The sequence below is a fragment of the Miniopterus natalensis genome, chromosome X (assembly GCF_054644295.1).
Source record: "Miniopterus natalensis isolate mMinNat1 chromosome X, mMinNat1.hap1, whole genome shotgun sequence".
Classification (NCBI taxonomy): Eukaryota; Metazoa; Chordata; class Mammalia; order Chiroptera; family Miniopteridae; genus Miniopterus; species Miniopterus natalensis.
The window spans coordinates 105750486-105822574 of record NC_142103.1 but is presented as its reverse complement, the minus strand read 5'-3'; the positions used below and the strand labels follow the sequence as shown (position 1 = coordinate 105822574).

The following is a 72089-nucleotide window of genomic DNA, read 5'->3' as shown; positions in this document are numbered from 1 at the left end:
AATAAAAAGTAAACATACAAGTGGAGCCCTGGTTGGTGGGCTCAGTGGTTAGAGCATCAGCCCATATACCAAAGTGTTAAGGGTTCAATTCCAATAAAGGGCATGTGCTTGGGTTGCAGGCTCGATCCCTGGCCTGGGTTGGGACGTGTGCAGGAGGCAACCAATCAATGTATCTCTCACATCATTGTTTGTCTCTCTCTCCCTCTCTCCCTCCCTCTGTCCCTTCTACTCTCTAAAAGTCAATGGAAAAAATATTCTCCGGTGAGGCTTAATAACAACGACAAAATCCATGAGGAAATTCCACTCCCCGCGATAAAAATTCTTCCACTTCAAATACTATAAGCTTTGGAAGCGGTGCGAAGGACCCAGACTCTAAACTCTTGACTGTCATCATCTGTGGTGGAGTTAGAATATTCACAGAAGTCATTAAAATGCTGGCAAAAAAACCTGAACAGATGGATGTTCCATCGTCCACGGGGTGTCAATGACCTTTACTGAAAGAATTCGAAAGTCATTTTAAAAATTGATGATGAAACTATTTGGATCACACACACACACACACACACAAAGAAAGAAAAACCTATGGCAAGTTTTATTCAGGCCAAACACATGTTAAGTTAATCATGGCCTCTGGTTAATGCGTATCCCAGCTCTGGTGACACTGTGGAGGAAATCAAGACTCACTTGTTATTTTTGTGGAGTTATGTGGAAATGTTTTTGTGTGTTTTTTTTTTTGTTTTGTTTTGTTTTAAGTCCAGATGGAACCAGAGCCCAGCTGGCTTTGGTGCCGAAGGGCTCGGATCGCTTCCTGAAATGAGGGGAATGTCAACTCTTTGCAAAGGCACATTCTGTTGGAAATGCAGCAGCTACTGGGTTTCACATCAGTGTGTCCAAGCAGTAGGTAGGGAAAGTGATGAAACCTTACAGGTGATAGATGATAGATGATAGATAGATAGATAGATAGATAGATAGATAGATAGATAGATAGATAGATATAGATAGATAGATAGATGATAGATAGATGATAGATATAGATAGATGATAGATAGATGATAGATGATACATAGATAGATAGAGAGATAGATAGAGATAGATAGATGATAGATAGATAAATGATAGATATATACATACATACATACATACATACATAGATGGGTAGGTAGACAGATACATACATGCATAGATACATAGATGATAGATGATAGATGATGATAGATGATAGATGATAGATAGATGATGGATAGATAGATACATACATACAAACATAGATGGGTAGGTAGACAGATACATACATACATAGATACACAGATGATAGATGATGATAGATAGATGATAGATGACAGATAGATAGATGACAGATAGATAGATGATAGATAGATAGATGATAGATAGATAAACAGTTGATAGATATACAAAGACAGATACAGTGGATAGATGGATAAATAAATGGATGAACGGATGGATGGGTGATAGAAAAGTAGGTAGATACAAAGATACATTCATAGACTAGATACTTGGACACATAGATAGATAACTGGTGACCGATAATTGATAACAGACGATCGATGAATGATGACTAGATGATGATGACAGATCATAGAGAGATGATGATGATAGATAGACCCGTAAGTGTCCATGGCCAGGCGCAGCAGGGAAGGTCTTCACTCTTCTATTGTTTGTCGAATCACATTTCCTTCCAAATCCGTTCCATTTCCCGGGATGGGGGAGCCCCGCTGGGTCCAGGCAGCGGCCTCATGGTCAAGTTCTCCATCAGGCAGCTTCCGGGGCTGTTGTCAGAATCTGCGTGGAGGTTGAGAGCTGCCTGTGGGGGACGTTCTGACACGTGGTCGCCCAACACAGTGCAGAGGAGAAAGGGATCGCTGGCCGCCTTACTGTGCGGAGTTGTCACCTCCACACCCACCGAGATGGGAGAGGAGGCGTCTAATGAAACTGCATTTTGAGGAATCTCCGCAAAGACTGGAATTCCCTTCGTAAGTATCTTTTTCAATGCGAACCATCTGCTTGAATAGAAAATAGAGAGGGGAGGGGGGCCGGAAAAAAAGACAACGATGACCTCAGTTTGCTGCAAAACAGACGCTTCTTTGGTTTCTCACCAAGAGGCGGAACCCTCATTAATTTTTAAAATGCTGACCTCCTTTGAATTAGCTCTGTCCTGTAGATAGAAACCATGTGTCAGGCCCCTATGTATGTGTGTGTGTGTGTTTAAGCGTTTACAGGGTATTTTGGAGGCTTTCTGTGCGTCTCCGAGGCCTTAATACCTCTTTGTGTGGTCGAGTTTCAGGTTACATTCCTCGGGACTCACAGGACAAAGGCCTGCCTTGTGAGCCCTGGAGGGGCCCCGGGCGAGTCTGTCGGGATAAAAGTGCAGAAATACAAGTAGCGGAGGTGAGAGACGAGAGGAGAAGTGTATACCCGGATTATAAATTCATCTAGAGGGTGGGCAAGAGGCTCTGGTGGCCGGAGATCAGACCCAGAAAATGTGGGGGTGGGGGGTGGGGAGGGAAGGAAATAGAAATGAGCACATGTGAGACTATAATGGAAACATTGACAATGATGGTGTCAGGGCTGCAGCTGAATTTAAGTGTGAAATCTGTAATCAAGAATGTACTGGTCCCCCCGGGAAAAAAATATATATTGGTTCAAAATATAATTAGGTTTGAAGAGTGTGAGCTGTTTTCAAGAGAATTTGTACGCTATTGATTCATCACATGCTTTTCTGAGACTAAAAAAAATAGTAATAATAAAAATAGAGATTTCAGAGTAGAGCATTGAAACAAACAAACAAAAAAAATATATATATATAGATTTCAGAATAGAGTAGGGATAGAGCCCTAGGAGCAGATCCATTTCCTCGCTGGCCGGGGTCCTTGGCGTCCATCCTGCTTCCATAGGAGCAAACCTTCCTAAGGAATTGGGGGGCCAGAAAAAGGCCTGGATGGCTGTGTGCGTATCCATTAGGGATCCGTCTTCTTTCTGGACCTTTCGTGGATTTTTGGGGGGAAAACAGCGTTTATAGGATCTGCGAGCAAGAAACACGAAATAGGGCCCTCACGCAGAAAATTGCCTCGGGAGCCACAGACGTGTTCTTGTGCCAGGAGCGGAGACGGCGTCTTCACTGGCAGTTTCACGTCCCTCGGTGTCTCGTGCAGAGCCTTTGACTCGGAGGGAATGGACCATAAATGCTCGTTAAATGACAAAAATGAGCCAGTGTGGCCACCCCGGTGCATGCCCTTGACCAGGAATTGGACCGACGACCCTTCGGTGACCAGGCCAAGGCTCTAACGACTGAGCCACACCAGCCAGGGTGAAAATTCAACTACTTCTTCTCAGCTCCAGGTAAACCCCCAACACAGGGAAGAGCCCCGGCAAACTGCGACCATCCAACATTTTTTTCAGGATGACACACTCCAGCGCAGAATGAGGTAATGCTTGGATTTCCCAGAATTGTTTTACTTCAATCACAGGGGCGAATTCTCCGACGAAGAGATTGATTAACCCTTTGCGGTCGTATTAAATTCGGACATGGGTGTCGTACTGGTCAGAATGAATTTCCATTGAAAGGGCGGTGATACATCACATGCAAGATTAGGAAGGATAAACAAGATTTATGAACGGATACATGAATGGAGTTAAGATCCGTACGGTTCCTGGCTGTGGTGGCTGAGAGCAGACATACGACCAGAATGGTAAAAAAGCTTTGGTGGCTGAGAGTAGACACACGACCGCAAAAGGTTAAAGGTGCTCCAGGGTCCAAACCCAAGCCCCAAACCCTCGGCGCTATAAACATTCACTGATTATTAACCCCGGGGGCGAACGTCGGGCCTGGGGAGTGAATGAGGGAGGTGAGGGACTTCACAGAAAATGTAACGGGGATTCGGGGAAAGCGCCATGTTCCAGAAAAGGTTGTGAAATCTTCTCCTCGTGTGGCGGAGAAATGCTGTCGTCATTTAACTGTTTAAAATTCTCAAGGGTAATACCTTCAGAGAGATCGGAAAGGATGCTGTGAGAGCTGGACGATCCCTTTGGCAGCGGTGACCGATCGACGTAACTAGGTAATGACCAAACGCCATCTCCTTTGACACGTTCATCTCAGCGTCTCTGTACCAGGTGGGGCAAAAATAGGTTCACAGTTGTTCATATGGAACATAATGTAGTAATTAATAAATAATACAAGAATAAACTGTGCACATACAAGCGGAAACCAACTTTTGCCTCACCCTGTGTATCTGTGTTTATCAATCAATCATCTGTCTATCTATCTATCATCTATCTATCTATCTATCTATCTATCTATCTATCTATCTATCTATCATCTATCTATATCTATCTATATCTATCTATCTATCATCTATCTATCTATATCTATCTATCTATCTATCTATATCTATCTATCATCTATCTATCTATATCTATCTATCATCTATCTATATCTATCTATCTATCATCTATCTATATCTATCTATCTATCATCTATCTATCTATCTATCTATCTATCTATCTATCATCTATCTATCTATATCTATCTATATCTATCTATCTATCATCTATCTATCTATCTATCTATCTATCTATCTATCTATCATCTATCTATCTATATCTATCTATATCTATCTATCTATCATCTATCTATCTATCTATCTATCTATCTATCTATCTATCTATCTAATCTATCTATCATCTATCTATCTATCTATATCTATCTATCTATCATCTATCTATATCTATCTATCTATCATCTATCTATCTATATCTATCTATCTATCATCTATCTATCTATCTATCTATCTATCTATCTATCTATCTATCTATCATCTATCTATCATCTATCTATCTATCTATCATCTATCTATCTATCTATCATCTATCATCTATCTATCAGCTTTCATCTATCTATCTATCATCTATCTATCATCTATCTATCATCTATCTATCTATCTATCTATCTATCATCTATCTATCTATCCATCATCTATCATCTATCTATCATCTATCTATCATCTATCTATCTATCATCTATCTATCTATCTATCTATCTATCTATCTATCTATCTATCTATCTATCTATCATCATCTATCTATCATCTATCATCTATCTATCTATCTATCTATCTATCATCTATCTATCTATCTATCATCTACCATCTATCTATCAGCTTTCATCTATCTATCTATCATCTATCTATCATCTATCTATCATCTATCTATCTATCTATCTATCTATCTATCATCTATCTATCTATCTATCATCTATCATCTATCAGCTTTCATCTATCTATCTATCATCTATCTATCATCTATCTATCTATCATCTATCTATCTATCTATCATCATCTATCTATCTATCTATCTATCTATCTATCTATCTATCTATCTATCTATCTATCTATCTATCTATCTATCATCTATCTCTATCTATCTATCTATCTATCTATCATCTATCTATCTATCTATCTATCTATCTATCTATCTATCTATCTATCATCTATCTATCTATCTATCTATCTATCTATCTATCTATCTATCTATCTATCTATCTATTATCTATCTATCTATCATCATCTATCATCTATCTATCTATCTATCTATCTATCTATCTATCTATCTATCTATCTATCTATCTATCTATCATCTATCTATCTATCTATCTATCTATCATCTATCATCATCTATCTATCTATCATCTATCTATCATCTATATCTATTTAATCTATCATCTATCTATCATCATCACCTACCTTTCTCTGTATCTCTCTGTGTATCTAAACCCAGCTAACACAGGAACGCTGAGCCTGAGCATGTTACTCTGTGGACACCTTACCCCTCCAGGAAGAGTGACCGTGGGGAAGACGCACAGGCCTGGGGTGCCCTTGGATGCAATGTAAACTTTGAGGGGCCCCAGGAAGGCTTGTCGGCTCTCTACCTTTTGACAAAACAATGCGTTATGACTATAACAAAAGATGACCCCACGTTAATCAACGTACTGACCGCTTTCCAAAGACTCTTCCCCTTAACGTTAGGCAGCCTGGCCAGCCGGAGTGGCTCAGTGGTTGAGCATCGGCCTAGAAACCAGGAAGTCAAGGGTTCGATTCCTGGTCAGGGCACATGACCCCCAGTGGGGGGCGTGCAGGAGGCAGCCGATCCATGACTCTTATCATTGATGTTTCTCTCTCTCCCTCTCCCTTCCTCTCCATGAAATCAATAAAAAAAAAATCTGACAGAAAGTAGCCAGAGGGAAAGGGGGTGCTAAGGTTACATGAAAAAAGGGGCCAAGGGAGAAAACTGAGGACCGAAAGGGAGTTTTCTTGGGGCGACGGGCACACGATGCAGTGTGCAGATGGTGTTTTGTTGACTTGTACACGTGAAACCTGCATGGTTTGGGGAACCGATGCCACCCCAATAAATTAAAAAAAAAAAGTCTTCATTCCCGAGCATTTCTCAGGAAGACTCCAGGCCCGTTTACCTCGACGTCTCCTGCATCCCATAGTTTCTGAGTCACCTGGCAAAGAATTTCCCTGACGTGTGTGTGTTTCTCTCTCCCTCAACCGCCTGCCAATCGCCCGTTCTCACCTCCGAAATCTAACGCCCTTTTCTTGTTTGTCCAAAAGTGCCTGATAGCCCCGTGTTGCCTGACCGTCTCGGGCCTTTTCGTGCTTATGTGAATTCCCCGGGCCCGTGGATTAAAAGCTTTCCATTTCCACCGTTCATCTGTTTCTGTTTATTTGATGATAGGCCTGACCAGGAGAACTCCGAGGCTGGGAAGGAATGTATTCATTTTTTTTTTTTTTTAGCCCGAACTCTACAACCCCCGGAGGCCTGAGTCATGATTATTCATCTGGTTTTGCAAATGAAAAGACCGAGACTTAGAACAGAGGGCGAAGGGCTGCAGCCAGACTAACGGATTTTCTCTGTGACCCTAAGAAACGTTCAAACCTATAGAGAGTTTTTGTGGGTGTATTTGAGCCAAACTGTGGACATTGCCGGAAGCAGGCTCTCAACGGACTGAGATGATGCTCCCGAGATGGGCAGTTTTGCCCCTTGTTTTATGCAAAGAGGAGACGTCAGGGGGTCCCCTGAAATCCACGGGGGACAGATGAGGGAGGCCGGAGGAAGCAAAGCGGGGAAACCTCCGGGGTTGGGTAGAAAATAAAATGATAGACACACGTCTTTTACTCAGGTGGGTGCAGGACGGTTAACAGCCAACAATTAACTCAATGACTATGAGGGGACCTGTGGTCTCTGCAGAGCTGAGCCTGTGCCCTGAGGGGTCCGGGAAAAGGGAAATTACTCTGACATCCCAACCACATGTGATCATAGATGCAAAAAGACCACAGACAGGCTCAGTTCTAGTAAAGATGGACCTTTGTCAGAGGACATACCAGCCTAGGACCTGACGACCCTCCATAAACTGCTTTTTAGTTGGAAAGTTTTCATTTCAGACCATCCCGGGGGGCTCCTTTAGGCCTCTGAGTTTGCAGGGCCTCCTGCAGGCCTCCCCGGGGCCCGTCAGGTGAGCCTGGGGCCCCTTTTGCGTCCACAGTCCCCACACTGTGCATCAGTCCCCGGCCCGGTTTGCTGCTCCTTTCGTCACAATCCCGGTTTATATTTTGCATCTCTCTCTCTTTTTTTTTTTCCTTCAAAGACTAGTTTCCTTTTTTGTTGTGCAAACAAAGCATGCAAAAAATATATATATTTCCGTTGCTTTGCTTTGATGACTTGGACGTAAGATGCAAAAGCGAGGGCGGCCTTTCGTCGCCGGGAGAAAGCTCGTTGGGGAGGATTTGTGTGTCAAGACCATTGAATCCAGTTGCCCAAAAGCAATGTTCCTAATTCACGCAGATGAGCAGCTAAGGATTCTGTGGATGGACCATGAAAGGGTTAAGTCCTGGGGCAGGATTCCTTCGGTGGCTGCCCTTGGTTCTGCTTGCTGACCTCCTGGGGACATCACAGGCCTTCCCGGTGGGGAGCTGGGTCCGAGACATATAGACTCGACCACCCAGGAACCCCGACCGCCTGCAGGGAAAGGGGAAGGACGGCTGCTGTGTACACAGGAGGGCAAACGAGACGTAAAAACCCGTTTCTGGGCAGAGAATCTATACTCACTGGAGGCCCGGAATGAAAGAAACTCGGCATCTTCACGTCCGAGGTCAGCTAAGTGTTCTAGGAAAAATACAACTCTGCACGTCGGCGGCAATCCTTCTATTATTATTATTATTATTATTTACTTTTTTGAAATTTTAAGAATAGGCTTCATTTATGTTTGTGAAATTTCACCCAAGAATATTTTTTCTATTGGCTTTTGAAGAGAGAGTGGAAAGGAGGGAGGGAGAGAGAGAGAAACATCGATGTGAGAGAGACACAGCTATTGCCTCCCACAGGCTCTCGTACCAGGGCCCGGAGACCGGGAATCGAACCCGAGACCCTTCAATGCTCTGGCCGATGCTCTAACCACTGAGCCACACTGGACTGGACTTTAATGTGGAGCAGAAACTACAGGCAGTGGCTGGATCCCCAGTCGGGGTCCTGCAGGAGGCAGCCGATCCAGGACTCTCATCATTGATATTTCTCTCTCCCTTCCTCTCTCCGAAACCACTAAAAATATATTTTAAATAAAACCCACAGATGTGTACACACCTGGACAGCTGGTAGCTCAATGGATGTTTCTTTCTTTTCAGCCAGACTAAGATTTGAACAAGGGACATTCGTCCTAAAATGCTACTGGAACTTTGAAAACGCAGCTGAAGTACAAACATAGCCTTATAGTTATTCAAAGTGTGTATATATATATATATATATATATATATATATATATGCACACATATATATTTATATTTATATAATATATAATATAATTATATATTTCTATATAAATATATATTTTTATATAAATATATATTATTTTATATAAATATATATTATTTTTATATAAATATATATTATTTTATATAAATATATATTATTTTTATATAAATACATAAATATATATTATTTTATATAAATATATAAATATATTTTATATAAATATATATTTTACATAATATATTTTTATATAAATATATAAATATATTATTTTATATAAATATATAAATTTAATATTATATGTATAGAAAAATATATATTTCTATATAAATATACATAAATATAATATAATATTATATAATATTATATTAATATAAATATATTTCTATATAAATATATAAATATTATATTTATAAATATACATATTTATATATAAATATAAATAAATATAATATTATATTTATATATCAATATATATATACTTCTGGACAATCTATGTCTCCCCCCAAAAATGTATACACACTTTAACAGCTGATGACTCACTTAATTTTGGCCCCTGTTCAGATTTATCTGATTGGAAGTAATAGGTGGAGCCAGATTAAGCTTTGAACCAAGAAAATTTACCCACTAGACTTCAAGGAGACACATAAAAGATAAAGTTTATGGTAAAAAACCGGCAACCGCTGACGCATCGAGGGCGCCCACATGTCCAACGAAATGATCCTGGATGTTGGCGATTCCGTTGCTTCGTGGTATCAGCAGGGCCTGGACCAGAACGGTCGTCTGTTTGAAAACAGGCCTTGAGCCCCCAAAATGATTCATTTCTGTAGATTCTTTTAAATTTTGAGAATGAACCGTGTGTTTCTAAAGACGGACGTTATCATCATTGAAAGTGTGCGCACACATTTTTGGGGGAACACCCTAGAGTTTGTGTGTTTGGAGTTGCTGGGCCCTATGGGATGCATAATTCAGGAAAAAAAACACCCATAAACCTGTATTTTTTTTTCTGATGCTGTTTTAACTGATTACACTGCAGAGCTAACAATAACCCTTCTCCTAAAATTATTGACGTGCGGGTTACTCACGCCAGAGCCTGAGGTTTTCCATGGTCCTTTGCCCAGCTATTTATTTTACGATGTTTGGAAGTCCCGCCACGGCTACCCAGACCCTGCAGAAATGAACGGCTGTGTTCCAATAAAACTTTATAGACACTGAAATTTGAGTTTCATACCCTTTTTCACACATCACAAAATAGCTTTTGCTTTTATCCCACCCACCCACCCCCCTGCCCTCCAACCCCTTACACATAGGAGGCTATGGAAAGCCAGGAGGCAGAGGGAGCTTGTGTGGGTGCAGCTCAGGGATTTCTGATGGATGGAGCGTTGAATTTGTGAATTTAAGGGGAGTTTCCAAAGCAGGCATACGTAACACCAGCATCTTTAATTTTTTAATTTTATTTATTTTATTTTTGGTAAGACGGATATGTTTCTGGAGCTGTCTCCCCTACATCGTCGCCGCGGTTGGAATTTATGTTACGATATTAAGTTTCTTCTCCATTATGTGCTGACGTCACCCCGCGGAACCATTTCAAAGGGATTTCTTGGGACGGGCTTCTCTCTCTGGTCTCATTTTTTTAACTCCGTGGGCAGCGTCTCAAAGCTGAGACACCGCACGTCTGCTCTGAGCCAACCTTGGCTTCTAAGGCCTGTTCCATTCCCCAGGCACCAAGCACCAGCTCTCTCATTAAAACAAAAGGCACCGATTATTTTATGATAACAATCGTCCCCCTTTTCAAGGCCAAGGACTGTGAAAGTTGACAAAATAGAAAGCAAATGCCCGGCTGGGGTGGCTCAGGGGTGGAACGCTGACCTATTAACCAGGAGGGCAGGATTCGATTCCAGGTCAGGGCACATGCCTGGGTTGTGGGCTCGATCCCCAGTAGGGGCCATGCAGGAGGCAGCCGATCAATGACTCTCATCATTGATGTTTCTCTCTCTCTCTCTAAATAGTTTAAGGAAAATCTGTAGAAGTTTGGGAATCGTGATGCTCTTTCTCAGAAACTAATGCGGCCTCTAATGCATGACCATCTATCACATGGGGGTAGAGCTTTAATATAAAGTGGGCATGATAGGAATGGAGATGGTTGACCCCGAAAGACTCTTGATGGGATAATATTTTTCTACATTTTACGATACAAGGAAAGGTCAAACGGGATATCCTCAAAGAATTGGAGGCAGGAAACAATTTTTGGGAGCTTCTATCCAACCATTACCTTTCAGCGAGCACCTTCCTTCATTCGAACCGTGGAAGCCGTTGGCTAGAGGTTTCTTTTCCGTTTACATACCCAGGGGGAAAAAAAAAAAAGACAGCATATATCTTGTCTTATCACTGCAAGCTCCTCTGACTGTTCTTGCTTTTTGTTTGAATGTTCTTTGTGCTGTCTAATCCCCACCGAAGGATACATTGATTGATTTTTAGGGAGAGAGAGAGAAAAGATCGATTGGCTTCTCCAATATGCACCCCAACCGAGGATCAAACCTGCAACCTACGTGTGGGCCCTGGGCAGGAATTGAACCCACAACCTTGGGGTATCGGGATGATGCTCCGACCAATCTATCGACCCAGACAGGGCAGGTTGTTTTTCATGTTTCTCCTGAAGGTGCTTATTTTGACAGCATCAAGCATTAAAAAATAAAATAAAATAATAAAATAAAATAATAATAAAATAAATAAAATAAAATAAAATAATAAAAAATAAAATAAAATAAAAAATAATAAATAAAATAAAATAAAATAAATAAAATAAAATGATGGCCCATTTGGTTGTGAAACAGATGCCTGAGGACTCTCCCTGTGGCCACCCCTGCTCACCTGGGCACCCTCTTGTCCACCTGGGAGGCTGACCGGTGCGTCTTCCCAATAAGCAGCTTTCCCTGGACTCTGCCGTCGTTGCCCAGTCGAGTCTCTGCCTTGCAATCGTGAGTTGAGTATAAACTGTGTTTTCCGTGTTCACTCGGGGTCTCAACCTTCCCAGCAAAACAGCCTCAGAACCAAAGACGAACCATTAGACGTTTGTAAAAAATTCCCTGAGAATCACTCCTGGGTGTCATTAGGCACGAAAACTACGGAAGGAGCTCAGGGGGAGGTATTGCATTTCGGTAAATATGGGCTTTTAGTTGATTTGAACACAGCCCGTGGGAGGGGTTTAACGTGTGGGATGCTTTAGAAAACCTGGTGCGTGTAATTCAACAGGATTGTTTAGAAGGTATCAGATGGAGCTTGGGGAGAAAGGATTGGTTTTCCCTGTAGTTTATTAAATAGCAAAACCAATCTATTAAATAGCAAAACAAATCTCTAAATATATGTTCTCAGAGAGAGTTCTGTTTGGCAGAGAGATTTCCGTGGCAGTTGCTACTTTTCAACCAATAAGTCTGGTGGGCCGAAAAAATTGTCCGTCAAGTGAATTCACAGAGGAGAAATCTGTTTTTTTAAAAAAAATTGTCTTTATTGACATCAGAGAGATGAAGGAAGAGGGAGAGAGAAAAACATCAATGAGGAGAGTCATCGATCGGCTATCTCCTGCTCGCCCCCTACTGGGGATTGAGGGCAGGTGCCCTGACCGGGAATCGAACCGGCGACCTCCTGGTTCACGGGCTGACGCTCCACTGCTGAGCCACGCCAGCCGGGTGCTGTGTTGTCTTTAAGATTCTTTTGGGGGGGAATTCATTTTTCAAATTCAGGGTTATTTTTGGCAGGTCTTTACAGTAACCAAGAAATTGTCAGTTCTATAAAGAAAGTAGAACTTGCTTTTTTTATTGGTTGATTTTTAGAGAGACAAGAAGGGAGAGAGGGAGAGTGAGATTAACCAAGAGAGAGGCCATCTCGTTTCTGTGTGGTTGGAGCTACAGAGTGAGATTCTCTTAATAATTTTTTAGGACTCGTGGAATTTAAAACTTCTGCCAGAAACCTTGAGGTGGGCGTGTGTGTACAACTCGAGTTTGGTTTCCGTATCTTCCTGGCAACTTGTCTTCTCTGCTGACTCCCATGCACACATCTGTTTGTATTTACATCCGGGTGAAGAAACATTGGGAGGCTCCGATTTATCTTTTGTGGAGGGATTGTGTCCGGCCCCAACACCCCACAAGCTGTTGTTGATCAAATTTACTTCCACATAAGCTTGAATTCCAAGCTGGCCCTGACTTTCGAGACAAGTCATAAAATGCTACAACCCTTTCCCAAGATTTGATACGAGTTGTTTTCAACAGCTGGGACATTTAAGAACCAATAGCTTTTGACCCAGGGATATATCCTGAGAAATCTGAAATACCAGCCAGAGAGAATATATGCACCCCAGGGTGATTTGCAGTAGCTAAGATCTGGAAACAGCCCAAGTGCCCATCAGTAGGCGAGTGGATAAAAAAGCTGTGGTACATCTACACTGTGGAATACTATGCAGCTGTGAAAAATCAGGGTCTGTTACACTTTGGGACAGCAGGGAGTGACCTGGAGAGTATTGTGCTGACTGAAATAAGCTCATCAGAGAAAGAGAAGTGTCCCATGGTCTCACTCATATGTGGAATCTAAAGAACAAAATAAACTGATGAACAAAATAGATCCAGAGACCTGGAAGCATGGAACAGACTGACAGATCTCAGAGGGAAGGTGGGGAAGAAGGGGTGGGGAGAGATTAACCAAAGAACTTAAATGCATCTCTGCATAACCCTTGGACACAGACAATAGTGTGGGGAAGGCCTGGGGGAAGCAAGTGTGGGGCGGGAGAGTCAATGGGGGAAAAAAGGGACATCTGTAATACTTTCTACAATTAAGATAAATTTTAAAAAAGACACTTAATTTTATTTATTTTATTATTTTATTTAATTTTTATTTATTTTATATTTATATTTTATTTTATTTTATTTTTTAATTTTAATTTTAAATTATTTATTTTATTTTATTATTTATTTTATTTTATATTTTCTTTTTATTATTTTATTTTTATATTTTATATTTTTTATTTTATTTTAATTATTTTATCTTATATTTTATTATTTTATTTTTGAATTTAATTTAATTTTATATTTAATTTTAATATTAATTTAATTTTATTATTTTTTTATATTTTATTTTATTGAAAGCACAGCCTTTGGAAGCTTCCGGGTTTCGCCCTGTCTTCTCCGTCTTGCTTGGTGACATTGGATATGGTTACAAGGTATGGCTGAGGCTCCCGCTGTCCAAGAAAAACAACACGTGGAAATCTGGAAAGAGTTTGCAGATGCAGGATCTGGGCGGGTGAGCTTGTGGGCAGAGCATCGAGGCCTGGTGACTGCCACCCTCGGGCGAGTCACGGGCATTGAAACCGCAGTCTCAGGTTTCTAGGAATAGATTCCTTTCAGGAATACCTGTGCCCACACTTGCGGGGACTGAAGGAATGACAGGTTGGCAAAACATACCATTCTCCAGCGCGCCAGGCTGAGCAATGTGCCCACATCAATTTCCATACCTTCCTTTTCATGCACCTAAGGCAAATATTTTTTTCTGAAGTGAGTGGTGACTGACAAGCTGTGTTATGAACGAATTAAAATATTTCGAGAGAGCCAGCGTGGACTTGGCGTGATTTCTATGCTCTGCAAACACAGTTTGTTTTATCTGAGACACGGAGCCCATGAGGCTGGAGCAAATCTCCCCCTGGAGAAACCAGCTGGGTGAAGCCATTCAGATGAGCCCCAGCTCCTGAATCAAAATGATCTTGGAAGTTTGGAACTGGTCAGGATTCAACCACGTCCATTAATTCAAAAATATTTTTACAGCATTAAAAATAAGGGTCTGTCCTGTACTGGTGTGGCTCAGTGGTTGAGCGTCAACCCATGAACCAGGAGGTCGCTGGTTCGATTCCAGGTCAGGACAGGAGATCCCCAGTAGGGGGCGAGCAGGAGGCAATGGATCAACGGCTCCCTTTCATCATTATTGTTTCTGTTTCTCTCTAAAAATCAATAAAACACAGACATTTCCAACTGAGCGTGTGTCTCTTCTGCTTTTACTGGCTGCTGACTTTTCTGGGCAACAAAGGCCTCTTGTGAGATTCTGGAGCTGTAACAGGACATGATGTGTGAAAAGGTGCCCTTGGGGGCGTTCATAAATGATGAATTTATTACCATTCTGTAATCCTTGCAATATCGAATACAGCAATCAAGCACCCTGGCTGCTCAAGAATAGATTTGTGAGGTTTTTTTGTTGTTCTTGTTTTTTTCTTAATTCCTTCACCTCTTGACTTGGGGTGGTGAACACACAATAGCATTGCAGCCCTGAAATCTGTATAATTTTATTAACCGACATCACTGCCATTAATTCAATAAAATTTAAAAAATAATAATAAATGTTTAAAAAATAATAATTAAAAAAATAAAATAAAATAATAAATGTTTAAAAGTCCCCCCCCAAAAAACAACCCAAAACAAACAAACGAACAAAAACAATAAATTTGTGCACCGACGTTGACTTAGCCCTTTGATAACATTATTAATTTCAGAGAAAGCGAGGGAGAGGGAGAGAGAGGGAAACATCAATGATGAGAGTCATTGATCGGCTGCCTCCTCATCGCCCCCTACTGGGGATCTTGTGTCCTGACTGGGAATCAAATCAGCAACCTCCCGATTCACAGGCCGACGCTCAACCCCTGAGCCACACCGGCCAGGCTAGAATCTTACTTTTAAAAAAATTTTTAAAAATATATCTTTATTGATTTCAGAGAGAGGAAAGGAGAGGGAGAGAGAGAGAGAAACATCAATGGTGAGAGAGTCATTGATCGAGCCCACAACCCGGGCCTGTGCCCTGACCGGGAATCGAACCCCGATCGCCTGGATCCTAGGTTGACGGTCAACCCCTGAGCCACACCGGCCAGGCTAGAATCTTACTTTTTAAAGCAGTCACTTTGCAAGGCGTGTGACTGTCGAATCACTACGTTGGACCCTCGAAGCGAATCTAATATTGTGCGTCTATTACAGGCAAAAATAAATGTAAAACATGCCTGGAAAGCGAACTTTGGTTGGGAATGGATTTTGTCAGCCACAAGTACAATGGCCCTTTATTAACATTTAAAGAAATGAAGAGAAGGGGTAGAGCATACGATCCAAAAACACACACACACACAAAACACACACAACACGATAGCATGGTTTGAAAGAAAACCCAAGTGCAACTGATGTATTTCATTTTCTGAGGTTTTGCCCGACTTCCTAAACGTTTCAATCTTTGTCAGTTAAGTCACAGCGGTTGCCAAGTTATGGCCTGTGGGTGGAATCAGTCACTGCCTGTTGGTTGTTTTTTTTTCTTCCCCCGTTTTAAATTTATTTTTAAATGTATCTTTTAATTTATTTTTAAGTACAAAAATAAATGTATTTCATTTATTTTTAAATGTATTTTTAAATGTAATACTCCGGTTGAGAGTATTACAGAGGTTCCCCTTTCCCCCCATTGATCCCCTTCACCAAGCTCCGGCCCCCTTCCTAGGCCTTCCTGCAGTATTGTCTGTGTCCTTGGGTTACGCACAGATGGATATATATTCTTTAATTAATCTCTTCCCGCCCTCCCACCTTCCCTCTGCAATCCCTCAGTCTGTTCCACGCTTCCATGTCTCTGGATCTATTTCATTCATCAGTTTATTTTATTTTTTTGTATGGCCCACGAGCTCAGAATGGTTTCTCACATTTTAAAATGCCTTGAATGTCTCCAAGGAAGGAAAATGTTCAGTGACGCACCGTTTTCGGGGCACACGGCCAGGCTAAATTCATCGATGTATCCTGAGCGGCTGCTTTCTCGCTATCAAGGCAGAGATGCAAATAATTTTCAACAGACCAAAGGGCCCGCGGAGCTGAAAAGAGTTGCTCGTTGGCTCTGAGAGTTCGCTCATTCCTGGTTTACAAAGTGAGTTAAGCGACCCCTGGGAATTTTTTTTGTTTGTTTTTTTTGTTTTTGTTTTGTTAATATTCACCCAAAGATATTTTTTTCCATTGATTTTTTTTTTTTAGAGTGGAAGGAAGGGAGAGAAACATTGAATGTTTGCCTCCCAGAAGCACCTCTACCAGGGCCCAGGGATCGAACCCGCAACCCAGGTGATTGCATTAAATTCCTAGACACAGGCTACCATATGGTGGTACCTCGGTTTTCGAACGTGGTCCGAGTTCTGAAACGTTCGGAAACCGAGGCTCGGTTCCCCGTAGAAAGCAATGCAAAACGGACGCACCCGCCCCAGGCTTTTAAAATCAACCCCTAAAACAGCGATTTCACGTGAATTTTCAGTATCGAATGTTACCGCGGATCCATTAAATGATACCCAGTGAAAGCAATAAACACCACACCCTGTAGTGTAAAAGCAATAATAAATAAACACAGCGTAAAAACAGTGCTGCACTGTAGATGATAAAAATGAAAATGTCATTTTTTCTTACCGGCAATGATGATAGTCATGGTTTGGCCGGGGGGGGGGAGGGGCCCTTCAATAATCACAACAGGTGACTTGCTCAGGTGTCTGAGGTCCTCTTACAGAATCACTACAGGTGACCCCTCTCTTGCCGTTTCCTTCCCTTTAATTTTTTTCCACCACCGACCCCTGGTTCAGACGCACTGGATTTTTCCTCACTAAAGATTTTGCCAACTGATATTTGCTTTTTTCCCTATTTTAAAAATTTGTCTAAAGGGAGACAGAGCGTCATCCTCGACAGGACCAGCGGCGTGACGTACAGCGGCCTTGATATTTTTTTCAACAAAAATTTGCCCTTCCGCCCGTTTTGCACACGTGGCTCTGATCAGTGCGATAGAAACGCTCTCTCTTCCCTCCTGCTCCTCTGAGGACAGTTCCTCAGTGGCCACCCGTGGCTGCTCCGTCAGAACGAACGTCTGGAAGGTCTTCTGCGGTGCATTCAGGCCCGTGGTCCCCACCGACCCCTCCACGCCATTGCCACTCACTTCCAAGCCCGTGGACTGTCCCAGAGACACAGAATCCTCAGCAACAGGAGCATCCTCATCAACACCCTCAAATGCACGTCCAGGGACAGCTTCTGGCCACAGTTTCTTCCACGCTGACGTCACTGTTCTGGGAGACACCCCCCTGCTTGCTCTGTCTATGAGATGGAAGCAATGTGGGATATCGAAGATTCTTCCAGAATCATTTCTGAGGGTTACCCCTATGTTCGAGATCACGTCGAAGCACCTTCGGGACAGAGCTTTGGAGTAAAGCTTCTTAACATTAGATACGGCCTGCTGGTCCACGGGCTGGATGAGCGGACTCGTGTTGGGGGGCAAACACTTTACATCAATAAAAATAAACTCTTTTATCAACTGGTCCTCCCAGCCTGGAGGGTGAGCTGGAGCATTTTCCATAACAAGCGGGCACTTCATTGGAAGATTTTTGTCTTGGACGCACTTGGCCCGAACACTTCATGAACCCACTCAATAAAAAAAATCGCCCGGTTACCCCAGCTTTGCTGTGTGCTCTCCACATCCCATGCAATTGGCTTTTTATGACATTGTTTTTCTTAAATACCCTGGGTACTCAGACTGGTGGACCAGCAAAGGCTTCAAAACGTAAAATCCCCACGTGCATTCCCACAAGATAAGAGGGTCAGCCTGCCTTTCGTGGGCTTGTGTCCTGGGTAATGATTTCTCCTCTGTTACGCAGGGTTTCTTTGGCATTTTCTTCCAAAAGAGGCCTGGCTCATCACAGCTGAAAACTTGTTGGGGAAGGAAACTCTCTGCCTCTGCATAATCTTTAAATTCCCAAATTGTTCGGCGGCGTCTTTGTTGGCCGTTTCACCATGTCTCGCCATACTCAGTACGCCACTTGTTTTCAAGTTTTCAAGCCACCCTCTGCTTGCCTTGAAAATATCGCTCTCAGTGCTTGTTCCAAGGGTGTCTTATTTGTTGAGGTCAGCATGCAAATCTGAGGTCAGCATGCAAATTTGAGGAGGTCAGCATGCAAATTTGAGGAGGTCAGCATGCAGATTTGAGGTCAGCGTGCAGATTTGAGGTCAGCATGCAAATCTGAGGTCAGCATGCAACTTTGAGGCGGTCAGCATGCCAACGAAACAGCTTTTTCACAAATCACGCTCTCAGGAATGCCGTCTCCGGCCAACTGTTTCTCATTTATCCGGAAGAAAAGCAATTTTTCCGCTTCTTCAGCTGTCTGTGTTGTTTGTCTTGTAAGTGTTTTCAGACGTCTTGCAACCATTGGCTCCTTTCAAGGCTTCTTTATTTTTTTTAAGATGGTGCAACTTGCAGACTTGGCCATCCCGAACTGTGCTGCCAGGCCCCATGCACGGACACCACTTTCAGGTTTGGAAATAATTTCCTTTACCACCTCGATCGCTGTTCTGTTCATGATTCTCTTGAGTTGGAGCATTTATCCAGCAGAGGCTTCAAAACTTAAAATCGCCGCTTGCATTTCCACAAAATAAAAGGCTGATGGGCGGAGGGCTCCTGAGATGACATGAGCACAGATTGACTGCACACAGTCACCAAATAAGCCCAAATTTCACCTGGGTGTTGCTCAGGTGCTCAGGACTCAACAGCCGACAGCTGGGTCTCCAGGATATTGCCCTCAGCGGAAGCCACGTGGCACGTTTGACTTCCGAGGTGGGTTTGAAAACCAAAGCATTTCCTCCTGGGTTTACGGCGTTCATAAACCCAAAATGTGCGTCAACAGAGACGTTCGAAAACCGAGGTACCACCGTGTGGTGATTACCAGAGAGAAAGGGGGGCTCAGGGGATGTAGGAGAAGTAAAGGGAGTGATGGAAGGAGACTTGAGCTGGGGTGGTGAACACACAATACAAATACAGATGACAAATTATAGAATCGTGCACCTGAAACCTATATAATTTTATCAACCAGTGTCACCCCAATAAGTTCAATTTAAAAAAAAAAAGGAAACACGTTGATTTAGGTTTTTTGCTTTTGTTTTTGGGGAAAAAATATCTTTTTGGAGGCTGAATGGCTACTTTAGAGTACGGATGGTCCCTGACGGGCGATAGTCGGACTTGACAATTGTTTGACTTGACGATGGTACAAAGGGGATGTTCATCCGGCCAACACTGCTGTTCAATTTTATTTTATTCTGATCGTATCCTGGGATAGGGGCGTGCGGTCCCACATTCTCTCATGCTTCTCGACAGATTCACTCAACAATAGCTCTCCTTCAGGCCCCTCGCTTTGAGGGTCAACAGCCAGACAGTTGAGCCAACTGCATTGCCAACATTTTCGGATATTGTGTTTTGTGCCGTCGAATCCCATCACGCCCACAAGATGCCCATCTGTGTCTCCTGCTTCTGGTGAGAAGCGGGGAAACGTAATGGCTCTGGAGAGGAACCTCAGGGAAATGGCCCGAATGCGGGGTAAATGGAAGTGTTTTGAGCACGTTGAAGGTGAGCTGGGCTATGCTATGATGTTTGGTAGATTAGGGGCATTAAATGCATATTCGGCGTATGATACGGTCCACGGGCAATGGGCTTACTGAGATGTAACCCCATCATATGTCGAGAAGAATCTGCAGACCGGTTATCTAAATAAAGGGAATCTTTTACTCTCCTAATCAACAACTTAGATGCACACAGTGCTGGCTTCTACAGTTTGCTCTGAGTAGGCACAGGGCCAATGAGGAAAATGACAGTGGATGCTTGTTTTCCAGCTCTGAGAGCCAGGTTTAAGAGTTGGAAGTTAGCCTGGCCCAGGGTGGCTCAGTGGTTGAGCGTCGGCCTAGGATCCAGGCGATCGGGGTTCGATTCCCGGTCAGGGCACATGCCCGGGTTGTGGGCTCGATCGATGACTCTCTCATCATTGATGTTTCTATCTCTCTCTCCCTCTCCTTTCCTTTCTCTGAAATCAATAAAGATATATTTAAAAAAAATAGTTGGAAGTTAGACAGGCATTGAGCACCGAGAATGTCCCCCAAAAAGTTAAAGGGGGGGGCGCTACAACCCATGGACATTTAATAGTCTGCACTGGTAGAGGCAATGTATTGGCTTTCGTTTTAGTTTATTTTGCGGCATCCTTTCATAGTTTCAATCTTTTTAAAAATTTATCTTTATTGTTGGAAGTATTACAGAGGACCCCCCTTTTCCACCCCATTGGACCCCTCCACCGCCGCCCCCAGGCCTTCACTGAACTATTGTATGTGTCCACGGGTTATGCACAAATGCATATAAGTTATTTGGTTAACCTCTTGGCTCACTGCCCCCCCTTTCCCGCTGAGATTCATCAGTCAGTTGCATGTTTCAATATCAGTGTTTACTCATTTCAGATCCATTCCTTGCGTATTTGAAAGAGCCAAGGTTGGTGGCTTTCGGCCACCGGCTCTGCGTCAGTTGCCACTTCTCATTTTCAGTCTCTGCCTTCTTTGTCACACATACAGAAGGGGAACACCCCGCAACAGGGCATCAGCGACACAAACCGCTGATTCAGGTCGGCCCCAAGCTGCAGCTGAACGGGGGTGATGGTTTTCCTGTGTTCCCTGAGGGCGTCGGCCACCGTGCTGATGACTAAGTCATAGAGGGGCTCCGTGTCGTTGGTCAGCGGGGTCGACTCGCCGGGGTCCCGGGACAGGTCGAAGAGCAGGGGAGGGTCGTGGTAGGTGACCATGTCCCCTGTGCATTGGCACAAGCCTTCCTCATAGCACGCCTGAGCTCCTGGAGGCTGGAATGTGGGTGTCACGTAATGAACCTTCCACACGGCCTCACCTAGAGAGGAAACGAGACGTGAAGGACATCCAGCCCCGTGTGCCCACTTGACGTCTTCTTCTGTCTTCTCGAGCGTTTCCTGGTCTTTCTCTTTGCCCCACAAGTTAACTTAAATATCAATCGATCTTCAGAACATCGAGACCATCAGAATCCCTGAGTGTAACGTTACACATCTCAAAACTGATATTTCTTTTCAATTAAATGTATAGGGGTGACATTGGTTAATAAAATTATATAGGTTTCAGGGGTACAATTCCATAATGCATCATCTGTATATTATATTGTGTGTTCACCCCCCAAGTCAAGTCTCCTTCCATCACCATTAATCTCCCCTTTACCCTCTCCTACCTCCCCTACCACACGTCCCCCAAGCAATCGCCATGCTACTCTCGGTGCCTGTGAGTCTTTCTTTCTAATTTTTTCTTGGCTGAGTCCCCTCACCATTCCTACCCAGCCCACACTCCCTTCCCTCTGAGAGCTGTCGATTTGTTCTCTGTATCTATGAGCCTGTCTCCACTTAGTCAACACTGGGAAGCAGCCCAAGTGCCCACCAGTAGATGAGCGGAAAAAAAAGCTGTGGTACGTCTACACCGTGGACTACTATGCAGCTGTGAAAAAGGTGGATCTCTTATCCTTTGAGAGAACATGAAGGGACCGGGAGAGTATTGTGCTAAGTGAAATAAGCCCGTCAGAGAAAGACAAGTATCACTTGATCTCACTCATATGTGGAATCTAATGAACAAAATAAACTAACAAAGTGTTTCTCAAAATGGATATTTCTTAAAGTTATCTCTCCATCTTTCTAAAGGAGAGAAATTCTTAGAAATGCTCTGGAGAAGGTATTTTCAGTGGTAACCCGAGACTAAAAGGACTGGGCTCGGGGATAAATTGGAAGAAAGTATGGAGAATTGACTAAAGGGACCCTGCTCTTGGCACCTGGAGGGTGCAGGGGCAGGTGTACTTACTGTCCTTCGGGTGCCAACGTGCGGCGTGGAGGAACTTAGTACAGTAGTGAAACAGAAACTCATGCTCTGATTGCTGGACCTCACCCTGAAGCAAGGGCATGAGGTTTCGGCCATCAATCACCCTGTGGACACACACAAAGAAGGTCAGGCAAGGGAATCCGGTCATCGGGCTGTTAGAAGGATGCTCGGTGCATTTCGTGGCATCCCTGGGGCCCAGAGGACACTGTGCTGAGGGTGTAGGAACATCATGCAGGCTCCCAAGGAGAGAAAAACAGGAACCGAAAACAGCTTTTCCAGTGAAATAGCACAAGGGAGGGATGGGTCAATCCATAGGCCATCTCATGAGCGCTGTGGCCGTGGCCACAGAAGGTCTCAACAGCTCAATCAGATTTCCATTTGCAATTGTATTACTACCCTGACAAAGGGATTTTAAAGAACCTCTAAAAAATGGTATTATTTTAATCTTACGTCAGAAAACATATCACATACCTTATAAGAAAAAGAAATAATCATAAAACCTACCTCATAGGAGAAAATAGACTAAGTCCCAGATAATCCTAAAAAAATGATCATAAAAGAAATAAAATTGTCTTTATTCTCGGATGAAATCATTACTTTTATTGATAATCCTTCCAAAAAACTATTGGAACTAATAGGTAAATTTTTTCAAGGTCATGAATTCAGGACTAACTGTAAAAAAACATCTATTTTACCTCTATATTTTAGCAATGAACAACTGGGTATTACTCTTTTAAAAACACCATTTATTACAGCATCAAAAATTAGAAAACATCCAGGGGTACCTTGTTTTTTAATGTTAAGCGTTTGTACGCTGAAAGGCACAAAGCACCTGAGAGAAATAAGTGGACAGATAAATCAATTCACAGATTTGAAGGCTCAAAAATTCTTAAAGTGTTTGTTTTCTACAAATTGATGTATAGATTTAATGCAATCTGAATAAAAAACTCCAGAAGCATCATTTGTATAAATCAAGAAATCTTTTCTTATAATTTTTTGGGGAAACAAGAAACTTAGAATAGCTTAAGTGATTTTGAAAAAAAGAAAAAACAGCTTTCCCACTCACACCATATGATTCCAAAATTTATTATAATGTTAACCTAATCAAGACAATGTGGCATTGACATAAGAATAGGTAAATGGATCAATGGAACAGGAGAGAGTCCAGGAATAGGCCCAGGCATATCTTGTCCGTTGATTTTCAACAAATGCACAAAGTAATTCAGCAGAGGAAGAACAGTCTTTCAATAAACGGCACTAGAAACACTAGAAATATTTAAATGCAAGGAAAATAAATCTCAACCTGTACCTCACTCTGTATAAAAAATTAACTCAACGTCAACAGTGAAGCTAAATGAAAAACCTGAAACTGTAAGACCTCTACAAAAAAATGTAGGGAGGAGTCTTTGTGACCTTGGACTAGAAAAATGCTTTTATGATATTGCCTAAAAACTCTAATCTATAAAAGAGAAAGTGATAAATTGGCCATTACAAAAATTAAAATCTGCTTTTTCAATGACAAAATGTCAGAAAATGAACAGACAAGCCATAAACTAGAAGAAAATGTTAGCAAAACTCATATCTTATGAAGTTGTATCCAGAATATGTAAAGAGCTCTTACAAATCAACAATAATAAAATGAAATACCCAATTTATAAATGGACTGGAGATATGAAGAGACTCTTCACAAAAAAAAGAGATACAGGTAGAAAATAAGTACACACAGGAGTGTTTAACATCATTAGTCAATTGGGAAACACAAATTTATACCCATTGGGATTCCAGTCCATAGTTATGGCTAAAATGAAAAAGAGCATTTTAAGTGTTGGCGAGGAGGTGGTGTAACTGAAACTCTCATTTATTGTTGGTGACAATGCCAAATGGTGCACCCATTTTGGAAATCAATTTTATACTTTCTCATATTAGGGAATGATTTTTCCTCCTACGTGGATGACTGAGTTTGGCCATAGTTTCTTCAACAAACCTTCCTGTCTCCATCTTCCTCCCAAATAAAAATACAAAGTGTCTCAGACGGGCCACAGGCCGGCACCATTGAGGCCTGTGGTGTGTGAGTCACAGTCAAGAGGCAAAGCCATAGACCAAGGTGAACATCACCTGGGTACCGGAGAGAAAGTGTCCCCGTGAGAATAGAGTTTACCCCCTGTGACCTGAATCTTCCCAAGACAAAGATAAAAACAAGCTCTGTGAACAGGTTATAGGACGTCACCTGTCCTGAGGGACAATTCCTCCCATCAGAGCTGTGACAGTCGGAAGGATGTCCATCAAGCTTGTAGGTTCATTGATGACATTTCCGGCTGGCAATCTCCCAGTCCATCGGAAAAGTCCAGGCACACGGATCCCACCTTCCCAGCCGGCCATGCCTTTTCCCCCTACAGGGTAAAGCAATAAGGTTCCCGTGAAAATCATCACAGTGATAAGCATGGTAAAAAAATGTAAATTAACATCAGTAAGTCCGTCTCTGCTCAAGGCCCATGTGCAGGCACCTGATGGGGTCAGCAGTACATGTCCACGGAACCACGTTTTCTTGGGCTTCTCGTAGGTTTCTGCTCAACGGTACTTTTTCAATGAAGACTTTATTTATCTTCATTTATCTTTCTCTGGTCTACTTGTCTATAGCATCTAATTGTAACATATGAGATAATTCATTTTATTTTTCCCGGTGTGGCACTTTCCACAAGAATACAAATGCCATGAAGGTGGAAATTTGGGCCTGTTTTGTTCCATGCTGAATCCAGCCTGCTGAAAATTAATGGAGTGGAATAGTAAAGGTCGATGCTAATTTCTTGTGCAAACCAGGGAATTTATCTAAAAGGAAGCAGGAGGTGATAAATGGACACCAGGATGACCAGCGTTGACCAAAATTTCCTTAAGCCAACAAGAAGGAATGGCCATCCTGCAGTGTTCATGGATTTTTATTCTTTCACTGGTGGATTATAAGAAAGGAGATTCTATGGAAAGTGTCCTCAGGGGGTTATCTGATCATAGATTCCAACTGGGCGGGTCAGGGGGGGTGGTCACTCCCAGGCCTATAACTTCTTTAGTGAAAGGGCTTAAGCGAGCTCTGCCCATTGTGCTTGAACCTCAAGGTTAACACACCCCTGAAATGTCAGAATTAATACCCCTCAAAGGGGATATGACCCCTCAAGACAGCATGTAATCTTGTTAACTATCCTGTGATCCGATCCCCACCTTGCTTTCTCTCACCGGCCTTAGGCTCATCCTTAATTTCAAATGCAGAAAAGAAGCTGCCTTTGGTATCCTGCTCCCTGACATACGTCTTCAGTTGGGTTCAAATGAACTGTTATAAATACACTGTACAGGTTAGGACATGTCTTATGTCGACACATTAAATTGCTCAACGCAACTGAAGTCATAACGTGCTCAGACATGGAGATACTTTAAAGTTCTCATAAGCAAAACTATACAATCTTTCTGATGATCGGATTGCTTCCTCAGCACCCCGTTGGGTTGGGCAAGGCCTCAGCTGGAAAGGCTCACTCCCTTTTGCCAGAGTGATGCCAAGTCTTTATCTCATTTACACAGGAATCCTGTCCTCCTGGATGCAAGACTATAACACCCACATTTGCATGAGTAATGACACATTCGCATCCACACAAAGCTTTAGCATCTCTTCAGGTTCATAGGTTCAAATGTACTGAACCCGTCACAGATAATCCTCTTATAACCTCAGGACACCTGTCACTAGACCAGATCAGAGAGGTTGCTGATGGCTGTGTCTTCATGGGCCACAGGTTCGGGCACAACTCGGAAGCAATGTCTGTGAATTTCATTGTAAGACCTGAGACGAGCTTGGCCATGTATCTGGAGAAGAGCACCCAAGCTTTCTGAATGTCCAAGGAGAGTTGGGTTGTTGTTCTTTGTGCCGAACCTGTAGACCACGTTTCTGCCCATTCTTGTAGATGAACCAATGATTAGATGTTCAACTCATTGAACGACTTGCTTAAATCACCTGCTGACGTTAATACTCTTTAATCCCACAGGATTACCAGGAAGGCCGATGTCTAGTGTTCCCTGGAGGTGTTAGCCAGTTAAGGTCAATATCCTTGGATTTCAGTCCTACACTTTATTTTTTACCAATAAAATCATCTCGTTGGGTGTTTCACGCATCATTGGCCTCCTGCTTCATGCCCCGGATTTTTATGACAATGAGGCTAAGAGACCCTAGACCCAAGGACACCCCAGGGATGACCTTGGCTCCTCACCTTTGAATATCCCATTCCATCCGCCAGCCTGGACGTGGCCCACCCGCTTCTCCAGGTGTCCTCCGTGGTCTGAGGTGAAGTGGACAAGTGTGCGATTCCTCAGCCCCAAGTTGTCAATGGCAGCAAGGAGCTTGCCTGAAAGAAGGAAAGAGGGACCCGTGACACTGATGACGTTACGAGCTCCGGGCATCCCTGTTAGTCCCAATAGGTGCACATTCCTCAGGGAGCCATTGCAAAAATCTCGCTCACTTGAGGTTCCCCAAATCCTACACTCCAGGAGCAGGTGTGAGTGAGCCTGTTTCCTGAACCCCCCTCAGCATCCCATGTGGAAGGGGCGATTCTGGTAAATTAAGCGTGGACACGGATTTGTTGCTAGGCCAATGCTGATGTGCTCAGGTTCCTTCTTGCCACTTACCCACAAAGAAGTCCATTTCCTGCACGTTGTCTCCGTATAAGCTGTGCTGGCTGGTGCCCATGAAGTCCTTGGCCGTGGGGAGGGGAAAATGGACATGCAGGAAGGAGTAAAAAAGGAGGAACGGTCCTTCTCGGTGCCTGAGGAGACATGGATCCCATCGGTTTTGAGTTGTCAACTTCTGCGAACGGGGCTACTTTGCTCTTAGACAGACAGACACAGCTCCTTTCTGTCCTGTGCACACCCAGGAGAGGAGACGCGTGCAAAGACAGCCCCTTGGAGAGGGTCCCCTGGGCAGAGTGGATTCCAGGATCCCCCAGCATCTGGACTCTGCCTTAATTTTAGGGTGATGCTGCCCCTCAGATGCCAGGACGCGGGGCGGTCATCCTGCTCTCAGAGGTCACACAGGGTTATGATCCAAACCAGCTCTGCTTGGAGCACTTTCCCAGGGCCCACGACGTCTCCGACTAGAGTCACAGCCCAAGGCGCACAAGAGATGGTGTCGCTGGGGTGGTTACCAAGAAATGTCAGCGCTTTCATGACCCAAGACCCAAGAAACGCCTTGGCAGTCTGCACACACCTTCGATTCCCATGTGAGGGTGCAGGGAATGAGGGGGACCCCCTCCCAGGCCTGACAATCTGTCTGCAGCAATGAGCGGCACTCAGCTAACCAGGGAAGCCGCGCACAACTCCACCCAGCCTTGGGGAAATTTCTGCTCTGTCTCATGGGATATTAAATGACTAAGAATGGGTGAAAATGAACATTAAAAAAAAAAGTGTGCCACGGCTCACAGGGTTGAATGGTGTCCTTCCAAAATTGTCCACAAAGACACTCAGAATGTGATCTTATTTGACTCTAGGGTCTTTGGAGATAGAATTACTTAAGAAAAGAGTGTAATGGTGTCCAGGGGGCTCAGAATCCATTGGGGTTCTTATAGGAAGAGCACTGTTAGGAGCTACACAGTCACCCTGAGAGGAAAGAGGGACTTGTGAAGACAGAGGGAGAAACTGGAGTGATGTGGCCACAGGCCAAGGAGCACCAAGGACCCTCCCCTGAAGCCTTCAGAGGGAACCTGGCCCCAGTGCACTCAAAAATCACCACAGAGCTAAGTCTAAAATCCTGCTGTGCTCAGTACACGTTCCCCTGGCTCAGACGTCTCAGGTGAGGGTCACACCCACACAGACACCCTGTTTGGGGACTTCTGGGCTCCGGAATGAGAGAGAGAATACATTTCTGCTGTCTTCAGTCACCCCGTTTGTGGGACATTTTTAGGGCAGCCCTAGGAAACTGGTATACAGGCTGATGACAATTGAGGTTACATGTTCCTGTAGGAGATATCTAAAGGGTTAGCTAATGTTCTTTCGGTCAATCTTTCTAGAACTCGGCCCCTTGGGAAGGGCACCGGGAGATAAAGGAGTCTGACCTACGTGAAACCAGCCACAGAGCTGCATCTACAAGGCAAACATGAGCCTGTTTCTCCCACACTCTACATGTGCGTCGTCTCCACTTGGGCCATGGGGTAAACACAATGCTAATAATCAGATCAGACAATGTCCTTGAGTAAAGAAGAGGTGGTACATATATACAATGGAGTATTACTTGGCCCTAAAAAGAAATGAGATATTACCCTTTATGACAGCCCACATGGATGGACCTACAGGGTACTTTTCTTTTCTCCAGTAGTTTTCCCTCCTAGAGAAACAAGGTGATGGCCAACTTTTTCTATCGTCTAGTTCCATCGGACATATTTCTCATTCTGAATGAATATACTGAAGATATACATTCAGATAAATAAGTCAACCCAGCGTGTGTGGCTCAGTGGTTGAGCATTGAACCATGAACCAGGAGATCGTGGTTCGATTCCTGGTCCCAGAACATGCTGGGATTGTGGGCTCCACCCCCAGTAGAGGGCGTGCAGGAGGCAGCCGATCAATGACTCTCATCATTGATGTTTCTCTCTCTCTCTCTCCCCCTCTACCTTCCTCTCTCTGAAATCAATAAAAATATATATTTAAAAAAAAAATCACTTTACCTTTCTAAAAACGAAATGGCCTCCTTCACCATGATGGACCCTGCTCTTTCTGCTTTCATGGGCTGCTCGGTAATTTCTTCTTCACGCATGAGGAGGCAATCCCAGTACAGTAAAGACGAAAAACTGGATAACCAAAAGTAGCTCAGGAGGAGCACAAAAAGAATCATGAAGAAGATGACGGACCAGGGGATGCAGATCAGGTGAGTCAGTTTCCCTAGAGTGAGCGTGAGCACAGCCAAGGCGAGCAGCTGTACACAGATCCAGACTCTCCTCCCGATGGCTAATTCTGTGTCACGAGAAGGATCCGGCCAGCAGGTGTCAAACAGACTATGTGGCATGCCATAGAAGTAATCAAAACCATACTTATACGGATGGTGGCAGTGGTCACTTCGGAAGTGGCAGTTTAAGCCCTGATGCCATTTCCCTGAAATTAAACACACACAGATCACACATAATAAGCTCACATATACGAAGACCATGTGGTGATTCTTCACTTGAAACAATAAGTTAATGCACAAAAATGGAGTAGCAAATACATTTCTTTTCTTTAAAAATTGAGGCTTGGCATAGACTCAGTTTTTGCTCTTCTTTAGCTGGCAGCTCTCTGTCCTAAGATCTGGTTGTGTGTGAACAAGTGGGATAAAAAAATAATGGGAGGAAAAGACAATTGTGTGTTTCTAGCAGGACAAGTCATAAACTCAAATATAGGTGTATGATAGAGCCAAGGCAGAGTATAGATGACAGATACGTAGGTTGGTTGGCAGGTAAGTAGTTAGATAGATCTTAGATACTGACAGAGATATGATAGAAGATAGATGGATGAGTGGGTGGAAGAATGAATGGATATATAGACAGTTAGAGAGATGGTGATAGATGATACATGGATAGATAAATAGATACAAAAAATAATACATAGATGAGTGGTGGATGGATGGGTGGATGAATTTGTCGGTGGATGGGCGGAGGGATGGGTAAGTAGATAGGCATGGAGATAAACAAATAGGTAGGTAGATAAATAGATGGACGTTAATTATAGCCACAAAGATAGATAAATAAGAGAGAGAACATGGATGACACACAATGAATAGTAATAGAGATGTTGAGTGAATGGATAGATGATTGATGACAGATGATAGATAGATGATAGATAGATGATAGATGATAGATGATAGATAGATATAGACGATAGATATAGAGAGATGATAGATGATATAGATAGATAGATGATAGATAGATAGATAGATAGATAGATAGATAGATAGATAGATAGATGATAGATAGATAGATGATAGATAGATGATAGATAGATAGATAGATAGATAGATAGATAGATAGATAGATAGATAGATGATAGATGATAGGTAGATAGAAATGGTGGATAAATGAATGGATACGTGAATTGTGTGGGTAGGTGGGCTGTTAGAGAGAGAGAAAGAAAAACAGTGGTGGATGGATGACTAAGTGAGTGGATGGAGAGCTAGATACATAGATGTAAGTTATAGCCAGAAAGATAGATAAATGATAGAGAGAAGATAGATGATACATGATGGATAGATATATAGAGGGTAGATGGATACATAGATGATAAATGATAGATACAGATAGATGAATAGATAGATGATAGATAGATATACATAGATGATAGATGATAGATAGATAGGTAGATAGACAGCCAGCCAGTAGTGGATGGATGACTAGGTGAGTGGATGGAGAGCTAGCTAGCTAGATGTAAGTTATAGTCACAAAGGTAGATAAATGATAGAGAGAAGATGAAGGAGGATTGATAGATATGTAGAGGATAAATGGATGGATGAATGATGGATGGATGGATGGATGGATGTTTGGTGGGTGTTGAGTGGATGATGGATGGATAGATGGATAGATGGATGATGGATGGATGATGGATGGATGAATGGATGATGGATGGATGGATGGATGGATGGATGGATGGATGGATGGATGGATGATGGATGGATGGATGGATGATGGATGGATGGATGGATGATGGATGGATAGATGGATGGATGGATGGATGGATGGATGATGGATGGATGGATGGATGGATGGATGGATGGATGGATGATGGATGGATGGATGGATGGATGGATGGATGATGGATGGATGATGGATGGATGGATGGATGGATGGATGAATGGATGGATGGTGGATGGATGGATGGATGATGGATGGATAGATGGATGGATGATGGATGGATGGATGGATGGATGATGGATGGATGGATGGATGATGGATGATGGATGGATGATGGATGATGGATGGGTGGATGGGTAGATGGATGATGGATGGATGATGGATGGGTGATGGATGAATGGAAGGATGAATGGAAGGATGGATGATGGATGGATGGATGGATGGATGGATGGATGGTGGATAGGTAGATGACATTAGATAGATGATAGATGACAGATACATAGATGATAGACATACATAAATGACAGAGGCTGTATTGAGCATGGAGGAACAGAGATGAATGAATGGATGGATGGATGGGTGGGTGGATGGATGGATGGATGGATGGATGGATGGATGGATGGATGGAAATTCAAGAGTCTCCCACTAGACTTCAATGAAGTAAGAGGTTGATTTGGCAAAACTTGCCACCCCTTGAATGGTAACCAAATGATCCAAGTGAGTCCTACAGGCATTTGGACTACAACTATAATGATGTGAATCCATAATACCTTAGTAGTTACCTGTATGCCATTAGGACCACATCTAGAATGCATGAGCTGACATCGCTGAGTGCCTGAGAGGGTAGGGAGGTGACAGGTAATGCTCCAGGAGTAGGCTTTCTCTGTTCTAAGACAACACAGTGGTGGACTGGGCAGGGCCACATGGAAATCTCTCAGCAATGCACACAGTCCTTATCTTATTTTGGACGACTGCTATGGGGTGCAGACATTTTTACACAATCAAAACTGGACCCTCCATAAAAAGCTCATGGATGCTGACGCTAATTGTGAGCTCTTGGGAGGACACATTACATGTCCAGAATTATGCCTGGTGGGTGAGATACAGGATTTCAGAGCCCACACAGGATAATGCAGAAAGAGAGCGCCGTTGTAAATCTTTATCATAGAGCGTCTTTGCACAGAGCACCTGTGCCAAGGTGAACAGCACAGGGTGATATGGGAACATGTGGGATGGACACCTGGAAAGACCTGGGGATTAGGTGGGAAGGGGTCTTCGTCATGACCAAGTTTTGTCTGCAAAGGGTGGATAGGTGTCATTTAGGATGGAGCGTGTGCATGTACGTGTGTGTGTGTGTGTGTGTGTGTGTGTGTGTGTGTGTGTGTGAAGGGTGCTTCGTAATAGCAGGTCCTGTGTGAGCAAAGCACAGTAATGACAGAGAGTCCTGGAGGACACAGAGAGCAATGGCTTCTTACCAATAATCGCCGTGCTATATCCTTGCTTCTTGGCTAAGGCTGCAAATGTCGTTTCATTAAGAGGGAGTCCAGAACGGGCCGAGAGGGAGTAGATGACACGGTCATTTTCAGCCGAAACCATCCCTAAATGTAAAGTGGAAACACAACCCTGGTACACACGGTGAGTGGGTAGGTGCTCATCAGGTGAAGAGGGAGACCTGGAGAGTTCAGAGCTTGGGAGGTGGAGAGAGGATGAACCAGGAGGAGATACCATCACATGGGGGAGGAAATTATGTTCTCCAACGACAAAACTGACACTGGTTCATAATGTAAAACCCCTTTAAACCCTTGTGTGCACCCACACATGACACGACCAGATATCCTCAAACCCACCACCCAACTTCAGTAGACAATTGCTGATTGAACATCTAACAGGTTCCTGCCCCCAACTGGGGAAATCTATGCCTCAGAAAAGAAGTGGAAACATGAAATCTTATGAGAACTTCAAACTCTTCTGTTCCTACTAAAATTGATTTTTTTCTGACAATAGAATGTAGTTCTATTGTAGGGCAGGTGTGTGTGCTCAATCCTTGCCCAGAACCTGAAGTCGGGGCATCTGGGCAGAGTAGATACATCTGTTTTGAAACTCTTATGACTAAAGTTGATGTCAAGTAGGTGGGGGACCAGTGATTCTGAGTCCGAAGACATGTAATTTATGGGAAAGGAATAGAAAGAAGCAAACGAGTGTTTGAAGGACCGAGGGAGAGACGAACACCCCGAGATATCCAACAGGTGTCCCTGGTGAGTGGCTGAAACTTGGGGGACTTGGCTCAGTCGCATTGGGAGTGATGCCAAGATCCTGAGTATATTGAACATTTTTGAGCCATCCAGCCCCGGTGGACTCTCGAAATGGATCCATTCTGCCTTCCTTCTAAAATAGGGCCTAACCTGAAGCTGTCTCAGGGAGTGGGAACAAAATTGAATATGACAAGACAAAGCAGGTTAAAAAAGAAAAACAACAACATCCAGATAAAATCAGGAGAGCAAACTCGGGCAGGAACTGTCAGTGAGCCAGCTGCTCCGATAAAATCAGGAGAGCAAATTACACCAGGAACTTCAAATGGGACACAAGAGAAAGCTCTTTGAAATTAGATTTTTAAGACCGGGCACTGTACACAAAACATATTTCTTCCTAAAATACTCATTTAACATAAAGTGAGCAGCAAAGGGGAAAAAAAAAAAAAAAATTGAACACATGCAGATTTACTCCAAGGGGAAAAAAAAAATTGCTGTTCACTGGACCTGATTAACCTGATCACCAGCTAAAGGGCGATGTTGTAAACCTCAGGGTGTAGTAAAGATTAAGGGACCCCCTGAAGAGCTCACCTCTAAAATCATAACTATGGCTCAGCAATTCCGCTCTTAGGTACGTGTCCAAAAACAATTTAAAAGGTCTGTTCAGCCCGAGTCAATTTGGCTTAGTTGTTACCGCGTCCGCCTGGAAACTGAAAAGTCCCGGGTTCGGTTCCCGGTCAAGGGCCTGGACCTGGGATGCAGGTTGATCCCTGGACCCCCATCCTGGTGAGGGGAGGAGGAAACCAATCAACGTGCCTCTTTCATATCGATATTTCTCTCTCTCTCTCTGTGTCTCTCCCTCCCACTCTGTCTGTAAAAAAAAACAAAAAACAAAACTCTCCCTGCCACTCTGTCTGTAAAAAAAAAAAACCACAAAAAAATCAATGGAAACTATACCCTAGGGTGAAAATTAGCAGCAACAAAAAAGGTGTTGAAACAAAAACTTGTACAGACGCGTTCAAAGCAGAGCTAAGTCCTCATAGCAGTTGAAAGGGAGAAACGACCCCAATGGTTGGTCTTCACGGAGCAGATGAGCTCCTGTGTCCTATCTGTCCGCTCAACGTGGATGGTCTGGGACGTTCTCACGGAACCTCCTCAAGGTCGTCGGGTTTTGTAAATTACCCCCTTGCAAGGCAACGTCTCATTTGTGTCCTGGGGCAGAGAGTCAAGGCTATGCCGGGCCTCGGGGCATCCTCAAAAAACTGTCCCCGAGCCCAGGTGAAGGCGTCCCTCAGCCGCCTGAGGTGATCGGGGTCACTCAGGGGCACAGGGATTTGGACGTTGGCATCAGTAGCTGTCCACTCAAGAACAGGGGTGTGTGGGCACCTCTGAGCGTCACAGGAGGGCCCGTGGCTCCCACCTTAATGACGCAGCAGAGGGGGGCCCAGGGTCCCAGTTCACAGACCTGACCGGATGGGGTACCTTCCCGTGAGGAACGCGGATCGGCTGGGGGTGCACACGGAGGCCGCGGAGATGTGCTGGGTCAGCTGAACGCCGTCTCTAGCCAAGCTGTCGATGTTGGGGGTCCTGGAAGGAGAGACGGAGGGAAAACTGGAGAAAGGGGGATGGGAGGAAAGAAACAGAGATAGACAGAGACAGAGAGAGAGAGAGACAGAGACAGAGACAGAGAGACAGAGAGAGAGACAGAGACAGAGAGACAGAGACAGAGACAGAGAGACAGAGAGAGACAGAGACAGAGAGACAGAGAGAGAGACAGAGAGAGACAGAGAGACAGAGACAGAGAGACAGACAGAGAGACAGAGAGAGACAGAGACAGAGAGACAGAGAGAGGGAGGGGAGGGAATGAGAGACGGAGACATGGAGACAGAGAGAGAGACAGAGGCCAAGAGCGACAGACACACACACACAGAGACATAAAGAGGAAAGGGAAGGAGGGAGGGGGAGAGGTTGAGAGAGACAGACAGAGACACAGAGACAGAGAGACAGGCAGAGGCACACACAGATCTGAAGGTAACAATCTCTGCTTAAGTGTCTTTGGCGTAGAAACCCTGGCTCGGCCCAGCCACTCAGAGACCTGAGGACGAGCGTTTGGTGGATAAATGTCCCTTCTCTGCACTCAGGTCACACACCTGCCATGGGATTGGCTATAAAACCAGCAGGGATCGCGCGGGACCCGTCCTGTCCAAGCCGCACGTCTTATTCGGAGGTGCTGTAGCTTTGGGAGGCCCGGCCCAGGCAGACGGATCTTATGACCCAGCAGGAAACTCTGAGCTCCCGTCTCACGTTCGATTTTCTTGTCTCCGAAAGCCCACTGTTGACATCCATCCCCTAACAAGGCCTCTGCTCCCCAAATTGGGAAGCGCGGCCCGATCGACTCAGCCCAGGAAACGTCCACCAAGTGAGGTCAGCCCGGCCGAGAAAGACAAGGGTGAAGCGACTTCATGGACGGCGGGAGCCTCACGAAGGAAATTAAGAAACAGACTCAACGGAAACAGACTCAGAGGCACAGAGAAGAGACGGGCGGCTGTCTGAGGGCAGGGACTTTGGGGGGCTGGGTGAGCAGCGAGAAGGGGTTCAGCAGAGAGAAAACAGCAGCTCATAGGCGCAGACCACGGCGTGGCGATCACCAGAGGGCGGGAGGCGGGGACCTAAGAGGAGAAAGGGGGGCTCGTGGTGATGGAAGGAGACTTGGGATGGTAAAGACCCAACACAATGTACAGATGATGGACTGACGAATTGTACTCCGAAACCTGCATAATTTTATTAACCAGTGTCACCTCGATAAGGCAATAAAAACGTTAAAAATACATATAAAAATCAACACTCCGTCTCAGAAGGCTCCCTCGTGACGGGTGATGACTGAGCGCTTTGCCCGGGGGACTCACAGGCACGTGCTATTCGCTCAACAGGCCAGAAAATCAAGGTGCAGGAGGTGAGGCAAGTTGCCCGAGGGGTCGCAGCCGTGAGCGCAGAATCCGGATCCAAATGCACGTAACCCTGAGTTTAATATTCCCTCTTTCTCAGAAAGAATAAATTGGGTTTTGGGTGAAGCAGCGGTCAGCAGGTGCATCCACCATCCCGGCTGAAGGACCATGTACCTTAAGGTGTCGTTGCCATAGCAGCCCAGGTCTCCGATCCCAAGGTCGTCTGCCATTATCAGGACAATATTCGGCTTGTCATCGGCCTCCATTTGGGCCCGGCCCAAGTGGAAGAGCAACCACACCCAAGACAGGGCCACCCAGCGCCTCCTGAGGAACAAGCTCGGACTTAGCTGGAAACACCCTCTTCTGGATGGTTTCAGGGGCCACATCCCACACCCCCGTCATCTCCTCTGAGGGCACAGGGTTTGTGGGACACCAAGCCCATCTCCCCGAAAAAACCAGACAGGCCTACGGATTTCTCTTTCCAAGTCAACGTTGGCCATCGCTGTTGAATGGCACCCACGGTGCTCAACGTCCGGCTACCCTGGCTCCTCAATGCACCCAAACCCATTGCTATTCTAGGGGGTGAAGTCCCGAAAAACAGGAATTTACCCAGAGACCCAAGCCTTACTCCCTGGGTGAGAGGCCCTAAGACTTGGGAGGTTGTGTGGGTGGTGATGTTGCTGTTGACTTAGGGTTGTGGTTTCTGACCCATGGTTATGGCGACCGGGCCAAGACCTATGAAGCCATGTCCCCGGTTCCCCTGTTGACCTGTGGTTCTGCTGCTAAGACTTAGGAGGCTACGGGAGGGGTTGTGTGGCCAACGGCCTTCCCGTGACAATGTCATTGTGTGTGGCTCTCCCAGCTCGGCTGAGAAAAACCCAAACAAAGACAAGGGCACCATGGAATAAGCGAAACGCGGGGCGTGGGACAGAACTGGATTCTGGGAAGGACGCCGTCGGGAATCTGGTCCTTCACTGAGTCTTAATTTTGCTCAAGTCCCGTTTTCTCAAAAAAAACACACGTATCTTCCCACTGGGTCCCCACCCACGTATCAGGTAATGGATGTTGGACAGTTGAACCATTGGCCTCAGGCCTGTTAAAAATAATCTGATACAACTATCGACCCAAGATTGACACCCTGCTTTCCCCAAACTTTCCCCCCAAAAATGTGTTAACTCCTTGGAGACGACAACTCTACATCCAGGACTCTTTCTATGGACAAATCATAACATTACAGAAACGCTTTCCGTGTCTCCCAAACCGATGGATTTGCTTTTGTGAATTCGTGTTTTTACAACGTTTTAAAATAATACAGGGGCTCCAGGGGTAGTTGAGCTGGTCTGAGCACCGTTCTAATACCTCAAGGTTGTGGGTTTGATTCCCGGTCAAAGCACATACTAGACTCAGGCAATGAAAGCCTGGCTAGTTGGATCCACAAATCAATGTTTCTATCTCTCTCCCTCCCCCTTCCTGTCCCTCTAAAATCAATCAATAAAAATAAAATTTGTATCAATGGTCTAAATCTCTCCTACTTTACTCTTATGATTAGTATAGACTTGCTGAACCCAGAATATCAGTTTAGACTCGGGCGGCCAAGCATGTAAGGGAAGCATGAGATTGGAGGCCTCTGGCTGTCCCGCTGAGTTCCCAGACCCCAAAAACTGTCCACCAGCGTCCACGTGTCTGTTTGGGGCCTAGTTACCTCCTTACCTGAGCGTCATCTTGGAGACCTGAGGGTCCTCCTGTTTTTCTTGGGCAAAGAGATAAGCTCCTGAAGAGAAAAGTGTGTTATCTTTGGGTCGATGAAATCAGCTCCCATTTTGTTTGGACAACTTTCCTCTGCTTCCGTCCACTAAAAACGGGTTTTCTGACTCTCTCGTGGCATAAACCCTGGGCTCTCAGTCACTTTTAGCTCTTGGCCCATAAATGAAGAGTGTGAGCTGGGCCAAGTCCCGGGGCCGCCCAGCTCTTTTTTTTGGCTGTGAGATAATAGCTCAGGCCCTAAACCTCCCGTCAAACATGCTCATGAGGATACAGTCTCAGGAAGGAGTGGAGCCTAAGGCTTTAATCTCACCGAGTCTCCGTGGAAGGAACTTCGGTCCCCTAAAGAGAGACAAAGGCTTAATCTCCTTCTTTGATTGTCCATGAGTCCAAAGGCAGGCCCCTTTCTGGTGATTTTACGGAGAGTAATCGTTGTGTACATTTGGGGGGTGCTCTGTGATAACCAAGGGACATGACAGCAAAACTCATTGCAAAGAAAGATAGAAACGAACACCCACCTTCCACCTGAAATTTATTATCCACGCTTGAACCTTAAAGTAGGACTAGGTATAGAACACTAAGCTCCTCCTTCAAAAGTCCACCCTAAGAACCCAAAACACCAACTATGAAGAAGACACACACCCCTGTGTTCACAGCAGTGCAACTGGCAATAGCTAAGATCTGGAAACAGCCCAAGTGCCCATCCGTAGACGAGCGGATAAAAAAGCGGTGGTACATCTATGCCGTGGAATACTATGCAGCTGTGAAAAAGGTGGATCTCGTGCCCTTTGGGACAGGACCTTACCCTTTGGGAGGGACCTTGAGAGGATTATGCTGAGTGAAATAATCCAGTCAGAAAGACAAGTACCCCCACTCATATGTGGAATCTAATCATCAAAATAAACTGACCAACAAAATAGATGCAGAGACACTGAACATGGAGCAGACTGAGGGGTCTCAGAGGGAAGGGGATGGGAAGAGATTAACCAAAGAACTTATGTGCATCTTCGCATAGGCCCTGGACACAGACAGTAGTGGGGTGAAGGCCTGGGGAGGGGTGGGGGCTGGGCTGAGGGGGGCACAGAGGGTGGAAATGGGGAACATCTGTAATAGTGTCAACAATAAAAAAAATATCTATCCTGCTCAAAACAAAAAAAACTGAGACCCGCACACAGAAAAAGGGCTTGTTGGTGCAGAAGTGGGAATGAAGGGATGGGGGCAGGAAGGGGGGGAGGAGGGGGGGCTGGGGAGTGGGGTCACTAACAGGAAAATTGACTTGGAATCAACGGCTCGGTGTCAGGGCTGATTCACTGAGTCCCGGGAAACTGACCATCAACCTGGACCCTTTCAGCCTGTGGAGCCCATGAACTCTGCCTGTTACACCAGAGAGAAAAAACGGGAGAGGACCCGGCGGTGGGCTCGGCTTTGCTTCCCGCAGCCGCCGTGAGCTGGAATTCACACATTGCCAGCCACACCCTGGAGACCTTGGCTGGCTCCCTTGAAGGATCATTGTTGCTAATTGATTTTCCTTTTACCACCCTTTAAATTCCTGTCCTCATGTTTTAAATTCACCAATACAGGGTGGGGAGACCCGAGGAAAGGCCGAACCCCAGCCCTGTGCCCATCTCTCTCTCTCTCTGTCTCTCTCTGGTCAGCTCGCTGTGTCCTCAGGTGCACTGTGTTCTCTTCCAGGTCCGGTAAATAATTAACACTCATCTGTCATAATTTCCTCGTGTTTTATTGCTGAGGGCATCTTGCCATCTCAGTGAGAAGGATGAGAGCCGATCTTAACACAAGATTGAGTATGGATAAGCTGAGCCCGGCACCAAAATGCCTTCCCTGACTCACCCGTCCGTGGCGTTGTCTACGGGATTCCAGGACAAAACGCAAAGGCCGCTCTTAGCGACGTTTGACTCTCCTGGAAGCCACCTGGGAGCGTGGAATTCATCCGTCATCGGCTGACCCACAGGGAGGCTGGTCCACACTGAGGGCCGGGCTGGAAGGAGCTCACCCAGGGGACTCACCTTTTGGGTATGCAAATGAGGTCATCTGCGCGCTCTCCTGATTTGCGGGTGCGCCGGGAAATCCAGGTTAAAGGAAAGGAGTCATTAGGCCAAACACCTGCAGACTCGCTTGCTCCGGCTGAGTGTTCTTAGCTGTGCCGACGGGCAAATGAGTCCTCACAGGGGCAGGTAAGATAGAAGTTGCCAAACCGGGGCAGTTGCTCCAATTCTATCCAGTAGTCGGACAACTCCCTGGCCTGCAGCACTGACGGTGACCTTTCCACCAGGAGAGAAAGTATATCTTCTCTTCCAGGATTATATCTGAATAATATTCCACAACACAGATAGTGAGGAACCCTTTAGAGGCCTGGGATTTGTATTATTTGTCAACACTGGGCCCCAAATCAATAGCCATTCGAGAGGGAATGAGGGAAAGTGACCATAGCATCTCCCCGGCGTTGTAAATAAACAGTTGACCCTGGAGAGTGTTATGCTGAGTGAAATAAGCCCGTCAGAGAAAGACAAGTATCCCCGTGATGTCATTCATAGGAATCTAATGAACCAAGTAAACTAATGAACAAAATAGATCCAGAGACATAGAAGCATGGAACAGACTGAGGGGTCTCAGCAGGAAGGGGGGGTCAGGAAGAGATTAAACAAAGAATTTATGTGCATCTATGCAAAACCCATGGACACAGACAATAGGGTTGGGGAGGCCTGAGGAGAGGTTGGCAATGGGATACCTGTAATACAACAATAAAGACGAATTTTTAAAAAATAAATAAAATATTTGGGTAAGTGAGAATCCAACCATTAGCATCTTCCACACAAAGGAAAGTTCATGGACATCCAGGTAGATGTCTTCAAGACGTGGCTTCTTGGCGGGGGACTTTCTATGAGAGGTGCCACTCTGTGGTCCCCCCATGAACTCCCGACACCAGATCCTCCAGGAGCATCACGCCAAAGGGACAGGGACCTCCTCCCGGGGAACTCTGCCTTGGAATTTTGTAAACACACCAGAAGGCCAGGTCGAGGTGTAAACCCGTCCGCCAGGATGCGAATGCCAGAGGGCACGTGAGGTTTTGTTCTGAACAATGAAATACACAGTGGAGGGCCTACAAACGGCCAACGGGTATGTGAAAAGATGCCCCAAGGTCGCTTATCCTCAGGGAGATGCAAATTAAAGCCACAATGAGGTGTCACCTCACGCCCGTCAGGATGTCTGCCATCAAGAAATCATCCAACGACACGTGCTGGCCAAGGTGTGGAGGAAAGGGGAACCCCGGGTACACTGCCGTGGGAATGCAGACGGGTGCAGCCCCTGTGGAAAAGAATTTGGAACATAAAAATGTCTTAAATACCGATTCCGACGGTGCCTCCGTGACCAGCTGGTCTGAAATCGCGTCACTGCGTTGATTAAATGATGCCGCTCCTCCCAGCGTCTGGGGCTCGACCCGCATTTCGTGGGGTAAGCATGGGCCTTGCCTGGGGAGTCGTCAGCATCCTTCCGTTGTCAGCCTCCCAGAAATGCATCCCACCCGGTTGTTGCTCGTTTGTTTCAACAGGATTTGCTGTTCTCGATACACTTTTCCCGCTAGTTAGCTACTGTCCAATCTTAGCTTTTTCTTAAATTATTATTTTTTAAATTTATCTTTATTGTTCCAAGCATTACGGACGGCGCCCTTTTATTTCCCTGTTGCCCCCCTCCACCCCACACACACCCCCCGCAGGCCTTCACCTCACTATTTTGTCTGTGTCCACGAGTTACGCATATGTGAGTATAAGTACTTTGGTTAATCTCTTCCAGTCCCCGACCCGCACTCCCGCCTTCCGTCTAGTTATAGCTTTTGATGAATGGTGTCTAACGAGCCGTGTTCATTTAATGCAATTAACACCTTCGACACAGCCGTCTGAACATCCAGGTAAGAAAACATCGGAAGACAGGACACCTTGAGAAGGAGCGAGCGTGTGCCCCGACCGGAGTGATGTTTCCTGAGCTGCATGAATCACGGGCAAACCCATGGAGGGCCGTGATCCGAGACCGCTGCCCTCAAATTCCAAATGCAATGGGGGGAAAAAATCCACTCTACCTAAAAAAAATTAATTAATTAAAAAATAATAATTCAGCTTTGGCTCTTGGCTCCCATCCCAGGTGAGCCTTAGACGTTCATTTAAACGGCGGTTTGCTGGTTTCCCAGTGGGACACTGAGCACCTGGCACACGTAGATGCGGCCGATGGAATATCTGCTTTTATCAAAGTTGGCTCATCTCCGAATCTTCGGATTCTGTGTGTGCCATAGGCCGTCACCTGGATGGGGAAGTGGAATTCGATCTTACACAACGGCCCTGTCGGCACACAGGTGTTGTTGTTGACCTAACACCCCCGGGATCTCGAAAATCTCGGATGCCCTCCCCCCGCTGCCCCCGTAAAAGGATATCTTTCCTTCCCTGCACTTTTCAGATGCGAAGAAGGCAGATAGATAGCAGATAATTACTGGGGGCGTCTAGTTCCAAGAGAACCCCAATAGTCGCCTGTCTTCACGATGGGAAAGATAGCTCCCTCCCAAAGAAAACAAAAGACGCTCAAACCCTTCCCTACCCATCTGACTTAACAAAACATCGTCGGTAGACATCCAGCCCCAGCAAATCCCCAGCACAGATCAAGTTGCCCCGAGCAAGAGGCTAGAAGGTCCTCTGTGGAAAATGCACGCCCTTCCGCCGAATATTGGGGTAACTACCGTCTTTCACCTCGAAGGCTGTGCCATTCGTAAAAATGCATTTTCATCAAATGCCGACGAAGTGGCTGATACCGCTATAGACGGCAGACTCGCCAACGTAAAAGGCCGACAGGCCTTGCTCCACAGAGAGCCCAAGACCCCGAATTCGGGGACGGCAAGATGTAAGAAAAGGGGGGCCCGGATGGCGAAGGGAAAGTCGAACGTACCCCGGAGCCACATGAAGTATACAGGTTAGGACTTGACAAAATTCTACCGGGGGTGACCAGGTGGAATCTCAGACTCGGGTAGTCTTGGAGAAAGGTCGCGAGAAGGTGCATTTAAGGCAGCCGGTGAGCAGGTGACGGTGAGAGAGCCGGGAATACAGGGAACAGGGGGTGACGTCCTGCTAGGGAGGAACGACCCTGGAACCTCGGGCGGCCACATGAAGAATTTGCATTGTAGGTCAGCACAGGAAGGCAACTCTAGGACTGGTGACGGATATGCCCCAGCTTGCACTGGAGACAAATACATTTGGAGCAAAGAGAGAGTGGATTAGAAAGGCGATTCGGGGAGCGTGGAGGGGATGAGGTGTGGGCAGGGCAGCCAGGTGTTCCTCTGTTGCAAAAGCCCAGCGTGCACCTCAAAGAACCCCAAGGGGGTGTTGGGCAATGACGCAAAGGGCCATCCGGCAAGGGAGAGACGTGTGGGGCCAGGAAGCCTCAAGGCCGCCCCAGCTCCTAATCTTCCGGGAAAGGTTCGCTTCCTTCCAAATGCCAAGGCGACTAGGCCGCCAGGACATGCCCAGAGGTCAGGACGCCTCTGGGGTGCCACTGTGGCTTTGCAACCCCACGGTCAGGTCAAGGGAGCCCCTACCCAGCAAAGTGGACACTGCACCCCACTCCCTGTCGTCCTGTTTCTCACACCAAACAGTCAGCTGGAGAAAAATCTATACCCGCCGAAGGGAAACACTCGCCCCAACGCCTTCAGGTCCTGGCTTGATACCAAAGAATCAGGCCAAGAAAGTCTCCGCACCCACCAACGCGTAGGGCTCAGTCCAACTCCCCCCGTCTAATCCTGAAGCTGTCACCCCGTCGTATAAATGACCTCCCTTCCTTGGAGGGCATGCAGAGGCAGACCTAAGGAAGCCGCCGTCTTCCACGTCGCCCCGAGCACGGGCCGGCTCTCCGAAAATGCAGAAAACGCTCTTTTCTAACACACAGGCCGGGATCCCAGCCCCGTAGGGTTGCCACCTTGAGCAAATAAATGCCCGGTGAACTTTGAGTTTTAATTAAATATGCTTTTTTATTTATTTATTTTTATTTATTTTATTTTATTTATTTATTTATTTTTATTTTTATTTATTTTATTTAATTAATTTATTTATTTTTATTTTTATTTTTTTTAGCTCAAGCATGTCCCAAATATTCCACAGGAAAGTTGTATCAGCAGAAAGCACTTGTCCCTCAGCTGGAATTGAAACCCCACCAGGTGTTTGGGCCTATGTCTCACACGGAGATGAACGATGGTTCTCATAAGGGAGCTCAGTTTTAGGAACAGGCTGGCAGAGCTGCGAATGACTTACCTGACCTGAGGGTGCAAAGAGGGGGGGGTGAAAGGGAAAACGTCTTTCGTAGCTTAAAAACCGCGTCACAAGGCTGAGCAACCAGCCGTCATAAAAAGAAATATATTGAGCATAAAGCGCGGCTTGGAAGATATCGTCGGTACTATTGCAGTAACGACGTGTGGCGTCGGGTGGGTGCTGGAAATAGAGGGGGGACCCCTTTGTAAAGCCTATGAAGGCCTTAACCACTATGTTGTCTACCGGAAACTAATACAAACTGGTATTGAATGTAAAATGTAATTTTTAAAATAATTCTTTAATTAAAAGTATATATATTAGGCCCGGCCGGGCATGGCTCAGCGGTTGAGCGTGGACCTAGGATCCAGGCGATCGGGGTTCGATGCCCGGTCAGGGCACAGGCCCGGGTTGTGGGCTGGATCCCAGCAGGGAGCGTGCAGGAGGCAGCCGATCAGTGACCCTCTGTCATCATTGATGTTTCTCTCTCTCTCTCCCTCTCCCTTCTTCTCTCTGAAATCAACAAAAACATATTTTTTAAAAATAAATATATTAAAGAAATAACAATTGAGAAAGTTCCCCCACCCCCAAATTTCTTGATTTCTTCCCAGTTGCTCTGAAACAATGAAATGACCCGGGAAAAGTAAAGCGAATTCTCAGCATGGCTCCCTGGCCGGAGCTGAGTGCGGGCTCCCTTGTCATGCCCGGGATGCACACGGCACGACCCTCACAGGTATTTGAGCCTGTGACCTGGATGGGGGAGGGCACCTCCAGGGTGGTAGAAATTCTATTGGGGGAAAAAGCTGATGTAGAATTTACACGTGGTGCCCAAGACATGGAAACAACCTGCCGGGCCTTCAGTGGATGAATGGATAAAGGAGCTGCGGTCCGTTCGCAAAAGGGAATAGTACTCAGCCCTGAAAAATGAATTACTGGTATTTGCGACAACACCGGTGGACCTTGAGAAAACCGTGTTAAGCGAAACAAGTCGGTTGGAAAAAAAACTATATGATTTGTCTCAGGTGTGGGATATAAAACCAAAACCAGTAAATGGACAAACACACACAAAATGCACAGACAACGAGGGGTGAGATGAGGAGGGAGTAGGGGGTCACATATATGGTGACCGAAGGAGACTGGACTTTGGCTGGTGGACACACAACGCAGTGTACAGATGACGTGTCGTGGAATTGCACGCCTGGAATTTAGATGATCTCCTTGACCCGTAAATTTAATTTAAAAAAAAGAAAAGAAAAAGAAAGGCTGATCTAATAAGCGCATTAGACTAGTAGACGGGTCATGGATGGTGGTTCTAAGCAACGTGGACGGCACTTGGGCGGGTGGCCAGGAAAGTCACCTGGGAGGTGTAGCCAGACAACAGCTGGTCTCAAGGCTCAACCCTGCCATCCATCCCGGGGCACAACCCTCTACGTTGACACCCCGACTTTCCAAATCCACAACCCCCGTGGGGATCTTGACAGGGGCGTTGAGAAATAGAGAGATTAGACCAAAGCTAAGATATGCAAATGCTCTCTAAATGGGTACCATCGGTCCCACACCCTCCTACTGAAACGTGTGTGCTCATGGTTCCCCCTGAGGGTTCACCCGTGCTTGAGGCGGATCGGGTGTCATTTCACCCTGTTGACAACCTGGAGGAAACCGAGCTTTCCTTTCAAGCAAACCACGGCCAACTGGAGAACCGGTTATTGGAGAACCTTGCCCAGGAGTTTTGTACTGTAACTGAGACCAATATAAGATAGGAGGAGGGACGGTTTCCTTGGATATTAGGTTCCCGATGGAGACTGAGGTTCCAGTTCTGGGCAGGGGTGGCTTTTTTTCCTGGGAGCTCGGAGTGACAATCGTCACTCCCTCTCCTGGCTTCGGGCAGTTCCCGGGCCATGCTTGGCATTCCTTGGCTTGTAGTCCCACCATCTCCACGTGGTCTCCTCCTTCCCTTTCTACGTGCCTGTGTCCAAATGTCCCCTTATTACAGGGACACCGGTCCTACTGGATTCGAGTCCCAACCCAACGCACTGTGAGCTAACCTAACCCTTAGGTTCCACACACCCAAAGACCTTATTTCAAAATAAGGTCAACTTCTTACCCAAGGATCTGGGCCACGGGTTGGGACATCCAGGTGCCAATGTGAGTCCAGTTCATAGAACTGTCTGCCGCAGCTTGTTGACTCCCAGCTTTTTCATGTTGATTTTACGCTATTATTTTATGATTATTTTTGTTAACGCTCACCTGAGGATAGTTTTTCCCCCTTGATTTTTAGAGAGAGTGGAAGGGAAGGAGGGGGAGAGAGAGAGAGAGAGAGAAACATTGACCTGTTGACCCGCCCACTGATGTCCTCATTGATTGCTTCTTAAATGTGCCCTGACGGGGGATTGAAACTGCAACTTGGTGTATCCAGATGACACTCTTACCAACTGAGCTACGCAGCCAGGGTGCAATCAAGAAGTTCTTTTGCAAGCAGGGTAATTAGATATAATGCACTCGTTTTCATGGCCACGCACACGGGCTGAAGCAACAGAGGAAGCATGAAATCGGTGTATTTCCCAACACACAGAGCACAACCCGTTAATGGACCCTGACACCAAGTAGGTTGGTCAGGCGCTCAAAGAAATGCAATATTGGCCAACGCCGGGCTCAGAGCAAGGTTTCCTGTGAGCACCTGGCTCCAGTAGGCTCTTTGCTGAGTCTCCTGGGCTGAGATACGAAACCCCCGTTGCTTGACGTTGACCACGTGGTCATCAGACCCATGTGTTTTGGCAGCAAATAAATGAGTAACTGTTGTTCGTGAAAACTGAGCTTTGGAATAGCATTTTTTTGTTGTTGTTAATCTTCACTCGAGGATATTTTTATTTATTTTATTTTATTTTTAATTTTTATTATTTTTATTTTTTTAAACATATCTTTATTGATTTCAGAGAGATGAAAGGAGAGGGAGAGAGAGACATAGAAACATCAATGACGAGAGAGTCATTGATCGAGCCCGCAACCCGGGCATGTGCCCCGACAGGGAATCGAACCCCGATCGCCTGGATCCTAGGTCGATGCTCAACAGCTGAGCCACGCCCAGCCGGGCTCGAAGATATTTTTAGAGAGAGTGGAAGGGACAGAGGGACAGAGAGAGAGAGAGGTTGCCTCCCACATGCAGGATCGAACCTGCAACCCAGGTACGTGCCTTTGACCAGGAATCGAACCAACAGCCCCACGGTGCACTGCACCCCACGGTGCACAGGATGTCCCCCATCAGAGGTCATGTTTCGTTAGTGTCACTAGTGCTGAACTTGATGAACCCCCATGGAAGGGGAGAAATGTTGCATCCCCGGGTCTCCTTAAGTAGATAACCCACATCAGAGGACGATCATTTACGCACGTGGAATACCATGCAGCTGTGAAAAAGGAGCTCTTACCCTTTCGGACAGCATGGAGGGGCCTGGAGAGGATTATGCTGAGTGAAATAAGCCATCAGAGAAAGACAAGTATCCCCATGATCTCACTCATATGTGGAATCTAATGAACAAAATAAACGGATGAACAAAATAGAGACAGAGACATGGAAGCATAGAACACACTGAGAGCTCAGAGGGAAGGAGGGAGGGGGGATGGGAAGAGTTAGCCAAAGGACTTAAATGCATCTATGCATAGCCCATGGACACAGACAATAGTGAGGACCTGGGGTGCGTGAGAACCAGGTAGAGGGGGTCAATGCGAGGAAAAGGGGCCATCTGTAATACTCTCAAAACAAAGATGTCTTCTCCCAAATTTTTAAAAAGCAACTAATACCAAGGCTTCAAAATGCATGAAAGCAGAGTTAAATTAAAAAAAAAAAAAAAAGACATTTTGCAATAATAGTTTCCCGGATTTTAAAAAGTTCACCGCCATCATTGAATGACTTGGGTATATAATTCTGGGTTGATAGATTTTTTTTCCTGAAAAGTTTAATTAGGTTATTCTATCATCTTGTGGCTTCTCTTGGAGATGTTAGTGAGTCTCTGTTAGTTTAATTATTTTATATTTTGTAGGCAACCTTGTTTCCTTCTAACTCACTTAAAGATCTTTTCTTAGTCTTTTGAAATGTGGAGTTTTCCCATGACGCCTTCATTTATAAATTTATCTTTGTTTATCCTGCTTTCTCAATGTGCTTTCTGAATGCCTGTCATCGATTAAAATTTTCCAGCCGTAATTTTTCTATTTGACTCTGTACTTCAGAGAATAGAATGAATTACCATTGACACCAATGACAACATTCATCACAAGGATATTTATTGAATGCTCACTGTATACAAGGCAAATTCACAAGAATTAGAATCTGCATAGCTACTCTGTGAAATAGATACTGGTTTTCCCCATTTTACACTAAAAAAAAAAAAGCAACCCTGAGATTTCTCCCCCACCCCATGGTTAGCAGGAAGCATAGCCAAGGCCTGTCGCCAAGTGTTTTGTCCCAGAACCAAATATTTGTTAGACAGAAAGAGAAGGGAAAACAGGAAAATCAATGAGTAACAATGACTATGATGATTTTGACAACACATCAGTATTTTGTTGTTTTTTTAAATTTTTTCAATGTTTTTATTGATTTCACAGAGAGGAGGGGAGAGGGAGAGAGAGAGAAAAACATCAGTGATGAGAGAAAGTCATTGACTCGTTGCCTCTTGCTCGCCCCCTACTGGGGATCGAGCTCACAGCCCAGGCATGCGCCCTGACCAGGAATCGAACTGTGACCCCCTGGTTCGTAGGTCAACACTCAACCACTGAGCCACACCGGCTGGGTGGCAATACTTTGGTTTTTATGCACACTATCTGCTTCACGCTGAAATGAAATACTTAAGGTTGGTTACCAAAAAAAAAATAATAGTAATGTGTCTGGGTTTAGAAGTTTCTAACGGAATCGTGTAAAAAGAGTGACACCAGCCACTCAGACAAAATCAAGTACCATATGATTTCACGTATATGTGGAATCTAATGAACAAAATAAACAAAAACAACAAAAAAAAATAGAAACAGAATCACAGACACAGAGAACAGACTGACAGCTATCATAGGGGAGGGGTTTGGGGTAAAATAGGTGAAGGGATTAAGCAAAGAAAAAAAAAGATTGATGGACAAAGAGAACAGCATGGTGATTATCTTCTATGGGGGGTAAGGAAGGGGGGTAGGGAAGGTAAAAGAGGGTAAGTGGGGAATAAATGGTGATGGAAGGAGACTTGACTTGGGGTGGTGAACACACAATATACAGAATACTATAGAATTGTACCCCTGAAGCCTATATAATTTTATTAACCACTGTCACCCTAATAAATTCAATGAAGGAAACACACAATGACATCGGACCTGCTACTTCTAACGTTCTAGGAACCACAGATCCACAAGGATCTGGAGAAGGTCACCTTAGTCTTTCTTTGCCCTGGAAAAAATGACACAGTATTATGAAAACGTGATACAGACCATGCTCCACTTCAGTTCGCTGCTATACAGAACCACTTGGTCCTCACTGAGTTCCAGGACATAACTTGAAGAAAAAACTAAAATCTAAGGGTTAAAAACATGGGTGGCCCAGCCGGTGTGGCTCAGTTGGGTCAGCGTTGTCCTGAGCACCAGGAGGTCACCAGTTCAGTTCCCGATCAGGGCACGATCCCCAGTAGGGGGCGTGCAGGAGGCAGCCGATCGATATTTCTTTCTCATCGATGTTTCTCTCTCTCTCTTTTCCTCTTTCTCTAAAACAAAATCAATAAAAACATATTTTTTAAAAAATGAGTGGAGGGCGTCATTGTTGATCCCAAAGGGGTTGAATGAGTCAGCCGAGAACTGTTCCCAACAGCCTTTGTAATAGCACGTGGGTGGTTGGTAACAAGTAGCCCCTGTCTGCTCCTCAAGCGTTGGCTATAATGTCATCTTCCTTGTCACACCCACACAAGGGGAAATTCCCACAGCAGGGCTGCAGCCATGGTTTCCAAATAGTGTTGAACACAGAGAGCTGCTGTGGAGCGGGCGTGAGTGTCCTTCGATGCTCGTTGACGGCCGCCTCGATTTTCATGACCACAGAGTCGAATAACGCTTCGTTGTTGGGGCTGAGCGGTCGGGATTCAGAAGGATCTCTTGAGATGTCAAAGAGGAGTGGAGGGTCGTGGTAGGTGACGTCTCCAGTACAGGAGCATATTTCACTCCCGTAGCAGGCTCCAGCTCCCTTCGGGGAAAATTTGGGACTCACGTAATGAACCTTCCACACCGTTGCACCTGGGAAACAGAACCCTCTCGTTGAGATGCCATATTTGTTATTGTTTTAGGATCTTTTTTCATTAAACACGTATTTCTCAAATGATTTTTGGTTAATAATTGAAAGTCTCCTGCAAAAAGTTACACAACAAAAATAGTGTTTCCTCAGCTATCAAAAAATTCACGATTTTACTGCCAACTTGAAGATTTTTCTTCTTTAAAAAAATTTTTTATTAAATTTTTTTTTTTTAGAGAGAGAGGAATGGAGAGAGAGAGAGAGCAAGAGAGAAACACCAATGATGAGAGAGTCATCGATTGGCTGTCTCCTGCACGCCCCCTACTGGGGATCAAGCCCAAAACCTGGGCATGTGCCCTGACCAGGAACTGAACCAGCAGCAACCTTTTGGTGCATGGATGACACCCAACGAATTGAACTGAGCCACTGAGCCAGGGCAGGAAAAGCTTTTTGTTTGTTTGCTTTCACTTTACATGGAAGACATTGACGAAGAATGCATCACACCAGTAATAAGCTCAACCAAGTAGAAATTCTAGAACTTTATCCAAACGTCTCTGAAAGCTTTCGTTGACAGATGTAAGGCAATCGATATCATTTGTTGATATATATTTATTTACGTGCATCCTATAGTGTGAAGGTGAGACAGAAACAGTGAATTAGGAGAGGCAGGTAGTGACTGATGTGTGGGTTAGAATAAAGTTCACTCCCTGTTGCTAATTTTTTTTAATATTCTTAGTTGGGAACATTTGTATTCCCCCCCTCTCTCTCTCTACCTGCGTATTAGCATACATGCATAATAAGCTAATTGCTTATTTGCTTATACAAGCATAGAGAGACATACAGACACACACCTCGATAAACTTACTGTAGTACAATGGCTGCTTACATAAGTTTCCTAAGGAGAAGATTCATCCTGGCTGGAGGTTATTTGCACGTGTCATAGCTCCTGCCCTCCCTCAGAGAAAAAGGAGACAGGGCTGTGTCTTTATCACATGCCCACATGTCTACCGTCTTCATACTCACAGTCTTTCTGATGCCACCTGACGGCGTGCAGGTAGACCCCACAGTAGTGGAAGAGGAACTCGTGGTCCGAGTGGCGGACCCTGCCTTCCAGCAGAGGCATGAGGTTCTTGCCGTCGATCACTCTTAGGAGAGAGAGGAAAATGCACAAAGTGGTGAGGGAGGCGTGGTTTAGTCGCCTGTCTTATTACAGAAGGAGCGGGAAGAGATGGACGAGGAAGGGATGGAGATGGAGGGAGAGGAGACAGACTTTTTAAAATTTATTGCCCGGCCGGATGTGGCTCAGCGGTTGAGCATCAACCTGGGATCCAGGCGATCGGGGTTCGATGCCCGGTCAGGGCACATGCCCGGGTTGCGGGCTTGATCCCCAGTCAGAGGTGTGCAGGAGGCAGCCGATCAATGACTCTCTCATTATTGATGTTTCTATCTCTCTCCTCTCTTTTCCTCTCTCTGAAATCAATAAAAAAAATTGATAGATTATGTAAAATGGTTTCCCAAAGATGTGATATTTATTTATAATTCCAAGATCATTGTCCACGTGTTCTCTGTACATCCACGTTTTCTCCAATGCTTGACTTTTCCATACTATTTAAATGCAACTGATGATATAAGCATAATATTTATCACATTGCAGCCTTGAGTTCTGTTTCCTTGAACAAATGGAGTTGATCATAATTTCCACTGTTTTGGGGCCATCTGTCTATACCTTTTGAGTGAAATGCCTCCTCATTGGTTTCACCAACTTTTCTAATGAGTTGTATCTTTCATATAAATTTGAAGTTCTCTGTATGTGTTGGCTACGCATGATTTAAATCCTTCATCAAGACAGTTTGTTCAGCCCGGCCGGCGCGGCTCAGCAGTTGAGTGTCAACCTGTGAAGCAGGAGGTCAAGGTCAGATTCCTGGTCAGGGTTGAAATCAATAAACACATAAATTTTTTTTTTTTAAAAAAAGAGTTTGTTCAAATTATTTCTCCATTGCTAGTGTTCCCTTTTCATTGCATTTATGAAGGTTTTTTTTTTTTGATTTACAGAAGGTCTTCATTTTTGAGATAGTTCCCATGGCATTTTCTTCCATGGTCAACATTTTCGCGTCTTCTTATAAGAATCCCTCTGGGTCCTAAGGAGATAAAAAAAATTTTTTTTTTCTACATTTTCTTCTAAAAGTTTAGCTTGAATCTATCTGGAATGTATGTGCATGTGTGGGAGTGTGTTCATATGGTTTTCATTTTTTTCCATATGGAGAGCCAATCATCCGTATATTCTTTATTAAATGTATTTATTTGATTGATTTTAGAGAGAGAGGAAGGGAGAGGGAGAGAGAGAGAAACATCAATGATGAGAGAGAGTCATTGATCGGCTGCCTCCTGCACGCCCCCTACTGGGGATCGAGCCCAAAAAACCCTGAAGGTGATCTCAGGTTAATGGGTCGATGCTCAACCACTGAGCCACACGGGCTGGGGTCTATGTATTTTCATTTACTGACTGATCATTAATCTCCCCTCTGTTGTATGTGATAGCACGTGCTATATAAGACCAACCTAATACTCAAAAGGAGGGGAAACATATCTCTCCAAACAAAATAACAGTCTTTCGCCAAAGATCAATGGGCTACATTACCCTTAGGAGAGAGGGTAGGTGAACACATAGGTAGCTAGTTGGGTAGATATGTAATATTCCTATTTTGCCTACGATGAATGAAATATTAATCTCAAGCCACCAGAGTCCAAGGAAGAACTGATATTTGATATTCACCAACGGTAGTTAGGCAATTTGTGGGGGGGTGTAAGATCTTTTTAGTAAATGTTTTGATGGGATTGAATGAAACTGCGTTGAGTCAAGTAACTGAAATATTGTAAGAGTACCGTAGGGCTGCTATAACAAAATAACACAGGCTGAATGGCTTCACATTACAGAAATGGATCACCTGGTGGCTGAAAGTCCAAAATCAAAGCGTCAGCGGGGCCAGAGTCCCTCTGAAGCCTGTTGGGGACAGTCCTTCCTTGAACCTTCCAGCTTCTGGTGGTGGCCAGCTATCCTTGGTGTCCCTTGACTTGTCAACACATCACCCAGTCTCTGCGTTTGTCCCCATGTACTTGTGTCCTCTCATGATATTTTACTCTACATTGAAGGACACCAGCCCTATTGGATTAGGGCCCACTGTAATTGCCAAATCTTGGTTTATTTATATCTACAAAGACTCTATTTATGAATTAGGTCACATTCACAGATACGAAGGGCTTCAGACCTCAATATATATATATATATATATATATACACACACACACACACACACACATATATATAAATACATATATATAATATATATAATATATATATATATTTTTTACGAAGACAAAACTCAATGCATCAAAAGTATATAAACAAATATCCCATGATCTCAGTCCTATGTGGAATCCAATGACCTAAATAAACTGATGAACAAAATAGATCCAGAGACATAGAAGCGTGGAACAGACGGAGGGATCTCAGAGGGAAAGGGGTGGGAAGAGATGAACCTAAGAAGTTATATGCATCTATGCGTAACCCATGGACACAGTCAACGGCATGGGGAAGGCCTGGGGAGGGGGGCAATGGGGAGAAAAAGGGACATCTGTAATACTTTCAACAGTACATTTTTATAAAATTTAAAAAAATAAAAGGCATCTGAGACAGAACACCAGCCTTAACAATATAGATTTGTAGAAACCTGACACTGGAGCCCATTGGGTTGACCTCAATGCGTAGAACACGTGGCCTAAACTCAGTTCCTAAGTATTTCGCTATCCCGGGGCTCCAGATACAAATCGAATGAGCCTGTCGAGCTTTAACCATCTCATATCAGCGGCAGGCTGCTGTTTTTGGAGTAGAAGTATAACACACCCAGCCACATGCGTACCCAAGTCCCATTTTTAGTGCTCTCGTGGATCCTAAACACCTCCCGTGTCCTCAGATCTCAATCCCGAGAAGGGTCAGCTTGCAGACTCCCAGCTGAGAGGCAGGCCAGAGGGATCTGAGAGCTGGACACGTTGGGGAGGTTCCAGGAAAAAAAACACCCACAAAAAAACACCAAGATGATGACTGTTGGCAAAAGGCTTGTAAAATATATCCAAAGAGGGGAAAAAAGAAGAAAAAATCCACAGAAACAACAACCAATGTTGGGAGGAAATAAAACTGATTAAAAGAGTCGCCTTGACTCCGCTTCTGAGCAACTGAGCAGAGTCCAGAGAAACGGGCCGTAAAATTGCAAATTAAAAAAGGAAATTCTCAGCGGGTCAGTCAAGTCCTCTTGGCAGCCGCCGCACAGGAAACCGGGAAGATTGCTGACGGTTGACTAGCTGCGCCGGAGCCGACGAAGGTGTAGATGCCGGTGGTGATGGAGAGAAAAGGGTTTCAGAGGAGGACAGGCTATGGTACTGAGGGGCCCAGGCTGCCCTACAGAACACCGTGGACTGAGCGGATGGAACAACAGACATTTATCGTCTCACGGTCCTGGAGGCTGGAAGTCCAGGATCAAGGTGTCGGCAGGGTTGGTTTCTGGGAGGGCTCCTGTCTGGGTTTGTAGACGGAACCTTCTCAGTTTCTCTTCGCATGATCCAACCTCTGTGTATATGGAGAGAGAGAGCGATGGAAGGAGCCTGGGCGCAGATTTTTCTGTTCTAAGGACACCAGTCCTATCAGATTAAAGCTTCACACGTAGGACGTCATTAAAACTTATTTTATTTTTTATTTTATTATTATGAGTTTTGTTTTTTTTTTAATTTTATTGAGGAAGGGAGACAGACAGAGAGAGAGAGAAACATCCATGATGAGAGAGAATCACGGATCGGCTGCCTCCTGCAGGCCCCCGACTAGGGATCGAGCCCGCAACCCGGGCATGTGCCCTGACCGGGATTCGAACCCTGATCTCTTGGTTCCTAGGTTGGTGCTCAGCCGCTGAGCCACGCCGGCCAGGCAGTGTTGTTTATTTGGGTGTGGATTGACCGTCCATTTGTAGCGTCCATGGCTGAAGATTATGATTCAATCCCGCAACCGCGGGGCCCAGGGCTATGGATACTTCCCGAAAGCCCGACGGTAAAGGACGCTCTGAAAGCGAAATTTATATCCCGATCCAGGGAGTTTGGGCCGCGTCTGTGGAAATGTTCCTTGGGGAACATGAGTTATGAAAGCTTCTCCTGGCAAAGAAAGCGGCTCATGGAAATTCCCCTTGAAACACAAGGGAGTTGTCACTGGGATCCCTGGTTCAGCCACGTGCTACTGGCTTATATAAATTAAAAAAAAAAAAAATCGAGGAAAGCTGGTGCTTAATTTAAAACAGGAAACGTAGCCTTGGCTGGTGTGGATAAGTGGTTAGAGCGTCAACCCATGCACGGCAGGGTCTTGGGTTCGATTCCTGGTCAAGGGCATGTGCCTGGGTTGCAGATTCAATCGCCTGCAGGAGGCAACCCATCGATGTTTCTCTCTCTCTCCCCATCTGTCCCTTCAACTCTCTCTAAAATCAATGGAAAAAATATCATCGTGTGAAGATTAAAAAAAAATAAATAAAACAAAACAAAAAAATAACACAGGAAACGTAGCCCCAGAGTGGATGTTACAAGGACCAGTTGTGGAAAGTCGGCTTTTATCACAGTCGAGAGCAAGCTGGGTCACCAGAAGCCCCCCAAGAATCGAGCTTGGGGAAAATAAAAGCCCATTTTCCAGGAAAATCGGGTCAGCGAGGATTTTATTGCCCATTGTGGAAGGTGTCCTCGGGCCTCTAGAATTACAGCGTGGGGCCCGGGGATGAGCGGGTGCCCTTGTACGGGGCAAACTCCATCCCGACATGCAGAAGACGTCGCGGCGTTTGTATCATTACGTGCGCAGGGCAGGTTTTCTGGACCTTTGTCTTTCAAGTTCACTTGCTCAGTGAGCGTAAAGATAAGTAGAATTCGCTAAGCGTCGCTGAACCGCAGACATGGTGAATAAGTGAAGAAACGGAGCCCGGCCCGTGTGGCCCGGCGGTTGAGCGTCGACCTATGAACCTGGAGATCACATCTCTCTCTTTCTCCCGCTTCCTCTCTCTGAAATCAATAAAAACATAGTTAAAAAAATAAATTAATTAATTAAGAAAATGATTCCGAGATGTCCTCGTGGGGATCGAGCCCGCAACCGGGGCACGTGCCCTGCTAAGGCGTCGAACCCTGACCTCCTGGTTCACCGGTTGACCTTCAACCACTGAGCCACACCGGCCGGGCAAGTCCTGCACCATTGTCTTCCCACCGTGGCGTGTTCCGCGTATAGAACCACGGGTCCGACTGGCCCTCCAAAGACGACTGTGTCTGCCTCCAGCACGACACGCGATGGACCAGGGCTGTTGATCGTGACGTGTCCGAAATCAAGAACAATACACCGGGGTCACGCCAGCGCCTTCAAAGCAACGCCGAGGAGAAAAACCCGGCCTCATTTCTCGCCTGGGAGCCTCAGACGCCCGGCGTCCAGCCAGAGCTGTCACCCGGGGCGGATAAAAATAAGATGGATGCACTTGAGACGCCCGCTGTCAAGAGTTTGGCAGCAGATGACTAAGGGGGGAAATGGCCTGGTGTCGGGCGCTTCTTAGCAGCCCTTGTAAGAAACCGGCTCCGAATCCCTTGGCTCTTGGCTTCCAAAGACGTCACCGAGTAAACAAAGTCCCTTCTTTGGAGGCGACGTGCAGGGGACCAAGGAATTCACTCGGCAACGCAGCAGCAGGATCGCCGGACGGCATGAATTTTCATGAAGTAGGCGTTTTTTTTTGTGTTTTTTTTTTTTTTTTTTTGCAGTGACCGCCGTAAACCAGCGTGAGCCTTCGACTGTGGCATCGAGTTTAAGGAGCTGAATCCCTCGGACTTTCTTTCTGAACAGTGGCAAGAACGGGCGAGATGATAATCTCCCGAATGGCCGGGCCCGACTCGATGACTGAAGACACGTGTCAAAAAAAATCTCTCCCAAGCTCTTTTTTTTTCTCTTTAACCTGGATATTTTTTTTCCATTGATTTTTAGACAGAGTGGAACAGAGGGAGCGGGGGAGAGAGAGAAACATTGATGGGAGAGGGAGAGAGAGACACATTGATTGCTTGCCTCCCCCATGTGCCCGACCCGGGATGGACCCTGCAGCCCAGGTACATGCCCTTGACTGGGAATCGAACCCTCGACGCATGAACCACTGAGCCACACCAGCCAGGGCCCTCCCACGCTCTTTATACTGAGATGGCTCAACGTGCGTTTTTTTGAGCTCGACCCGTGTGGCTCAATCGGTTGAGTGTCGACCTATAAACCTGGAGGTCAGGGTTCGATTCCTGCTCAGGGCACGTGCCCGGGTTGCAGGCTCTATGCCCCGTCGGGGGTGTGCAGGAGGCAGCCGATCCATGACTGTCCCTCGTCATTGATGTTTCTCTCTCTCTCTCTAAAAATCAATGGGGAAAAAAAATCCCCACGTGAGGGTAAATAAAACAGACAAAAAATCAGCACCATATTTTAAAACCGTTTTTTTTTTGTTCTTCCCCCAAGTATTTTCTTTAGCAAAGTTCAACGTAGCAGCTGAGAGGTAGGCACCAGCCCGGCTCCGATCTGCCCTCCCCAACGGCACCCCAAATCCTTAAGGGGTTTAGCAAACCGCAAGCTCCGAGCAAATAAACATCTGCTCTGGTCCCAGCCTAGGCCGGGCCCTTTCAAGTCGAGAGGTTTATTTTCTCTGCCATCCTCTGATGGTTATCACTATGACTTCAGTCTCCAAAAAAAAAGTAGCTTTAAGCTCACGTCGGGGGGGTTACAGGATAGTGCCCCCCCCAAAGTCAAAAGTACAGCTCAGGGAAGCTAGTCGGTTAATATTATAATAACTATGGACGGTGCCGGGCGGGTATTTGACTTACGGGAGGTGGGGGAGTCGTTCCATAAATTATACAGACGTCTAATCACTACGCCTGGAGCCAATGCAGGACAATACGGAATGTGAACTGTAATTGAAAAATAAATACGAGCAAAAAAAATCCTGCATCATGGGGTCGGAACAGCTGTGTGTTTCCCGCTGAAGCAGGCGAATTTTAGGGGAGCCCTATTTTCCCCCAGTAGATGCAGGGAGGGGAGGTTCCTTATCTTTGTTCTCTGGCAGCCTCCTTCCCTCCGACTCTGCAAACATGAGCCCTTCAAAGCATTTAAAAAAAAACAAAAAAAAAACTTGAAAGAATGGCAGTTGGGGCTTCTGCCAACACTTAACATTCCAAAGCAAAGACATTCTTACGGCGAAACGCGTCCACCATCCGGGGTTCTCGTGTCTGTTTTTTCCATTCCGTTTTTTTTTTTTTTTTTTTTTTTGATGAGCACATAGATTTTTTTTTTTGGCCTAAAACCATTTTTTAAAATTTTTTAAAAAATTGAGAGCGTGGAAGCGTCGCTGGAAGCGTCTGTGTTGACTGTTTTCTGGGCAACGGGGACGTGGTGAGTTTCCTGGAGTCGTTTGGGGTGAACGGTCGGGTCGGTGGCGGGGAGCGAACCCAAGTGGAAGAATTGCAAGGACGGGATGAGCTCAGCGTTTCGAAAGACGGAGGGAAAGAAATTAGACGCGTCTCCCAGGGTTCTGTTACCTCCGGCGCCTGTCGTTTGCGGATTTGCGGGCGGTAACCCCTCTGACAGGTGTCAGGTGATATCTTACTGTGGGTTTTTCATCTGAATCCCTCGGATGATTAGCGGCGTTGAGGGTGTTTCTGTGTCTGTCTCTCGGCCCTCTGTGCGCTTTTCTTTGCAAAAGCGTCTGTTGAGGTCCTTTGCCCGTTTTTTAATTGCATTGTTTGTCTTCCTTCTGTGAAGCTGTACGAGTTCCTCATGGGTTTTGGAAATTAACCCGATGCATCCTCGGCGAAGAGGATCCCCCAGGCCGTGGGCCCCCCCCGTGCATGTCGATGCTGTTTTCCTTTGCGGCGCAGAAGCCTTTTAGTTTGCTGCAGCCCCGTGTGTTTATTTTCTGCTCCTAGAAGCAGGGGTCAGGCTGAGGGGCCTCAGAGGGAAGGTGGGGGCGGGGAGGGCGGACGGGAGAGATTAAGCAAAGAATCTGCACCCATCGGTGGGTAACCCTGGGAAGCAGACAATAGTGTGCGGGAGGCCTGGGGGGCCTGGGGGGCGGAGGGGGCAATGGGGGGAAAGGGGACCTCTGAATACTCTCAACAGTGAAGATAGATTTAGAAATAAATCCATTAATTAAAAAAAAAAAACAAATTAGACAATACTTTCAACACTAAAGACAGAGTTAAAAGTAAATCCAAGAATTAAAAAATAAAATAATTGGACAATACTTTCAACAATAAAAATAGATTTAAAAATAAATCAATTAATTTGAAAAAGAAAATAAATTAGACAATACTTTCAACAACAAAGATAGATTTTAAAAAATTAATTTTAAAAAGAAAATAAATCAGACAATACTTTCAACAATATAGATTTAAACATAAGCCAATTAATTAAAAAATAAAATAATTGACAATACTTTCAACAATAAAGATACATTTTTTTAAAATAAATTAATTTTAAAAAGAAAATAAATTAGACAATACTTTCAACAACAAAGACAGATTTTTAAAAAATAAATTAATTTTAAAAAGAAAATAAATTTTAAAAAGTTAAAAAGAAATAAATTAGACAATACTTTCAACAATATAGGTTTAAAAATAAGCCAATTAATTAAAAAATAAAATAATGAAACAATACTTTCAACAATAAAGACAGATTTAAAAATAAGCCACTTAATTAAAAAATAAAATAATTAGACAATACTTTCAACAATAAAGATAAATTTGAAAATTATTGAAAAAAAGAAAATAAATTAAACAATACTTTCAACAACAAAGATAGATTTAAAAATTAATTAATCCAGAAAAGAAAATAAATTAGACAATACTTTCAACAATAAAGACAAATTTAAAAAATAAATTTATTTTTTAAAAAGTAAAGCAATTAGACAAGTCAATCCAGTACTCCTCGAAATGGAAAACCTTGTCAACTAGTGTTAAAAAGGTTGAAAGCTAGATCGCGGAGGCTACGTTCCACATTTGCAGCCAGCCTTTCTTAGTGTTTCATTAACTGGAATATTTTTAAAATATTCCTGCTGATATTCACCATTTCAATGATTTTTTCTGCGACCCCATAAGCCGTGTTAGGAGACACCTTAACTAAAAGCACGACTGAGGGGTTTCCAATAACAGACGAAGGCCCCACCCACAGCCCCGTGACTTTTTATTGTAGGAAAACACCGCCCTGGATTAAGTAAAATTACTTCTTTTTGTTTTTCTTGGAAAACCGGATGAACCGGCCAGTGGGAAAAATCAGGCCTAGCTCTTCCGAGCGAACGGAACATAGTCCAAAATTTCATTGTCGCCAAGCACAGAGAAGGCCTTTGCAAGGAACCACTTCCCTCGCCGCCTCTTAAAATCCCATGTGCGCCCTTGATGTACGTTTTTATGACGTTTATCGTGAGCTCATCAAACTATTGTTCACGACGTATTAAGTCAAGTTAATCACATTTTACGCCTTAAACGTACACAGCGCGGCAGGCCCACCTTGTCTCCCTAAAATCAGAACCCTTGCCTGGTATTTTTTGCTGTTTCCGAAATCCTCAAGCTCGACATCCCCATCGGTCCCTTAAGCCGGATTTTTTTTTTTTTTTTTTTTGTATCAACCATTAGGACCCGGTGTCCAGGTGTGAGAACTCCAGGTGGCCCACACCTGCCTCAGAGCAGGTGGCCACGCCGACTGTCTAAATCCGAAGTCACTCGGGACGGCCTTTGTCATCAGTCCTCCTGGATCTTGCCCTTGTCCAAAAATGTTGGCCTGACGCCCCCCCCGCCCCCCACATTACCTGGAAGTTGGGGAGCTAGATGGGTCTTAGACCCCAGGGACACCCTTGGGCTCTGACATTCACCCTCCACACGCAGATGAAACCTCCTGCTAGGAACTTCTCTTTGTTAAAAGTCGCACCTGAAATTCCATTTCTTTGCCTAAACTTGCATTTATGATCGAAAAGTATTTTCTTTTTTTTTTTTAAAATATATATCTTTATGGTTGAAAGTATCACAGACGTCCTGTTTTTTTCCGCGTTGACCCCTCCACCCCCAGGCCTTTCCCGATGCTGTTGTGTGTGTCCATGGGTCATGCATCTAGGCATTTAAGTTCTTTGGTTAATCTCACCTTCCCTCTGAGACCCCTCCGTCTGTTCCATGCTTCCGTGTCCCTGGATAGATTTTGTCCATCAGTTTATTTTGTATATAAGATTCTACTTACAAGTGACACCATGGGACACTTGTCTTTCCCTGCCTGGCTTATTTCACTCAGCATAATACCCTCCAGGTCCCTCCATGCTGTCCCAAAGGGTGTGAGATCCACCTTTTTCACAGCTGCGTAGTATTCCATGGTGTAGATGTACCACAGCTTTTCTATCCACTCGTCTACAGATGGGCACTTGGGCCAGAATCTTGCCCTCGGAAGACGCCGTTTTGCACATGTTTGTTGTTTGTTTGTTTTTTTAAAAAAAAATATATATATATTTATAGATTTCAGAGAGAGAGAGAGAGATAGAAACATCCATAATGAGAGAGTCATTGATCGGCTGTCTCCTGCACGCACCCGACTGGAGATCGAGGCTGCAACCTGGGCATATCCCTGCCGGGGAATCGAGCCCTGACCTTCTGGATCCTAGGCCGATGCTCAAGGGCTGAGCCACCCCGACCGGGCTACACACGTTTAAAAAAAATGGGTAAGATGCTGGCTCCTCGGAGATGCCGAGTGTCAAACACGCAGGTCAGAGGAGCTGCTGCCGGGCCGTCTTGACAAGCGTTTTCGGATCCCGTGGCCCGGCAGCACCTGGAACCCACCCGAGAGGAGACAGACGGGGGAATTCAGGCCGACTGGGCGTCTGCAGGCCCCTGGGTCATTCGGGGCTTGGGATGCTTCAATTGTTTCATCCAAATGAGCCATGGAGAGAGGAAGTCGGCTGTCATCTCCTGCGCGTCTCCCCGGCTGCTGTTGGGGGCCCGGCGAGCCTGCTGTGCAGGTAAAAGCCAGGTCCGCAAAGTGCTCTCGAGCTGTCTTCACGTTTCCATCGCTGCAGTTCTGGAGCCAATTTGGGTTCGCATATGAAATCCATGGGTCAGGCCCAGCTGGTGTGGCTTCAGCGGTTGAGAGTCAACCTAGGATCCAGGAGGTCAGGGTTCAATTCCTGCTCAGGGGACATGCCCAGATTGCAGGCTCGATCCCCGGGCGGGGGCATGCAGGAGGCAGCCGATCAATAAGTCTCATCATTGATGTTTCTCTCTCTCTCCTTCTCCCTTCCTCTCTCTGAAATCAATAAAAATATATTTAAAAAAAATAGAAATAGGCATCAGGATCCAACGTACCCTCGGGACATCCAAGCCGGATCCCTCTGCAGAATGGGCCTGAGGTCTGGCCTTTCCTGGTTTATTTATTTCCCCCTCTATGTTGCTCTCAAAACAAGTTTGTCGGACGCCCTTTCTGTCCGGGTCGGCTTCTGAGAAGTCAGACCTCAGGCGGATGGGTCAACCGACACCTAAAAAATAAAATGAGCGGGGACAGGAGAAGGGATTCATTTATTTTTAAATTTATTTAAATTTATTTTTGTGTTAATTGTAGCCCAGGGTTGTTATTTATTTATTTATTTTTTGCATTGATTTTTAGAGAGAGTGCAAAGGAGGGAGGGAGAGAGAGAGAGAAACGTGGATGTGACTGAGACGCATCGATGGGTTGCCTCCCGCACGTGCCCCGACCAGGGCTGGGGATCGGGCCTGCAACCCAGGTGCACGCCCTTGACCGGGAATCGAACCCAGGACTCTTGGGTGTGGGCAGGCCGATGCTCTAAGCATTGAGCCCCACCGGCCAGGGCTCTATGTGTTATTTTTTATTTTTATTTTTATTTTTTGTCTCCGTGGTTCCCCTCTGTCTCTCTGAACACCTCCTTTATCCCGGCTCAGCCTTTCCCCGCCTGTTGGCATTTTTTTATGACACAGGATTCGAGCCTCGCCGTAAACCGAGAGGATCGTAAGGGAATGTTTTCCAAAATGCTGCCATGGCCACGGTCACCCGGGGGGAAAAAAAAATAAAATGAGAGCCCGACAGACACGCCCCAGCCTTCAGGCATAATTCGTTCCCTTGATTTCCCTCGCCGGGCGCTCTTACGGCGCTTGGAGCTCTAAGGTGACTCACGCCACAGGCCTGTGCAAAGAGCTTTTGACGGAGTCGCCCCTGTTATGGGCTTCACCCCGAGCCGCTGGCCAAGCCTGGACCTGCTCTATTTACCCTGCGACATTGGAGAGCACTCAGCGGCTGCTTTCTTTCTTTTAAAATACGTTTTTATTGATTTCAGAGAGAGGCAGGGACACGGAGACAGAGAGAGAAACATTCATAATGAGAGTCATGGGTCAGCTGCCTCCTGCACGCCCCCGACTGGGGATCGAACCCGCAACCCGGGCCTGTGTCCTGACTGGGAATCGAACCCGTGACCTCCTGGATCCTAGGTCGACGCTCGAGCCCTGAGCATGGGCCGGACACGACGCATACCTTTGGGAAGACAGACCTATTATGGGAACATCACGTTGCGAAACGAATTCGTATTTTTAAAAACCCACGTTGAAATCTCAGGGACCTTTTCTGATGAAATCATCAGCAAATGAAATTTATCTAAAGGCAAAATAGGACAGGATACCTATGAAAATATGGAAAATGTTAAAAACAGACACACACACATATAGGATCATATTCAAATATGTTATAAAAACCCCTACGACCGGCCAGCGCAGACACCCGCGTGGGCGCTTCACGCAAGGGGCGCTTTTGCGAGGATGTGGGGAATATCCTCAGACGCGGAATTAGAGGAATCGGTTTCACGTTCGGGCCTAAGAAAGGTCGGCCTTCGCCTCACGTCATGCGGTCGAGCTCTAACGTTGTAAGTTGTAATATTTAAAAATAAAAAATATTCTACCTCTGGCCGGTGTGGCTCAGCGGTTGAGCATGGACGTATGAACCAGGGTTCGATTCCCGGTCAGGGCACAGGCCCGGGTTGCGGGTTCGAGCCCCGGTCGGGGGGCGTGCAGGAGGCCGTCGATCCATGACTCTTTCACCATTGACGTTTCTCTCTCTCCAAAAATCAATAAAAACATATATTTTTTAAGAAAATGAGAGAGAGACAGCTACCATCAATTTAAAAAACTCTGTATTTCAAAAAAAACCACAAAAACCACCAAAACACAGTTAAATAAACAAATCCGACTGTAAAAAAAGAAAGTATTTGTTGGATTTGGGACAAGTATTAACGCCTTGTCATGCGTCTGGTATATTTACGACCTGCTAATGCCTCATTATGTTAATGATTCCTGCTCCTCAAGCAGCAAACTCTAAACAGCTCCACGGAAATGTGGGAACGAGCTCATAAATGAAATTCCCCCGGGACACGGCCAAAAGTCGGCGGTTGGGGGATTAACTCCGAAACCCAAAAGGCAGAGGGAAAGTCGAGCGACCCAAGGAGGCCTCGTCGCGACGACGGCCACCCTTGGGCTCCTCCGGAAGGCCCGCCGTGGGCACGGCCGCGGCCGCGGGGGACGCTGGAAATCCCTTTTCGGAAGACGCTTTCCAAATATTTGGCACACCCTTCGCTGGGCCCATTTGAGCGTCTGAGGATGTTATAAATTTATGCAGAGAGAAGCCAAAAGTGCGGCGGGAAAAAACCAAAAAAAACCCACCGTGATGCTCACCCAGATCGGATCATGTTCTTTTTTTAAAAAATTGATTTTTAAAGAGAGAGGGAGAGAGACATTGATCGATCGGCTGCCTCCTGCTTGCCCCGTATTGGGGATCGGATCCGAAACCCAGGCCCGTGACCTGACCGGGAATCGAACCCTGTGGCCTCCTGGTTCGTGGGTCGACGCTCGACCGCTGAGCCACGCCGGCCGGGCTGGGGTCCCACCTTTCATTGCACGTCGGTGTCGTCGGATAACAGCTCTGATTCCGTCGTAATTAAACCTGGTCGTTAATTAACGGGGAAGGAACATATCATAGGCCGGCCCGGTGAAGCCTGGGTGACCCAGGGAAGGTATTGCCTCTTAGTCACCCCTGGAAACAGGTCATCGGCCACATATCTTGGGGCTCTTCTTGCAGGGGTCCCCTGCATTTGCCCACATGACCCCCTGGCCCTGCGGACCCCACACACGTTGGACGAAGGGGCTGCAAGGAGCCTGATGCTGGACGGACACTGGACACTGGCTTTGCTTCCAGGTCTGCTGAGCCCCCGGCTGCACCTCGCCCAGGACAGGACCGAGGGACATGGGGCGCTTTGCAAACCAAGGGATGACATTCCCCCCAAATGAAGCCTCTCTACCACATCTCACTGTCCTGCGGGGGGTCTCCCCGAAACGCTTATTCCAGAGGTATCCCAAGGGCCCCGCTCCCGCTAGCAACGGGCAGATGCCACCCATCCGTTTGCCCGATGACCGTCGCACTAAAGGGCACGATGCGAATCATCCCCGGTTACGTGACCCGATGCCAATCGGACAGCGGGCCCGTGCCCCCCGCGGGCTGCCGCAGGGAGAATAAACGGGGCGGGATCCGCGTGGTTTGGGTTATGAACAGAACCGAGAGGATAAACTGGGTCGGTTTCGGCCGGGCCTCCAACGCGACCCGTTTGGAGAGCATTTGTCTTGGAGCAATGGGTCCGAGGAGCGTTTTCACGGTTTCGCGTGGTTTTGAACGTTTCCGTAGTTTGTTCTTTATAAGTAAGAAATGAAGGTGGTTCTTTATAACTAAGAAAAAAAGGAGCCCCACTGGCCGGGGCTCTGGGGTTAGAGCGTCCGCGGGAGCACGGAAGGGTCACGGGTTCAATTCCCAGTCGAGGGCACATACCTGGGTTGCAGGTTCGATCCCGGGCCCCGGTCTCGGGGCCAGGAGGCAACCAATCGATGTCTCTTTGTCTCTCTCTCTCCCATTCTTTCTAAAAATAAATGGAAAAAATATCCTCCAGCAAAGATTAAGAAAAAAAATGAAAATAAATAAAACAAACAAAGGCTGTTAGGAAAAAAGTAACAGGGGAAAACATTAGAAATTTGGCGTTTTTCGCCCAAACGGCCCCCGATGCATTTTTATTCGGACCAATTCTTTCTGAGCCTCTGGGTGGGTGGTCTTTTCTGCACTTTTTCCGGTTCTTGCTGAAAGACTATTAGGAAAGATTCTTTCCCTGCTTCTCCAAACGTCCAAAATGCAGTATTTTCTGTATTAAAAAAAAAAAAAATCTCAGTGGTTATTATTTTTTTTTAAATTAGTTTAAGCCCTGGCTTGACAAAAAAAAAAAAAAATCTCATTTTGCAGAATCAGCAATGAATCCTGGATCCCGCAAAAGTGTGTTCCTGAATATCTTCCTTTAACCGTTTATTTAAAAGAGCTCAACCTCCGACCATCAGCCAGAAAGAAAAACAGAAAAGAGGGTTTTCTCACATCATTATTTTCACAGTCACCCGGAGCCAAGTCCCGAGGACGGCTCCAAACCCCAACGCCTCGTCCGGACCCAGAAAATGAATCGCGGAATTATTCCGACACATTTCACCGAAGCTCATACAATATAAAATAATCCAATTTACAATATAAATTATAAAATAATCCACAGGGCTGCACCAGCCTTCGGGTCATGCGTGGAATCTCTAAGGTTTTCTGTTTATCTTATAATTTTATTTTTATTTTTTGTTCAATATTTTTAAATGTGTTAAATATTTTTCAATGACATTCGGTCGGTTTGTCTATAAAGTAGACGGTCATATATTTTACAAAGTGATCCCCCCCCGATATTTCCAGTACCCGCCCGGCACCATACGTAGTTATTACGATATTATTGACTATATTTCCTACTCTGTAATTTATAGCCCTGGGATAATTCTATAATGACCAATTTTTACTTCTTAATACCGTTCCCCTTTTTCACCCAGCCACCCCGATACCATCCGTCTGTCCTTTGTGTCTATGAATCTGTTTCTGTTTTGTGTGTTAGTTTATTTTGTTGTTTAGATTCCACATATAAGTGAGCTCATGTGGCGTTTGTTGTTCTCTGTCTGACGTATTTCACTGAGCATAATAGCCTCTAGGTCCATCCGGGTGGTTGCTAATGGTAAGAGCTCATTCTTTTTCATGGCCGAGTAATATTCCATCGTGTCAAAGTACCACGTTTTCTTTGTCTGCTCACCGACTGATGGGCACTTGGGTTGCTTCCATATCTTGGTTATTGTAAATATATAAATTTGTGTTGCTGGACATGAATTTATTTTTTATTTTTATTTTTTATTATTTTTATTTTTTTAATATATTTATTTTATTTTATTTATTTTTTAAAAAAATATATCTTTATTGATTTCAGAGAGAGGAAAGGAGAGGGAGAGAGAGAGAGAAACATCAATGACGAGAGAGTCATTGATCGAGCCCACAACCCGGGCATGTGCCCTGACCGGGAATCGAACCCCGACCACCTGGATCCCAGGTCGACACTCAACCGCTGAGCCACGTCCGGCCGGGAAATGGATGTGAATTTAAAAAAAAAAAAAAAAAAAGTAGCCTTGCTTTTTTTATTTCCAAAATCAGTACGTCCACATTTTGTTCTTTAAAAATAAATTTATATTGATTCTGTGTCCATCGAGATGTTAAGAGAAATTTGAATGACATTTCCCCTCAGGACACATCACTGCTCTCAAGCCTCCCGGTGACTTTCTACAAAAGGGAAATAGGCCCTGCACTTTCTGTCTCCTCAATGACAAAGGAGGCTTTGGAGCCTGGATGTCTTCACTGGAACATGGTAAAAAAAAATTTTTAAAAATTTAATATTTGCCGTGTTTAAGACTCCAATGAAAATATTGGCCCGACTGCAGGCAGTTTTTCTCCGCCGCTCGCGGGCCAGGGAGCTGGGGGTGGTCGTGAAACCCCACGAGCTCCACCATCCAGGAGTCATACTTTGCTTAAAGTCTTGTATATTTTACATCGCAGCTGAAAATTATAGCTCATGTGCTCATTTGAATCACACGATCATTTCATCCAGATGGTTGGGGCGTAGGCCCGTGCACCAAAAGGTCACGGGTTCGATTCCCGCTCAGGGCACACGTGCCCCGGTTCTGGGTTCGATCCCCAGTCGGGGGCGTGCAGGAGGCAGCTGATGGGTGTTTCCCCTTCTCTGTCTTTAAAAAAAAAAATCAATAAAAACATATATTTTTTAAAGCAGTGATAATGATAATAAAATAATAATTATAATAACAACTGCTTTTTTGCATTTCCACGGGGAGCCTTTTACAAGTATCATCTCATTTAAACGTCACGACATTTTTTATGGCCTCCTGTCTTACGTGGGGCTATGCGACAGGCACAAAAAAACCCTCAGACTCGCAAAATGAGCATTATTAAGTAATAAGCAATACTTTCCGGAGTAAACGTGCTGGCGAGCGTGAGGGGAAAGGGGAGCCCTGGTGCATTGCTGCTGGGAACACTGGGTGCAGCCACTATGGAAAACAGTGTGCAGGGCCCCCCAAAAAATTAAAAATAGAGCTGTCTTTTGACCCAGGGACCCCACTTCTAGGAATATATCCTAAGAATCTGGAAACAGCATATATTTTGTTCCTTTATTTTATATGCATAGCACATATATATATATATATATATATATAGATAGATAGATAGATAGATAGATAGATAGATATAGATATAGATACACATATATATTCCTATAATGATTTATTTTTTATTTTATTTATTTCTGCATGTCCTTCAGCTAATCCTCCCACTTACTTCCATCTGCTCACCCGTCTCCCCCATCCTCTGACCTCCGTCCGTCTGTCTCCCGCCTCTGACTCTCGGTTTCTATTTTGCGCCTCGGTTTATTGCGTAGACTGGATCCCACGTCGGAGCGTGGCCCTGCGATGCTCGTCTCAGCTCCCTGACAAAGTTCTCTCTCCTTCCTGCCCAACGCGCCACCTACCCCCCGTCGGCTCTGTGTCCCGGGTTTTTTTTGAGGGTCAATGAGCGTGAACGTGGCCCGTCCGACGGGGCAAACTCAGGAGGGACCGCAGGACAGGCGCACCCGTTGTTTCCCGCGCCGGGAAAAGTCAGCATCCACGCGCCTCCCGGGCGCGAAGGCAGAGTGAGGCCAACCTCAGGGTGACCTTCAGCCCGAGGGGAACCTCAAGCCCCTTCATGACGGCCGCTGGACTCACTGCTCGAGCGCCTCCAGTGTGTCCGGCCCTGGCCTTCGGTGGACGCAGCCGGAAAGAAAGGAGACCAACGTCCCTGCCTGTGCGTTCGGTTCCATTTCATCTTCCAGGGCAACCTCCCGGAGGCGGGTCCCCTCCCGGGCATTTGAGTCTCACCTTCTGCCTGTCAGAAGGGTCCCCAGGAGGGTCCCCGAATCGGGTAGATCCTGTCTGGGGTGCACAATGAAATGGACGAACAAGAGCGTGGAAGCCAGGCAGGCAGAAGAGAAGATATTCATTCTCAGCCGTGGCCACCGGCCTCCCCGCCTCGGCTTAACCCTGGGGGACCCCTGTCTCCGGTGCCGCCTGCCCCGGGGAGCTTCTCGGCTCCGTATCTCCGTCAGTACAAGACGCGCTGCCATCGGGACCTTCTGCTAACACCCCTGGGCTCTGTTTTCCTGTCTGCACGCTCCCCGCCTGACATCTTTCCCACAGGCCGGCCGGGGACGGGCTCTCCTTTGACGTAACGAAGTCGCCTCGTAGAGGGTTTTCAAAAACAAAACTGTGGCCCGGCCGGGCGGGGCTCAGCGGTTGAATATTGACTTCCGATCCAAATGATTGGGGTTCGAATCCTGGTCAGGGCACAGGCCCGGGTTGGGGTCTCGATCCCCAGTCGGGGGCGTGCAGGAGGCAGCCGATCCATGACTCTCATCATTGATGTTTCTCTCTCTCTCCCTCTCCTGTCCTCTCTCTGAAATCAATACAGATATATTTAAAAACAAAACAAAACAAAATAAAATTGTGCAGCCCCCGGCCAGCATGGGTAGGTGCTTAGACCGTCAGCCTGGAGCAGCAAAGGGTCGTGAGTTCGTTTCCCGGTCAAGACCATGGCCCTGGGTTTCAGGTTCGCTCTCTGACCCCCATTAGGGTGCCTGCGGGGGGCAACCCATCTCTCTCTCTCCCCGTTCCCTCCCTTCCACTCTCTTTTGGAAAAAGAATGGAAAAAAAATATCCTAAGTTTAGGATTTACAAAAAAATATCACCCACAAATGTATATTTTTCTCCCAGACGACTTGTGTTACGTCACTAGGCCTTGGGCACAATTGCAGGATTTAAAAAAAATTTTTAAATAGGATTTCTGGCCTTTGTTTTACCACCGTCCAGAGGTCATCTCAGTGGTTTTCTCAATAATCCTATCAAGCGGGTGGTGCCCTTGTGATCCGACACCCACATAAAAGGAAGGTCCTTGTGGGCACCCACCAGCCTTAAGGGGCAGGCCCATGCCACATGCATTCAAAACCTTGTCTGCCCTGTGACAGGGACCCTGAGCTCTTCCCTCCTTTTTGCTCGCACCCCGAGAAACCTCCGGTCCTGCTGGCAGCCACCCACTCACCAAACTGCTCACATGCACTTGGGATTTTCATGATTAAAAAAAAAAGCTCAGAAAAAGCTCCCTCGGGAGCCCCCACATCTTGCATTTTCCATCCAGTTCCAGGTTGGAGCCATCGTTTCCCGTCTGGTAGCTTCATCCAGACGGGCTGCGTTTGCGATCACAAAGCATGTAGTTAGCGTATTATTTTTAAAAACATACGTTTTAATTGATTTTTAAAAATTTTTTTAGAGCGAGAGAGGAAGGGAGAGAGAGAGCGAGAGAAACATTGATGAGAGAGAAAGACATTGATCGGCTGCCTCCTTCACGCCCCCTATTGGGGATCCATCCCCTCACCCCGCAACCCCAGCCGGGAATCGAACCCCAACCTCCCGGTTCATGGCACAATGCTCAGCCGCGGAGCCGCGCCAGGTGGGCCCAGCCCCTCTGATTCAAGCCCAAATTCCCATTTTTTTTTGTACTTGAAAAATCACCCATGTTGACACTGCCTGGTAATTTGGAAAATGTCATTTTATTATCCAAATGTACATGGTGTGGGCCTTAAAAAATACAGTCAAGCAGCCGCGGAAATACGGGGCCTGCTACCCTCTGCTGCGGACACACGGTCGAGGGGGAGAGACTTTGGGGAGCTCGTTCGGGCGTCTCGGGGTTTGCTCTGCGGGGTGACGTCTCGGGGTTGGTTCTTCGGGGTCCTGTCTCAGCTCTCGCCTTCCCTTCAGCCCTGCACCCCCACGAGAGGTCTTCAACTTCATAAATCGGGAAACGCAATATCCCCCCCACGTTCCTGGAAAAGGTAACAGAACCAAGGTGCGTCGGAATCGGAAGGA

The 72089-nt window shown here is 45.6% G+C and overlaps 1 protein-coding gene across 1 annotated transcript; it reads right to left on the bottom strand.

The window, feature by feature from the left end:
• Positions 1-21184: 21184 nt before the first annotated feature.
• Positions 21185-36649, bottom strand: LOC107545181 (arylsulfatase F-like). Its single transcript, XM_087813407.1, has 9 exons — positions 36513-36649; positions 34859-34980; positions 32620-32742; positions 29213-29636; positions 27183-27319; positions 26768-26902; positions 24751-24913; positions 22506-22627; positions 21185-21540 (listed from the first exon to the last, which is right to left on the bottom strand). The coding sequence occupies exons 1-9, from the start codon at positions 36602-36604 to the stop codon at positions 21185-21187; spliced, it is 1674 nt and encodes a 557-aa protein (XP_087669533.1). The 5' UTR covers positions 36605-36649.
• Positions 36650-72089: the final 35440 nt, after the last annotated feature.

What these genes read in the sequence shown, in the direction of transcription:
- LOC107545181 (XM_087813407.1), bottom strand. Translation starts at nt 36,604, where the DNA reads ATGGAGGCCGATGACAAGCCGAATATTGTCCTGATAATGGCAGACGAC. An exon ending in TATGGCAACGACACCTTAAG is followed by an intron (nt 34,981 to 36,512) that starts GTACATGGTCCT and finishes CTCTCCTTCCAG; the next exon opens with GACCCCCAACATCGACAGCT. An exon ending in ACGTTGGCACCCGAAGGACA is followed by an intron (nt 21,541 to 22,505) that starts GTAAGTACACCT and finishes TTTCCTCTCTAG; the next exon opens with GTGAGGCCGTGTGGAAGGTT.